The sequence below is a fragment of the Pleurodeles waltl genome, chromosome 4_2, assembly GCF_031143425.1.
Source record: "Pleurodeles waltl isolate 20211129_DDA chromosome 4_2, aPleWal1.hap1.20221129, whole genome shotgun sequence".
NCBI classification, from domain to species: Eukaryota; Metazoa; Chordata; class Amphibia; order Caudata; family Salamandridae; genus Pleurodeles; species Pleurodeles waltl.
The window spans coordinates 662,161,036-662,233,124 of record NC_090443.1 but is presented as its reverse complement, the minus strand read 5'-3'; positions in this window follow the sequence as shown (position 1 = coordinate 662,233,124).

The window sequence follows — 72,089 nt, the reverse complement described above, 5'->3', positions numbered from 1 at the left end:
TGAGTGCACTGTCACAACATATGTACCTCTGGAACACACATAGCACATCATGGACCACTTCCAATGCAACCACACATGCAGTTACACCAGTTGGACAACTCCACCCTCACACACCATATAATAATTTCCAAAACCTATAACTGAGGCCAGACAACACACATCTCAGGTGGCAATTTTGCATCAGGCACACATGGACAAACACCACTGCCAGTACACCTGACACACACCACTACCACAAAAGCGGCCTGAGGAGACAGTTGCAAAATTTCTGTCACATCAACGCATCATGTGTCATGTAATACCCAAATCACTCGAAATTTGCCACAAGCTAAAAGCCAAGCCAAGCTGTAAGAGTCACAGGCCATCTGAAGTGCCCCAACTATCCATGTTGATATGATGTAGGCCAGTTGTTCCCAACCTGTGGTCCGGGGACCCCTGGGGGTCCGCAAAGCTTCCTCCGTGGGTCCGTGACTGCTTTGAAAATTAAATAATATTAACAGTTTAGGTCCCCAGCTTTCAATAATGACTCAGTGGGGGGTCCCTAGAATCCAATGATGATTCAATGGGGGTCCCAGGGCTCTAGTAATGATAAAGTGGGGGTCCTCAGAAGTCAAATGGTTGGGAACCACTGAAGTAGGCAGTCAGTCAGCAATTCAGCAGAGGAGAAGCTAGGGCTTTGTCATACATGCCATATACACAGCATAGTGACACATCAGGGATCTCCCAGGGCACTTACTACCACCAGTACCAACCCATAGTTAGGAAGGCCACATCCCCACAAGTATCGTTCCTATGAATGCAACATGTATGCAATTAGACTGCATCAAATCTACATGTCTCAGTATTCAAGGTTGCATACCTACACATACCCTGCAGTCAGTGGATCACCTTTATATGCCAAGTCAGTTCCCAATCCAGTTCTGTGGTGAAACTGTAATGCCAGCCCCACCATCTGTCTATACCAAAAACAATACATGATTTACATAGTCCCAATGATTAAAGAGGAGTCACCCAGTTGCATAGACAGGTAGCCTACACAGATGGCAGTGGACTGACACCTCAGAGCCACTCTAATGCAGATGGGTGGAGCTTCTCATACATAATGCTTAGGGTGCCACTCACACTCACATCCATCATATGGCCAAGATGGAGTCACACATATGCCTATGTCATTAGTGCATCTCCACATTACACATATGGAGAGGTATGGAACAGGGAGATGTAAATCCATTGACAGTAAGCAAGGGGACAGATCTGCAAAATATACTCTGCAAGGGTGCCGATTGCCAATCTCCAAATGTTGATGCACATGTATCAGTAACTACAATGACACTTTGCAAGCATTGAGGCACTCAATCCCAATTAAGGCCAGGGAAGTCCCAGGATGCAGTCAGTACTCACACCTTTGTGGCTGCTTTGCTGCCCTCAAATGCCCATCCACCACAGGGTAGGCCACCGCCAAAATGCGCGCCATTAGGGGGGTCAGGGTCTGATGGGCACTCCTCCCTCATTGGGAGGACATCCCCAGTTGGACCTCAGCGGTCTTCCGAAACTAGTGCCTCAGGTCCTCCCGCCACTTGCAGCAATGGGTGCTCCGCCGGCTATGGATCCCCAGGGTCTGCACTTGCTTGGTGATGGCAGGCCAGATCCTCTTCTTCTGATGGGCATTGACCTGTATAGGTGACACAGACAGAAAGAGAAAGTCATGTACACTGGCATCATACCAACAGCAGTGCACTCTTAACAGCAGACCCATCAGGTGCCCACACATACCCACCTCATGGTTCACATGCCTAAACACCATGCCGCTGCATGACTGTACTCCCTGACCAGTACACATACACCATTTACCCTCACACACACCCCTGTCACACTTGACTATGGCATTTTCGCTCACCTGCTCCACTGGTGCCCCATACAGCAGTCCATACAGGGGTAGGACCCCTTCTACCAGCTTCTCCTGCTCTTCTTAGGTGAAGGCAGAGGCCCTATAACCTGCAGGACATGGCACAAAGGCTTCCAGAGACAGTACACAGCAGCTCAGCTCCTGGAAGTCGTGTTAGGAGTCAAGTGAGGAAGGTGACAGAAAATGGCGGTTGCTGCCGCTGCGTACAGAACCGTCACCACCAGCGGTGATTGCCATTGTCTCCAGTCCCACATAGACAGCAATGTTACCCAATGAGAAGTTGAATGGCGGTTGTGAATGCCTAGCACCATGACGACATAAGCCAGCGGACATAGGTCACTTCCACTTGTCCTGTGCAGCAGGGCAGGCTGCTGCCATTTTATGCACATATCATGCCTTGATGCATCATAATAAGTGTGTCATACACCTTTTTCAGCAGGATGAGGAATAGGCCTCAGTTGTGCCATCATGGTTTGGTACATCCATATGATATGCACGACACAGTGACCTTAAGTGGCTGTCTGTCTAATGACCAGCAGGTCCAGTTATTAGTCGGCTGACTGGCCCTGTCACCGTATTGGTATATGGCATGACTACATACATGCCTACATGGTTAGGTGAGTGCTATTTTTGTATGTACTGCGAACGTGTGGTGTCCATATCACATTGAACATTCTTTCCTCACTATTTTAGATACCCCATCATAAGGAGATTGAGACAGTGTACCATCCACTAATGGACCTTGCAACCCTGGTGTAGAGGCATATAATTCAGACCTATCATCTGAATCATCAGACCATCTTTGATATACGTACCTATTTGGAGCCAGATCTATTGCCTGCCATTCATAATCCCTATGCCATCCCTCCCACAGTCCTGTCAGTGCTACACTTCCTTGCCACAGGCTCCTTTCAGATTACAGTGGGCTTGGCAGCAGGGATGTCACAGCCCATGTTCAGTCTTGTGTTGAAGGATGTACTGTGTGCTTTCAGCAAACATCTGTATAGGTACATCAGGATCCCCCAAAAAGGGGATTTGGCCTATGTGAAGGCAGACTTATATGATGTGGGACACATCCCTCATGTGATAGGGGCCATAGGTGGCACCCATATAGCCTTGATCTCTGTCAGTGCCAATGAACAGGTGTAAAGGAACCAGAAAAACTACCACTTCATCAATGTTCAGGTGGTGTGTGTGGCAGACCAGTACATCGCCGAAGTAACAGCCACATTTGCTGGATTGGTGCATGACTCCTACATTCTGAGGAATAGCAATGTCCCCCCCATGATGTCATGACTCCAGAGAGATATGGGTTGGCTCATTGGTATTTATGCATTTGGATGTGTGTCACTTTCGTAGCACCTGTCATCACATTATTCCCCGTGTTTGTACCTATATTGCAACAGGCCTCTGTGCACACAGGTGACTCTGGCTATCCTAAACTTCTCTGGCTGTTAACACCTCTGAGGTACCCTGCCACTGAGGGGGAGTTCCGCTTCAATGAGGCCCACAGCAGGACAAGGCATGTAATAGAAAGGACATTTGACCTCCTGAAGGCTAGATTCAAGTGCCTGCATGTCTCTGGAGGTGCCCTCCTCTGAAAGGTATGCCAGATCATAGTTGCCTGCTGCATGCTCCACAATCTGACCTTGAGATATCAGAAACCCTTACTAGGTGATGAGGAGGAGGCAGCTGGACCAGTGGATGGTGATGCAGAAGTGGTAAGTGATGAGGAGGCAGATGAGGAAGGTGCAGCTAACTCCAGGGCAGAGCTTATCAATCAGTACTTCCAGTAACATACAGGTATGCTGTGTGTGTATTTGCATGTGTACTATTTCAACAATGTTTGCAGTCAATGGTCCTCCTGATTTGGTTTCTCAGTGGTGAAGTAATGTGTGCCTATCCCTATGTGTGTGTTGTGAGGGGTGACTGAACAAATGTAAGGTGCTGTCTGTAAATGTATAATCTCTACCATGTGTACTCTCTGCGGGTTGCAAGATTCACATCTCGTCAGGGCTATATTGTATCCTGCATTCTCCTGTTCTCATGTCACATCCATTGTGGCCTGTTTAGATGACTAACTACACTGCACTGGAGAACTATGAACTGCATATGTGCTTTGCATGGTGCCATGCCTACAATCCTGAGGGTAGTCTCTGCCATGTTCTTTTTACAGGTTGTATATTTGTATATACTCTGGTGTGTGGATGTACTAGTAACTCCCTTACATCTACCCTGGGACATATCTGTTTTACTGTGTCTCCTTCAGAGGATGCCTCCCTGTGCAGTCCATTACACTGCCTGTCGGATTAGGGGTCCATACCCACACCACAATTTGCAGACCAAACATTTGTATGTGTACAAATGAAGACACAAAAGCAGTAGCTGTGATCTACTGGTGTTTATTCTGAATACAGCGACACACAGGTGATGAGTGGGGTCATGGTAGATAGAATCCTCAGAGTAGGTGGCACAGCTGTAGGTAGCACAGGTCCAGTGTAGTTGATATGCTTCCAGGACTTTGGAGATGGCTTCCTGGTCAGAGGCCTGCCTTGGGTGCCCCATCATCTGGCCCATGCCCCAGGCCCCATGTGCCTGTGCCCCTGGCACAGTGTGCCATCTCCCAGTTTCACCAGGACCTTCATTGTCTTGGATGTCAGGGGTAGACTCAGGTCTCTGTACTGTGGGGCACACAATTGATTGAACAGTCCTTTGCGCACAGGTTTGTGGATGAAGGGTTGGCTAAGATGTTGTTGTCACAAGATGGTGGGGGACGTTTGATGTGGGCAGGATGAGGCAGGGAGAGGTAGACTGACTAGGAGTCCCAGATGGGCCAGGTAGGTCATCAGTGTCTAGACATCAAGCTGTGTTGTCCTCACTGGGGCCTTTATCCTGAGGAGAGCTGGCAATCTCTGGTAACCTCTCTGTGGAGGCTGTGGAAGGGCTAGCTATGGATGGGGTGAGAGCGAGTTAAATGTTGGAGGAGTGTATGGTTGTCTGTTAGTCTGATGCATACAGTGGCTTGACTTGATTTCCAGCAATGACATTGACAGGTGCAGCACAGCTAGCACTGTTTGTGGATGGTGGATAGTGACATGTGTACAATGCTCCTTGGTGTTGTTGTGAATCAGGCTTGGTCACTTTAGCTTTGCGGGTGGGTTCTGTTCCTGTGTGATGGTTCACATGACAAGTTTGCCCTGTTAGCTGGTGTGCATTCTGGCTTGGTATATGTCAGTGGGAATGGTTGTGCATTGCTGCACTGTGTCCAAATGGGAGAGGGGTATATGTGTGCAAGGTTGTTTGGCCTGTCAGTGCCAGTTGTGTATGGAGTATACCTTCTCACTTTCAAGGCCAGTATTAATCCATTCAGGATTGTAGGCCTGGATTGGTGGCTTTAGGATTGGGGACAGTGCTGTGTCTGTTTTGGGCTAGTTTGGTAATGTGTAGTGACATTGCATTGCTGTCATTGCCATGTAGCGGTCCTCAGTCAAAGCATCCAGTTGTAGCTAGTGCAATAGTCACACATGCAAGAGGTGTGAATGGACGTGAACATTACAGGTTTTGTTGTGGATGGGCTAGTGCATTGTGGAAGTCGTAGTATTTGTACTTGAAAGTGATATCCGTGCACTTGTCAGGGAGTGTGTGGGCATTGGGGGTGGGTGGTTGTGTGGCATGCAGGATAGGGCCATTCGGTGACTGGGTAGGAAGTGTCGTGGGAGAGGGGCTGACTTGGGGAGTGTTTGGGTGGTGAGGAACCATGCTGGATAGGACAAATTAGTGGCAGAGGAGTGTTAGTTACTCAGAGAGAAAGAAAAAAGTCCCCAAGGGAAACAACAATCAGTCAATTCACCCTTTGCTATAATCACAAGCTCAGATGCAGCACACACAGTATCATCCACTCAAACACTTCAGTGATGAATCTCAAACAAAGGAATCAGTAAAATGATAAATTTAATGAGATAATCCCCAAAATAATATTTTCAATCCATAAAATACAACAAACTACCCACAACAAATAAAAACATAAAAATTATTAGATAAAAAACCAAACATTTAAAAGTCACCATACATATAAGGGAGACAAAAACATCAGTTTTCATTTATTGTATTCAAGCTGTCCCAATTTTGGTATGTACAGGCCAATCAATTTCTGCACACAATCTCTATTTGAATTTAGGCCCGTTCCAATGGGTCCAGCAGTCCAATTAGCGTCAACGTGTTTCAGAGGTCATAAACAGATCCTTCCACCACCTTCTTCAGGACAAATAAATATGCTCCCAACCTATGCTGTTCAAGTCTACACAGGGTTAAAATAAACAATATACATAAATCTCCCATAATTTTCATATCCCCTTCATCTGTAAGACCTTTCCAAATGCAGATATATCTCCATTAAAATTCCCATCCCTTATCCCTACAACTATAAAAGGGAAGAATTCCCAATTCCTTTACAATGAGAATCTCACGGAAGTAATCATTACAAATCATTAACCAACTAATTAAAACTTTTAAAAACAAGTGTACTCATTATCAAACCTACACACTCACCTGCATCCAACATATATCAGACAGAACACTGCTCACAAATCATCACAAGTTCATATTCCTATTCCAGTCTTTCATTCCATAACATTCAGAAAGATGTAAAATTTCTATATAGGCAAGAACACAATCAAGTAAATAGTTGTTAAGGTTCTGTCCCATAATAATATTAATTCACTCATAATGTCAGAGACATTCTATTATGCTGTTCACTGTGAGTTTATACACAAAATGCATCTCCCCATGTGTTTCACCCTCCGATAGTGCATATGAAGATAGCTTAAAAGTGGGAGTGCAGATTAGTCATCACATGCATAGTTCAATACATATCACTCATAAATCATCCTATTAGGGATCTAAAATGAAAAAGCTTTTTATTATAATAATAGAACCCCTCTAATATTAGTGCCAACATTGTCTACAGGACTTACCCCGGAGTCTCATTGTTTTTCAGACACTTTTATATAACATATAAAATCCAATATCCTCCAATTAGATATCTGTCTTTCAACATCTTTTTAGGTTTCAATAATATATCCAATTTTTATCCATTATATCTCTAGGGGGTTGGAAATTCACACCTCCACATATTACATTACTTAATCCACTCCCCTATCTCTGATGAACCACCTTCTCAACTCCTATTTCTTTTTAATATCTTATTTAAGGCGTAAGATATATTACAGTACAATCTAAGTCATTTATTATCACAATTAGACAAGTTAATTCCTCTGTAAGTCCTCTTATTTAATATAAATATTGCCATTCAGAACCAATCTGATCCCCTCTCATTTGATCTTCTTTATCTAGAGTTAGACCTCCAATCTTGTCATTCTACATTAAATATTCCCAAAATCACCCTCATTGGTCCTTCTATAACAACCCGGTAATGTCTACACTTTAAGGTGGCAACTAATTTTCAATCCAGTTTAGACTATCCAATAGCATATCGGCATAGTCTATGTGGAAAATAGCAATGCTACTAACATCAAAAATACCGAGCATATGTATCCGTATTTCCTAATTCGTGGACTAACTAATACCTAATTACTCAAGTAGTATAAAAGAAAAACAGAGCATGCTGGGACAAAAACACGAAGAACACAAGATGGGCACAACATGGACAGAGACAGGTAAAAAGACCAGACAAACCCACCAACAACAAAAAGAAGAAAAAAAAGTCTGCAGGTAAGTGTAGCGCAACCAGGAGCGAAATATATGCTTCCCAGAATGTGTAGTCAAAAAACGCGGGGAACGGCGCTCCGAGTATCGGTAGCACGTTCCATCCGCGAGGACAGAAAGAGACGCCGCGTCTGAGAGCGGTGTTATAGTAGGTCCCCTCCCCGAGGAACCAGGTTTGTCAGGATGACTGTAAAAAAACAGGCGGACCAAGCGGGGAGCTTGGACGGAGGAAGCATCCTCCCAAGAACAGTCACTGAGAGGTTATCCTTTCCAATGGACCAAAAACTGTAGTTTGCGTCGAAAAATTCTGGAGTCACAGATTTCCTGGACTTCATACTCAGGCTGTCCATTAATAGAAAGAGGAGGTCGATGCTGGAACTGGTGATGGTATGGATCAGGAACAAAGAGTTTTAACTGGGACACATGGAAAACAGGATGAACCCTCCAGGTATGAGGTAAGCGGAGACGCACAACTACAGGATTCAGGACTTGCGAAATCCGAAAAGGTCCATAAAAATGTGGCTTGAACTTATTGGTAGAAAACCGGAAAGGTAGGAATCTGGAAGAAAGCCACACCTTGTGGCCCACTTGATACAAAGGTGCGGCTTGTCGATAACGATCTGCCTTTCGTTTCATTGCTTGTTTCGAAGCTAGGAGAGTTGTGTGAAGTAGGCCCTGAATTCGATGGTTCTGTCGTGAAAAAGAAGTGACAGTAGGCACAGAAGAGGATGTTCGGGAAACAGTAGTGAAAGTCCTTGGATCAAATCCATAGGTACAATAAAAGGGTGTGGTCTTGGTCGCACTATGTATTGTGTTGTTATAAGAGAATTCGGCAAGAGCAAGATACTCCGACCAATTGCTTTGTGTGGCATTGCAGTAACATCTCAGATACTGCTGAAATTCTTGATTCACTCTTTCAGTTTGCCCATTAGTTTGTGGATGGAAAACAAAGGATAAAGAAATCTCAATGTTAAATATTGCACAAAAGGCCCTCCAGAAACGTGATACATATTGAGGTCCTCTGTCTGAAATGACCTCTTGCGGAAGACCATGGAGGCGAAAAATATCCCGCAGAAAAATGCGACTCATTTCTGGGGCCGTCGGTAGTTTCTTCAAGGCTGAGAAATGGGCCATCTTGGTGAATGAATCTACGGTCACCATGATTACTTGGTTACCAGAGGAGGTAGGTAGAGAACATATGAAATCCATGGATAGAGTACACCAAGGAGCGGAAGGAACCGGTAAAGGTCTTAATAAACCTGCCACCTTAGTTCGGGTGTCTTAGTCTGAGCACAGACTGGGCATGCTGGCACATAGGTTTCAGTGTCTGTCTTAAGTGTAGGCCACCAAAAAGATTGCTGAAGCAGCTCCTGGGTCTTCCTGATACCTCAATGACCAGCTATAGGAGACTCATGGCACATTTGTAGAGCTTCTGTCTGAACTTTCTTGTAGGTAGAAAAAGCGCCAGTTGATGATAGAAGTAGTTGTGCTTCTTTTGCAAAAAAGGAGTCACTCTATACCATTCTGAAGCAGACAGAAACTGGTACTCAGCTTGAACGCGTTCTTGAAAAGATTGAGTAGCTCCGATGATTCTGCTAGACTCAATAAGAGGTGGAGAGGAGTTCTGGGCTATGTCAGGATATCTGCGGGATAAGGCATCTGCCACTGAATTCTGGGAACCAGGTATGTATGTGATCACGAAATCGTACTGGCTAAAAAGAAAGCCCATCGAGCAAGACGACTATTGCGACACTGAAAACTCCGAAGACATTGGAGATTACGATGATCAGTCCTGGCTTCAAAAGGCTCTCTGGAACCCATCAAGAAATGCCTCCATTCTTTACAAGCTACTTTGAGCGCGAGTAGTTCTCGTTCCAGTACAGAATAATTGCGTTCAGCCTCTGATAGGATATGAGACAGATAAAAGATAGGATGTTCCAGTCCATTGTTGTCTTGTTCTTGTAGCAGAACTGCCCAATAGCTCTGTCTGAGGCATCAGTCACAACGATAAATTTCTTGGTATTGTCGGGATGATGCAACACGGGTGCTTGGGTAAAGGCTGTCTTCAATTCTTGAAACGCGCGTTCAGCATCCTTGGTCCAAACGAAACCCTTCTTCAGGTTCTCTTTCTTAATTGTTTGTGTTTTGAAACTTTGTAGGTGGGCAAAGTTCTGAATAAACTGACAATAAAAGTTTGATAACCCAAGGAAACATTGCGTTTCCTTAATGGACGTTGGAGAAGGCCAATCTAATATGGCACTGACCTTGTCAGGATCCATGGATATTCCGTGTTGATTAATACAGAGCCCCAAATACTTTACTTCAGATTTATGGAACTCACACTTCGCGGGATTACAAAACAATTGTTTTTTCTTGAGTCTTTCCAGGACTTGCAGGACATGATTTATATGTTGCTCAGGATCACGGGAATATATCAAGATATCATCCAAATAAATGACTACATATTGGTTGAGTACATCAGAGAACACCGAATCCATAAATCGTTGAAAAACAGAAGGGGCGTTGGTCAGTCCAAAAGGCATAGCACGGTACTCATAGTGCCCAAAAGGGGTACGGAAAGCTGTGTTCCATTCATCTCCTTCCTTGATCCGAAGTAGATGATAGGCATCCGTAAGTCTAATTTGGTAAATATCTTGGCTCCTTGAATGGCATCCAATATATCTCTGATTAAAGGCAGCGGATATCGATCCTTAATCGTTATTCTGTTGAGTTCACGAAAGTCAACACAAGGATGCAGATCCTTGGTCTTTTTTGGGACGAAGAAGAGAGGAGCCCCAGCCGGGTACGTGGAAGGAGCAATCAAACCGTTGTGCAAGTTATTGTCTAAATATTCCATTAGCACCTTCTTTTCTTGGTCTGTCAGAGAATACATTCGACCAAAGGGGACGACTTCATCAGGAATTAAAGGAATAGCACAGTCATAACTGCGATGAGGTGGCAAAATAGGATTACTAGGTTTCTGAAAATTCCTGATATATTCCTGATAACAATCTGGAACTCCCTGGATCATATTGATAGAGTTAGTGTTATCCTTAGTTGACTGACAGGACCTTTTGGGAGTCCAATAAGAAGTAGTGGAATAACAATTCTGTTGACAAAATGAAGACGTTAGGGATATAGTTCTTGTTTACCAATTGATTTAGGGGTTGTGTCGGGCTAACCAGGGTATTCCAAAAATCATGATGTGATTTGGTGAGGCTATGAGATCAAAGGCAACATGTTCTTGATGCCCCCCAAATGTCAAACGAAGAGTAGGAGTTGAGGCCACCACAGGTCCTGAGGTTAAAGGAGAGCCATCCACTGTGTGAACCTGCTCTGGAGTCTCTTTAAGAATGCGGGGAATTCCTCTACTCGTAGCCCAGGTCTCATCCAGATAGAGTCCACTGGCTCCACAATCAAGGAGAGCCAGAAGGTGTTCTTCTTGATCTTGTGAACTTTGTAACTTGACCGAGAGGATAAACAGGGTGGACATGCTTTCTTTGGAGGAACATATTGATGGTACTTCAGCTCCTCCCGTCTCCTTCCTCCTTACAGGGGACGGGAGCTGGTGTTTCCCGCAGGTCTTGAGGGACGTACCGGACAACTACGGATCAGGTGGCCAGCCTTACCAGAGTACAGACAAAGTCCCTTTCGTCATCGAACCTCCCTTTCTGACTCCGTCAATGGCCCACGAACCAGATCTATCTGCATGGGTTCTTCAGGGGGAGTTGGAGGGGCTTCGGATGGAATATCTTCCTTTCGCCGACTGCTAGCACGAAAGGTACCAGACTGGTATGGAGCTCGCGTTCTATGTCTCTCCATCTTGCGCTCTCGAAGTCTATATTCGATGTTCATAGATTGATCCATTAATTCCTTCAAAGAACGAGCTGGAGAAGAATGTACAAGCTCATCTTTAATTTCTTCACGCAGGCCTCGGCGGAAAAGGTTTATGAAGGTACGTTCCACCCAGGAGGTTTCAGCTGCCAGCTGTTTGAAGCGGGTTATATACTGCAGAACATCCTGATTACCCTGCTGAATGTCACATAAGGCTTCTTCAGCTGCTGCTTCTACCCCAGGTCTCTCAAACATTTGTTTGAAAAGAGTCAGGAAAGCGGAATAGTTAGCCAGGACTGGGTCTTTTGCAGAAACCAGAGGAGTCGCCCAAGCAAGCGCCGGACCAGACAAGTCTCTGATCAGATAGCCCACCTTAGCTTTATCCGAAGAAAACTGGAGTGGACGTAAGGCAAAGAAAACCGTCAGCGCATCCAAAAATTCCTTCATCTTTAGAGGATCTCCAAAATATTGAGGAGTAGTGGCAGATACAGGTGGTATGTCCATTGATCGGGAAGACAAGACCTGTCGTAGCGTAGTGTTCTCTGCCCGTAACTGTTGTAACTCTTGGGCTTGTTGTTGGACAGTCTGCAACATGGGTTAAGCATTTTCTGACGCCTCTCCCTGTGGATCTTCCATGGCAATCTTGCAACGCAGAGTCTTTTGGCGTTGCAATCTGTTACGTACTGCGCTGGACTTCTCACCTCTAGATACCGGGTTGTCGAATACCCCAAGTCTTCTACAGGTTCTGGATACTCCCAGATAAGGGCGACTCCTTCTAGTAGCCACGGTGCCGCTTGACAGGCTACGCTAAAGCAGACCGTACCCTCCAGAAGGAGTCCCAGAGGGAAAAAAAACCAAAACTGGGGAAAAAAACTCAAACAGGAACTCCTGAAGAAAAACAAGAAAAAGCAGGACTAAACAACAGGAAACAAAAATAGGCAAAAATCTCCCAAGGCAAAAAGCATGAACGAAGAACAGGCAAAAATCTCCCAAGGCAAAAAGCAGGAACAAAGAACAGGAGCGAATAGCACAACCAGAAGGAAGTGTTTGCAACGCAAGGTGGCACAAGACTGACTGACTTATATACTGAGAAAAGGGAAGTGACATCACAGGAAAAGGAAAGAATGCCATCTTGAATTGGGAAGAGCCCATAGACCAGTATACGAAAAAGAAAGTAGTATAAAAGAAAAACAGAGCATGCTGGGACAAAAACACGAAGAACACAAGATGGGCACAACATGGACAAAGACAGGTAAAAAGACCAGACAAGCCCACCAACAACAAAAAGAAGAAAAAAAGGCTGCAGATAGGTGTAGCGCGACCGCGAGCGAAATATATGCTTCCCAGAATGTGTAGTCAAAAAACACGGGGAACGGCGCTCCGAGTATCGGTAGCGCGTTCCATCCGCGAGGACAGAAAGAGATGCCGCGTCTGAGCGCGGTGTTACAATAGGTTGTTCCATCTCTTCCTGATGTCCTCCCTTGTGCGTGGATCGTTGCCCACTGAGTTAACCCTGTTGACTATTCTCTGCCATAACTCTATTTTCCTGGCTATAGAGGTTTGCTGTACCTGTGCTCCTAAGAGTGGTCGCTCTACACTGATGATTTCATCGAGGATCACCCTCAACTCATCGGCACTGAAGCATGGGTGCTTTTGACGTTACATGGTGAATGTGTTGTGGGTGGGGGTGGGTGTTGTGTGTGTAGGATGCAGTTTAGGGTGCTTGGTGGGGGTGTTTGTGAGTGCTGGCAGGTTGTGGTGTTTGTGTGCATTTGTTTTGTGTGTTGGTGGTGCAGTTGTGTGGTGTGTGGTGAGTGTGAAGTGTATATGTGCCTCTAGTCTCCCGATGATTGGTTTTAGTCGCAAAGGCTTGTGGGTTGTGTGCGAGGATGTTATATAGTGCTGTGAGTGTGTGTGTCTGGAGTGTGTATGTGTGGCAGGTGTGGGGTCTTCGAACTGTCCAATGTGGTGTTTTGTTCTTACAGGAGTGTGTTCCATCCACAGTTGGTCGGCCACCTATGGTTTCTGCTATGGAGGGACCGCTGTGCTGATTTGTGGATCATAATATGATGGGCAAAAAGTTGTCAGCGTGGCAGTGCTGGTGCTGGAACTGCATCTTTCTCATCCGCCATTGTCCTGGCTGTATCGGACTTGTGACTGTTTTCTGGCGGTCTTCATTGTGGACTCTTAATATGGCAGGTGGAATACCGCCAACACTGGCTGTCTTTGGTGGCCGCCACAGCAGCAGTCTTGCCAAAAGACCAGCAAACTCGTGATGAGAGACTATATCTCAGTAAAGCACGGCATTGTTGATGGAGCCGTTACCAACAGTCCCACGCCACTCAAGGCCAGTTACGGAGTTGCACGGACCCTAGGCACAGAACCTTAAAAAAGGATGAGGAAGCAAAGATGTTGCACGGAGTCGGGGAGGTGAGGTGTCACTGGAGCCTGTGTGGTGTTACTGCTACTGGGAAGGTGTGGCATTAGTTCCTTACTGCCAGTCAGGGGAGATGACGTGTTGGTTCCTTATGGTTGCAGGGGCCGTGAAGCGGCATCGGTAGGGAAGTGTTGGTTCCTTATGATCTAGCGGTGTCGATAAATCTAGCAGGTCAAGACGGGAGTTGTGGACTTCGTGGTGTCGCAGTCACACCACGAGACTGCAGATGCTGTAAAATATTCAGAGCCGGGTAGACCGGATGTTAGGAACAGGGCACTCAGGACTCATGCTGTGGTGGGACTTCAGAGGCGCTGCTGCGGCATCGGGCCTGCTGCATCTGTAGTGGTCATTTTTTACTCATCGAGGACCACGGCTCCTGGTGCAGGCAGCGGAATGGAGTCGGACAGCAGCGCCAGTTCTGTTCTGGAGTCAATGTACTTGGTTTCTTCTTGGTTTCAACAGAACTCACTCCCAAGGGCCCAGGAACTGGATTCAGCATCACTTGGTGAGTCAGGACTCTCAGCAAGAGAGCCCAGGTGCTGGCAGATTAAGTCTTTGATGTCCCTGAGACTTCTAGCAGGGTGCAAGCTCAGTCCTATCCCCTGGAGAACCGTTGGAAGCAGAATGTAGAAAGCAAAGTCCAGTCCCTTCACTTCCAGGACAGAAGCAGCAATCAGCAGGCCAGCACAGCAAAGCAATAGGTGGAGTGGCAGTCCCTCCTACAGCATCTAGCTCTTCTTCTCGGCAGAATGCCCTCAGTTGTGAAGGATTCTCAAGTTGTGGTACTAGAGGTTCAATACCTGTACTCATTTCTGCCTTTGAAGTAGACAAACTTCAAAGGAAAGTCTTTGTAGTGCGCAAGACCCTGCCCATCCTGCCTTTGCCCTAGACACACCCCAGGGGGTTGGAGACTGCTTTGTGTAAGGACAAGCACAGCCCTATTCAGGTGCAAGTATCAGCTCCTCCCACCACTCTAGCCCGCGAAGACTCATTAGGGTATGCAAGGCACATCTCAGCTCCCTTTGTTTGACTGTCTAGAGTGAATTCACAAACAGCCCAACTGTCATGCTGATCCAGACGTGTATTCCACAGCCAGGCAGAGACACAGAATGGTTAAGCAAGAAAATGCCCATTTTCTAAAAGTGGCATTTCCAAACTTACAACTTAAAAAACAACTTCACCAAAAGATGTGTTTTTAAATTGTGAGTTCAGAGACCCCAAACTGCTCCCAATGGGAAATTACACTTAAAAGACATTCAAGGCAATCCTCATGTTACCCTATTTGAGAGATAGGCCTTGCAATAGTGATAACCAAACTTAGTAGTATTTCACTATTCGGACATGTAATACACACCAGTACATGTCCTACCTTTAAAATACACTGCACCCTGCCCATGGAGCTGTCATGGGCCTACCTTAGTGGTTACTTACATGTAGTAAAAGGGACGGTTTGGGCTTGGCAAGTGAGTGCACTTGCCAGGTCGAACCGGCAGTTTAAACTGCACACACAGGCACTGCAGTGGCAGGTCTGAGACATGTTTTCAGGGCTACTCATGTGGGTGGCACAATCAGTGCTGCAGGCCTACTAGTAACATTTGATTTACATCCCCTGGGCACCTCTAGTGCACTTTACTAGGGACTTACCAGTTAATCATATATGCCAATCATGGATAAACCAATCACCAGTACCATTCAGGCAGACAGCACTTGCACTTTAGCACTGGTCAGCAGTGGTAAAGTGCCCAGAGTCCTAAAGCCAGCCAAAACAAAATCCAGCACAGGATCAAAAACAGGAAGTCAGAAGCCAAAAAGACAGGGGAAACCACACTAAGAGCTGACAGACAGGTCTAACAGGGTTGAGCACAGGTTAAATTAGAGTTTGCTTGTTCCCTACCCTGCAAAGGATTGTGGTTACTGCTTGACCAGAGCTCACACCCCAGTGAACCAGTGACCCAGTTTCTAACAAGGACCAAGCCCAAAATCATACAGTCCACGAAACACAGAGGACATCCTCCTGTTCACTATTCCTAAAATAATAGGTCAACATACACTAGAAAATATCCTTGTGGGATAACAGGTTTCAGCCCCCTGAGTGGGACAGATTGGCTCAGGTGAGCCTTAACTGACTTAGTGAGAGAGAAACTTGTGTTGACCAGACCTTCTTCAGTGGGTTACAGGGGAAATGTGCCACTTGTCTGTTGGAGCTGTACAGCTCATGTAGGGAAAGAAAGCTGGGCAGCCTTGGGTAATATCTTAGAAAGCAAGTCATTTACATGGTACCTTAAAGAACAAGTGATTTGTTTATGCCAGGTGACACCGAGAACATCCCTTAATGCAAAATTATGTTCTTCTCGCATCCTTGCAGAGCCAAGCAAATGGTGGTGCCAAGGACATCTTTTTTGGCAATATTTATTGTTACCAAAAATCTTATTTGTTTCTGGCACTGCAGCGTTCATGCTATGGGTGCTACTGGTAATGTAGTTGATATATGTCCTTATGTGAAGCTGTGTTTACCTTCTCTTTTTTATTTCCAATTTGTAGCTAACTGTGATTCTTTATCCTGGGCGGACCGCAGAGTTCTGTTTGTCACAGATTTATTAAAAATTGGGAAGCGCGGTGCTCCATGAAATTCGACAGCCCTGCATTGTGCAGTGAGAACAAATTTGCGCAGCTTCGTCTTTGGAAACAGTCACGCAACAGTAACGCCACCGGCCACACATTAAAATGGAATCTCGACATGACTTTGACAATTACACCACAATGCAAGCAAACAGTGTCTTACATTAAATATACTTGAACATTATTTTGTACAAATTCCTATACATTTAAATCCACCCCAGGGTAAGCTAACAATAATGTACAGTTTTTTGGAAATGACCCATGCTTTGGGCGGAAATAGAAAGCCATATTTCACTTCCTCATTCTTTGCCGCGTTTTCCTTTGGTGCCAGCGTACCATGCAAAACCACATTGTCCTACTTTAACACATCATGCTTTGTGAGGAATCCTAGTAGTGTTTGTCCCCGCCCCATTCCACGGTATGATTAATGGAGTACTGACTGTAAGTGTAACAATTAAACAGTGTGTTGCCAACATGACAAACAGCCCTTTTTAAATACAAACGGAAACTAAAGGAATTAAGAGGAATTGGCCTGGTATTTGAGATGACTGAGCAAAAGCATTCATAATAACTCTATTGTCACTTATTTGTAAAGGTTGCTCCGCAAAGTCATTGTTTCTTTCTGCAACTGCAGTGACTGCATCCGAGTGGTATATTGGCATTCAGGCATGTCTTGTTTTTATTGAGCCCACGAAACACTGATGATCACAGCAGACTCATGAAACCTCTGAGCTCTGTTGGAGGTTATAGTCATTTAAAAATGCAGGTGATATTGAGCAGGTGGGATATAGATGATCTCTTACAGTCCCGGGATAAAGGCATTTCACATCTCCATTTGAGACTAGTACTTAGAAGGAGTGTAGGTACCCTGTGCAGCAGTTACCTAGGCCTGTGTCGTAGAATGTGGTGCTGTATAGAATCCACCTTTGGTAGCCTATGTTACATTTTTGTTTCCTTTTGAGTTTGACAAACAATCCTCAGCTCTTCAAAGCCCACATGTTTGTTTTGGTGGTTGCTTCAGTTGATTAATTCCTTTACCAGCCTCTTCTCTTTCGTCAGCGTACTGAAAAACAAAAATGTTTTGCCAGCATTTTTTACTTCTCATATATCCCCTTTTGAAGACAACTTTGATAATGGCATCGTTGCTGCACAGTTTTATGCTTTTTTGAAGTATGAATTAAAAAAAGTATGAGTTGAAAAAAAAACTCTGTGGAATTTTGTGAAGCCGGAGTTCCGTGCTGTGAGGAGTCCTCCTGAATGCACCCATCTCTGAAGTGCTAAGCAGGGTCAGGCAAGGCTGACCAGGCCCGACCCTGCTTGGCGTTTCCGAGATGGGTGCAATCAGGAGGGTCGTAGGCATTGAAAGCTGCTGTTTCAGCCCTCTTGTGCACTTTCCTGTCCCGTTGCAGTACCCAACAGGCCGGGCAGCTTTCACTGCCTATGGTCCTGGCCTGAATTCATGCTAGGGACATAGGCAGTGAAAGCTGCCACTTCATTCCTTGTTTGTGTACCTGTGTGCACAAACAATGACAAAACAAAGAAAGAGATGAGGACTTACCTGGGTCTTCCTACTGGTCTTCCTCTCCTCATCATCCGACGGGGATGACAAGTCCTCTCCAGTGGCTGCCTCTCTCTTCTACTCCAGAGCGCACTGCAGGCCAGTTATGGGTAGCACAGCGCAAGCGCAGACTCTCTGTGCTTGCACCGTGCAGCCCATACAGGGCTGCAGTGAAAGCTTGGTGAGCTCTGCTTTGCTGTCAAGGCTAGCGGAGTTTTTTGGATAACAGTGCGCCCGCACACCCCTAGAAATTGCTAAGCAGACTATTTGCATGTTTACATCACTTCCTTCTGCTGATTATCGGTGCCTGTTTGACATGAATAGCTGTGATGGGCAGATCTCTAATCCAAGTTCCTTAAAGAAAGGCCGCAGCGTGTATTGCATTACACATCTTTCTTTCTGTAAAAAATCTCGCAGAATATGTAATTTACTTTCAAGGGGAGTACCATCTCTAGGCCAAGCTTTCTTTCAACAAGTGTTGTCCATTATACCCCGTGCTGCGCAAAATAAAATCTTGTTTATGCATAAATCTGTAGATTTCCTGTTGCTTTACTCCTTATTGATATTGTCACAGTGAGGATGCTACTGGTGCCTGTAGCAGCTGTTAAAAGACTGCCAGCTTAATTCAGCCCATCAGTGTGTTAGGATTCGTTCAAAGCACCTCATGCTGGTATGATAGATTCACGCAGAAAACCGATCTGTGGCAAGATTTTCTGGATGAAGATTATTTTTGTTTGTTTTTCATCTCCAGCATGAAATTGCTTTATTTTTCTGTTTCTGGGAAAACGATGCGTTTTTTTATTGAACCTATAAACCAAGAGCAATAATTATGTTGTCACAAGAAAATACCAGAATCGCTATAGAAGTGGCAGAAGAACCAGACATTCCCACATATAAATGAGAAATGGAAATTTAGGAGTTAGTGGAATCAGTTGAAAAACCACGAATTCCTATCACAGACGATACGGGTTGCTAAAAAGATGGCATCTACCTGACTGCTTGAAATACCTTTCTCTCTGATGAATTAGGTTCATCGTTCTTCTAAATTTAGCGAGAACTTAAATGCGAATACGAGATTAATGCCTCAACTGCATATTTTGATTTGCTAATCTTCCAATGACAACGATCTCTCTTTCTAGCATATGATAAAAATCAACGAATTGTTTGAGACAGGGTTCTGTCCTGTTCTCTCCCTTTCAAACAATGGGTTGTGTAAATAAATAATTCATTTGCACCAGTGTTTCAGTGGTTTCTCTCTATAGGCCACTCTGGTCATTGAAAACCTGTCCTGCTGGAGATTCTAGAATGAGCCTCCTCTCTGGATTGTGAGCTGGTTACCCAGGTTACACAGCAGTTATCAGATGAATGATTCTTGATGACCAAAGTATCTAAACGAGTTCCAAACCAGTAAGAGAATGCAACTGTTACTTACCTAAATGGGAGAACCACGAATTTATAATGGACTTTGAGTTAGAGAAAGCCAAACGTGTGCCAGGGTCCCAGTAGGGGGTGTGGCAGTCCTTTGTGTGAGGGTAGGCCCTCCATCCTCCCAGCCCAGGAACACCCATTCAAAATGCAGATGTATGCAAGTGAGGCTGAGTACCCTGTGTTTGGGGTGTGTCTGAGTGAATGCACAAGGAGCTGTCAACTAAACCTAGCCAGATGTGGATTGTAAGGCACAGAAAGATGTAAGTGCAAAGAAATGCACACTTTGTAAAAGTGCATTTCTAGAATAGTAATATTAAATCCAACTTCACCAGTCAGCAGGACTTTGTATTACCATTCTGGCCATATTAAATATGACCTTCCTGCTCCTTTCAGATCAGCAGCTGCCACTTCAACAATGTATGAGGGCAGCCCCAATGTTAGCCTATGAAGGGAGCAGGCCTCACAGTGGTATAAAAACGAATTTAGGAGCTTTACACCACCAGGACATATAAACTACACAGGTACATGTCCTGCCTTTTATCCACACAGCACCCTGCTCTAGGGGTTACCTAGGGCACACATTAGGGGTGACTTATATTTAGAAAAAGGGGAGTTTTAGGCTTGGCAAGTACTTTTAAATGCCAAGTCGAAGTGGCAGTGAAACTGCACACACAGGCCTTGCAATGGCAGGCCTGAGACAAGGTTAAGGGGCAATTGAAGTGGGTGGCACAACCAGTGCTGCAGGCCCACTAGTAGCATTTAATCTACAGGCCCTAGGCACATATAGTGCACTCTACTAGGGGCTTACAAGTAAATTAAATAGCCAATCATGGATAAACCAATCAACAGTACAATTTACACAGAGAGCATATGCACTTTAGCACTGGTTAGCAGTGGTAAAGTGCCCAGAGTTCAAAAGCCAACAACAACAGGTCAGAAAAAATAGGAGGAAGGAGGCAAAAAGTTTGGGGATGATCCTGTCAAAAAGCCAGGTGCAACATGACCCCCCACAAGCCTAAAGCCAGGGGAGAACAATCACTATCCTGATGTACTTCCCTGTTTGAGGCGACAGAACAAGGACCCAGGCCCACAACAGCAGGGTCATGTTCCAGTTCTTTGCCTTCCTGACTCCAATTGGATCCCTCTGTCCACAGTCTCAGGGCCCACTAAGCCAACCGATGGGGAACCTTTCTCCTTACCTGCGGATACCATCTGTGCAGCACCTAACCTTACATTGCTCACAGACGTATCCCAGGAGCAGGATAGTACCACCATGACCAACACAGTGGTGTTGCCCACTCTACCCCCGGGGTGTGACACTTGTCCCCTCCCCAGGGATAACTCTGTCCACCCGGACAGCAAGCCACAGTGGTTACTGACAGCTGTCAGGGAGGAGCGCCAGGCCCCAGGCCTCTCAGAGCTCTCCAACCACTGTGGCTGTGGAGAGTGGGGGGCGGTAGCCCCAGGTGCTGGACACCCTTTAACCACTCTCCCTTCCACCAGGTCAGGGATGACAGCCTGAACTTGGTCCTCCCCTCTGAGGCTCTGTACCCTCCCTCCCGGAGCAGTACCCCCAGAGTCCAACATGGTCAGGGGGCTTATAGAAGCCGCCCTGTACTATTCCTCCACCAGTGCAGGGCTGTTAACCTGCAACTGGCCCTCCAACCTGGGGTCTGCACCTTCAGGTTGGATTAGGGCCCGGGGTGAGGCTTCCCTCCCCCTGCCCTCCCTTCTGGGGTCCAGCACCTTCCAACTAGGAGTGGCCTCCTCAGAAGACAACATGGTAGGGGCACTGTTATCTGTAGCCCCTCCCTCCAGGTCCGGGGGGACACCCTGAACCTGGTCTTCCAGCCCAGGGTCTGTACCCTCAGACTGGATCACTGCCTGGCAAACGAGAACTTTGTGGGGGGCACACCTACCCCCCACCAGGTCAGAGTTTAACCTCTGAACCTGGCCATCCAACCCAGAGTCACCACACGAAGGTTGAACAATTGTCTGGCACACCAGGACTTCTTGGGGGGCACACCTACACCCCACCAGGTCAGAGTTTAACCCCTGAACCTGGTCATCCAACCCAGAGTCACCACCCTGAGGTTGAACAATTGCCTGGCACACCAGGTCTTCTTGGGGGGCACGCTCACCCCCACAAGGGACACACCACCCCCAAGGGCCACAGAAGAGTCTGGCTGGCGCAGGTCTCCTGACCTCTGCCCATCTGGCAGAGTCTGGATTTCCCCCAAACCAGAAACGGTTTCACCTGGGTCATTCCTGGGGGGCTCTGCTCTCAGAGCTGACCCCTGACTCTCCAGGGCCTCCACTGGGGTCCGCACCACCCTCTCAACCCTCCGTCTGGACTTCTGCACCTCCTCACTAGAAGTGGTACTGCCAGACACCAGAACTGGTGGGATGCTGGCTACAGTCACCCCCCAAGTTCTTCTGACACTGCGGGGCTCCCTCAACAGGTGGCCCTATGGTACAGGCTAGGCTTCCCTCCTGGCGTTCCCTCATGGAACCCTCTAGGACCTGGGACCTACCTGGGACACTACAGTCCTCTCCCACCTCACTTGGTTGGGAAACACCTAGAGCACTCCCTTCAGGAGCACCCCCAAATGCCTCTTCAGACTCTCTGGTATGCACCCAGAAGTCTGCCTCCATTGTAAGCTCCCTGGGGTCAGAGAACTCACACTCCACCTGGTGTTGGCGTAGCTCTGGAAAATAAGGACCAGACATATGCTCTCCAGCAATTACATCACTCTGTCCTTCACATGTATTAACCACAGTAACCTTCACCCAACCATCCAGTGACTCAGCCTTGAAAAAGCACTCTACATCACCCTCCTGAGACTGGTGAGACAGTATCTGACTGTCCCTGACACTCAACCCATACTCTTCTGGGTTGTCTCCACACTCTATATCAAGGACGTCCACAAGGGGGGAACCCTATTCCCTGTCACTCTCTTCTAGAGCCAGTAAAGTGTCCCTCCCCCCAGTAGGAATATGACTCCCTGTGCCAGTTCCCCAATCCTTCTCAGGGACCCTGTGCATAACGGGAACTACCTCATACTCTTGAACTGCCTGGGGTGTGTCAACTCCCTTCTTCAAGATGGGCACCACATCTCTGGGCTTGTGCCCTTCTTCAGCAGTACTGGATGCAAGATTTTTGCTGCCACCATCTGAACTGGACTCAACCCTTCCGGCCTCCAGTTTCAGCTCTTCACATCTCACCTCCTGAGCTGCAATCCTTTCTTTTTCCAGGGCTAAGGCTCTTGCTGCCTCAGCCCTTTCAATAAAGTCATCTAGCTCCTCCAGCGACTGCTCTGCCTATAGGAGCCATTCATTTTTCACTGGTTCTCTTTCCTCATCTGAGTAGTCTTCCTCCTCATCTGAACAGTCCTCCTCCTCATCTGAGGAGTCCTTAGTCATTTGGTTTTTTGCTGCCTTTTCGTCTGCCCATCTTTCTTCCCCCAGGTTAAGTAGGTATCTAGCAGTTCCATCTTAGTAGATCTCCTTGACATAGGAAGTCCCCATTTTCTGCAAAGCCTCCTTAGGTCAGCCTTAGTGAGGGATTCAGTAGGCACAAAGAATGACACACAGTAGATACCCATTCTCAATCTGGTAAGGTATCACAGGCAAAAACCAAAATCCAAAGTCCAAAATATCAATAATATATCCAGGAGGACATCAGAGAACCAAAAGCAAAAAGATGAAAAATCAAGTTGACCTTCAACTGTGGGTAGGTAGTGAAATACTTAGCTACTGTATGTCACTGCACAAATACAAGTCCTATCCTCACCGCTGATCACCAATGTTAGAAATTGGGTTTTTGGTTGGCAGTCAGGTTACCCTCTGTCCAAGCAAGAACCCTCACTCTAGTCAGGGTAAGTCACACACAATCCAAATTATCCTGTGCCCACCCTCTTGTAGCTTGGCACGAGCAGTCAGGCTTAACTTAGAAGGCAATGTGTAAAGCATTTGCGCAATAAATCATACAATAACATAATATAGCACCACAAAAATACACCACACAGTGTTTAGAAAAATGTATAATATTTATCTGGGTATTTGCAGGTCAAAACGATCAAAGATGCAATATGAATTTGTAAAGATATCACTAAAAAGTGATATAAGTGTCTTAAGTCTTTAAAAAGTAAACAAAGTCTCTTTTAAGCACAAAGTACCTGGTTTGGAGGGGAAAATCTCCGCAGAGGGCCGCAGAGGAGGAGATGCGGTGAAAAATGGTGTGTGCGTCGGTTTCGTCCCTTCACACACGGACTTTCGGCGTTATTTTTCACGCGGGGAGACGTGCATCGTTCTGCGGGAAGAAAAATGGTGTGTGCGTCGATTTCGCCCCTTCACACATGGACTTGCGTCATTATTTTTCACTCGGGGAAGACGTGCGTAGTTTTCCGGCATGCGGGCCGACTCCTTCTATGGTTCGCAGGATTACCAGATGTCCCAGGGTCTGTGCGTGGATTCCTCGGCTTGTTATCCGGCTGCGCGTCGTTCTGGGAGGCTGTGCGTGGAATTTTCTTTCTCACAGCAGGCGTCGCGTCGATTTCCTCTCTGGAAGTCGGGCGGCGTTGTCCATGCGAGGCCGTGCGTCGAAGTCCCAGTCTCCCCGTAGGCGTTGCGTCGAGCAGCATCCGCGTGCGGCGATTTTCTCACTGCGGAGCAAGCTATGCATCGAAATTTGCGGCGCACGAAGAGTCCAAATGACAAAGAGAAGTCTTTTTGGTCCTGAGACTTTAGGGAACAGGAGGCAAGCTCTATCCAAGCCCTTGGAGAGCACTTTTACAGTCAGACAAGAGTTCAGCAAAGCAGCAGGCCAACAGCAAGGCAGCAGTCCTTTGTAGAAAGCAGCCAGGTGAATCCTTTGAGCAGCCAGGCAGTTCTTCTTGGCAGTATGTAAGTTCTGGTTCAGGTTTCTTCTCCAGCAAGTGTCTGATGAGGTAGGGCAGAGACCCTGTTTTATACTAAATTGCGCCTGTGAAGTGGGGGTGACTTCAAAGAGTGGCTAAGAAATGCACCAGGTCCCCTTTCAGTTCAATCCTGTCTGCCAGGGTCCCATTAGGGGGTTTGGCAGTCCTTTGTGTGAGGGCAGGCCCTCCACCCTCCCAGCCCAGGAACACCCATTCAAAATGCAGATATATGCAAGTAAGGCTGAGTACACTGTGTTTGGGGTGTGTCTGAGTGAATGCACAAGGAGCTGTCAACTAAACCTAGCCAGACATGGATTGTAAGGCACAGAAAGATTTAAGTGCAAATAAATGCTCACTTTCTAAAATTGGCATTTCTAGAATAGTAATATTAAATCCGACTTCACCAGTCAGCAGGATTTTGTATTACCATTCTGGCCATACTAAATATGACCTTCCTGCTCCTTTCAGATCAGCAGCTGCCACTTCAACAATGTATGAGGGCAGCCCCAATGTTAGCCTATGAAGGGAGCAGGCCTCACAGTAGTGTAAAAACGAATTTAGGAGTTTTACACCACCAGGACATATAAACTACACAGGTACTGTCGCGTGGGCTCTCATTATCCTAAATGACACTACTGGATTTCTAGGCAGCAGGATCGATAACGGTGTGGGGGACTGAGTCTGACCCACGTGTAAGGAACTCTGTCACCCTAAATCCGTTTTTTGCTCCGGCTAACTAGCAGTGCCTCATTTCTCCCACGGGGAACAAATGATTAGGCAGCCGAGCGCATGACATCTTTGGAACTTCTCAGGGAAATCGTGGTCACTCAGATCCAAACCAACTCTCTTAATTACAATATGGTCTCATATACAAATGACAAAGACAGTATAGGTTTTATGAAATGTTTTAATAAAACGACTGTATTTTAGATAATAAGGCGTGAGCCGCAATAACCAGAACAATACAACATAGTAGGATTGAAATAGTCACCAGGAGAGTAAAACATAAGAGCTATCATATTTCCTAACAGTTTCTACTCTCCCTCTGCTTGTTCTATTTAGAGCACAGCATGTTAAGCTTCTAGCTTGCCTTTCCGAATCACCGGGGAGACATAAGCCCTCATACCTGAGCAAAGGCCTGTGATCTGGTTCAGCATCTGCAACGAGGCAGTCAGCGTCTAGCTGTGGGTCTCTGGTCGGAATCTCCCTCTTCCATGTATTGGGACAAGGAAGTGATTTTATAACTAACATGTCATCGTGATCACAAAATGTCCCTACGCAGGAATGCCAAATCTAAACTCCTACCACGTCTATCGGCAATGTACCAGACTGTATCCTTGACTGAAGAACAGAGTGAATATGTTATGAAGAACTCCAGTGCTGAAGTAGGCAAAACAGTGTGATATGAATAAAAAACAACACCGTAGAACTGGCTATTTGAAAAATAACAGTACGAAGCCTAATAAAAAGCATGTAGAGCAAAGTGCACAGAGGCTCTAAGCTGTCAGCAAATGAATAAAATACATTCAGGGCAAAGTGCACAAAGGCCTAAAGCCTGAAGCTAATGCGCAAAGTATACGTAAAACTAACCACACTACAGTACATGGCCTGCCTTTTACCCGTACAGCACCCTGCTCTAGGGGTTACTTAGGGCACACATTAGGGGTGACTTATATGTAGAGAAAGGGGAGTTTTAGGCTTGGAAAGTACTTTTAAATGCCAAGTCGAAGTGGCAGTGAAACTGCACACACAGGCCTTGCAATGGCAGGCCTGAGACAAGGTTAAGGGGCTTCTGAAGTGGGTGGCACAACCAGTGCTGCAGTCCCACTAGTAGCATTTAATCTACAGGCCCTAGGCACATATAGTGCACTCTACTAGGGTCTCACAAGTAAATTAAATAGCCAATCATGGATAAACCAATCAACAGTACAATTTACACAGAGAGCATATGCACTTTAGCACTGGTTAGCAGTGGTAAAGTGTCCAGAGTTCAAAAGCCAACAACAACAGGTCAGAAAAAATAGGAGGAAGGAGGCAAAAAGTTTGGGGATGACGCTGTCAAAAAGCAAGGTCCAACATACACTATTCTCTAAAACATACAGTACAATAGTACAATCTCACTCAATGGAGAGCATACATATGACTATGCAGTAATTGATAGCACTTTAGTGAAACGTTTATTTTAGAACTATGGGGATATTTATCTTGTTTTGCGCCAAATTTGCGTCATTTTTTTTACACAAATTCAGAGCAAAAATAACTCCATATTTATACAAATTTCTGGACTTAGAGTCATTTTTTGGAGGTGGAAACCTACTTTGCGTTGATGACATTCAAAGTAGGTGTTCCCGTGCAAATAATGACTCTATGGCCTTAGCGCCATATTTATCCCCTGTGCTAAAATCACGCACAGGAGGGAGGAGGCATCAAAAAATGGTGAAAAACTTGCTTTGCACCATTTTTTAACGCCTGGGTCAGGGCAGGTGTTAGGGGACCTGTGGGCCTATTTCCATGGTGGAACACCATGGAATAAGCCCACAGGTGCCCTCCCTAGGCCCCAGGGACACTCCCACCCACACCAGAGGGACAGCGGGGGATGGGGGGCCCATCCCAGGTAACTATAGTATGTACAGGTAAGTATATATTTTTTAAAGTGCCATTGGGGCCCTGAAATGAGACCCCTTAAATGGCACTAGGTGAAATGGCCATGCCCCGGGGACCCTGATCCCCTGTGCTGGCCAATGGGGTGGTGGGCATGACTCCTGTCTTTTCTAGGACAGGAGTCATGTGATATGGATGGTTTTGTGTCAGAAAATGACTTTAGGCATTTTTTTTTACTCTAACCTTAAGTTAGTGCAGTTTTGCACCAAAAAGTATAAATCAGGGCCTATATACGTTAGCCTAAGGTCAGAGGCACAGATTACTATAGAGTTATTTACATCATACGTAGGCTTAAGCATGTTGACAACTTTGATATTAAGACTCAACATTAACTGCAGTCACACATTGAAGCTCGTTAATAGTGGTGATGTATTTTTTTTATCAGATATTTGAATGTTGTTAGATCATCTGCATCTGTTAAGGAATGGGTGCAGAGAAGGTCTTTTAAGTGTCCTTCTAAATATCCTGAGAATAGGATGCCTCCTGCAAGTATCTAGGGTGTGATTCATCAGAGAATAATATGCATGAAAGTAATTGTTGAATGATTGTAAAGGTAGTGCTAGATAAACCACCAAGGGACCACACTATTCCTTACATCAGGAAGGAGAAGAGAGCTTCCTTACAGGACTAATAACGTCTCCAGTATCTTCTTCCTCAGGATACCAGACCTTGAGATCTCTGACTCCCTTCATGAATCCTGGTTAGATGAATACCTCATCAGCTTATTAAATTTACTAGGCAAAGTCATTCCTCAACTTCTCAGCCTCTTGTTCACTGAAAGGTGTCTTTTGGAATACAGAAATTTTGATTATGACAGCAAATAATTTTATTCCATAGTACAGTGATCTAACATGTATGCCAATTGATATTTTATAATCGTTGCTTGATGTTATGGCTTGACCTTCCCACTTGTGGAACCCACAAATTACTTAGGGGGTCATTAGGTTGCGGGTGCCAGAATACCGCCAGTGCTGGCGGTATGGCTGGCTCCGTATTTTGACTTTTCCGCTGGGCCAGCGGACAAGTCACATCCACATTGCCGCCGGCTCCTAATTGAGCCGGCAGCAATGCTGATGTGCAGCAGGTGCAGTACCACCCGTCGCGCATTTCACTGCCCGAAATTCGGGCAGTGAAATGCGCGACGGGGCTCAGCCTGGGGGCCCCTGCACTGCCCATGGCAAGTGCAGGGGCCCCCAGGGGCCCCCTGAGTCCCCTTACCACCAGCCTCTTCCTGGCAGTGCAAACCGCCAGAAACAGGCAGGCAGTAGGGGAGTCATAATCCCCAGGGCAGCGCTGCTTGCAGTACCGCCGCGGTCAAAATATGGGTATTCGTACCGCAAGCCTGTTGGCGGTACGAACGCCACTTTAGGGTTGTAATTACCACCTTAATGTTTAAAATGCTACATTTAACAATTAACTCTGTTTACTATTGAATTGTAAATTTCTGTAGCACACGCACAAATTAATAAGGTTTTAGAAATCTACAAAAATGGTATCTTGAAGACAATTGTTATTCGGATCTCACGATATTGTGCAGCTTCCACAAGCTTAGTCCATGTACTGTTGTTTGTTTCTTTTTCCATAGTTTTCATTTGTAACTAAGAAAGTGTCTTCTGAGTAAGCTATTGCTTACATATTTCGTCGGTGTACAATGCAGACAATAAAAAAGTAAGAATACAGAATAGAACACTGTGAAGTATCTTATGCAGCAAAACCCCCATCCTAATGGCGCATAGTTCTCTTCATAGATGCCCTCTTTATCAAACCCTACTCATAGCACTGAACTTTATTTTCTAAGGAACCCAGGGACAGATGTACCAAGCACTTTTGTGGTTGGAACTGCTCTGATTCTGAGTTTGCAATCCCAAAAAGGTATTTTGCAATTTGCTGAAACCTTATAGAGTTGGTAAAAGTTTTCCCACTTCAAAATGGGTTTAGAAATTCACAAGGCATTTAGAAGTAGTGTGTTGTAGGAGTCTCTTCCAAATATCAATTCCCTCTCCATATGTATAAATTGTTTAAGTCCGAAACAGAGGTAATAAACGATTAAAAAGTTACCAGTGACCAATTTGGATTGGTAATCGAAGCACAAAAGTGAGATTGTCCCTTGGAACCAATTGTTCTTTGAGATTAAGAAAGACAATCTGTTGAGGAGTAGAAAGTTCCCCATGGGACCGCTGCCCGCTATCAAACACACTTTTTAAAAAAAAGCAAACAAACATAGGGGGTTATTACAACTTTGGAGGAGGTGTAAATCCGTCCCAAAAGTGACGGTAAAGTGACGGATATACCACCAGCCGTATTACGAATCCATTATATCCTATGGAACTTGTAATACGGCTGGTGGTATATCCGTCACTTTACCGTCACTTTTGGGACGGATTAACACCTCCTCCAAAGTTGTAATAACCCCTATAGTCCCCTTTCCTGGATGGAAAAATGGGTGCCTTCAAAAAAGCTTGCTTTATTCTAAGACATTGTTGTCTACTAACCTCTGCAGGGCACCATCTCTGTAATGGCCTCCATTGGAGTGAGTCACCGTTTCTGATCTACCTCAAGAATAATAATGAGATATGTCAGAATGCGACCCATTCCAAATTTGATGTTTTCCGAACCAACCAATTTGTAGATAGCTTGTCTCAGAAAATTATTTACTAGTCACAAAAAACTGCTCTCAAATTGAGACTAGTATTCTGTGAGCAGTAAATAGAACATCTCTCCCCCTGTTACATACAGCATGTATGTGTGCTTTACTCTCTAGGAATGTAATCTCACATGCACGCTCAAGTGAGAACAGCTGCTTGTGGACAATTGATATCATTAGTTTCCCGTTTCTCTCAGTTATCTTACATAGTATCTCATCTTTTATTTATATATTTATTTCTGCCTCATTTCATATAGACATCCTACTTCAAAATCATAAGTACTTAACCTTCTTCCAAGGTGAACTCCTGTGCTCAGCGGTCTTTCTCCCATAGAGAACTCCATTCAACAAGCTGAATTGATTGCACTTCAGGCACGCTTTCAGGCTAAAGTTTTAGCACTAGTGACAAAGGCGCTCAAATAAAAAATATCTTTCTGCCAATCCAGATTTCTAGGAAGCAAACATTTCAGATGAGTGAAAATAAAGCAAAGTACAAATAAAATTATTTAAAGAAATCTGTATCAAAACAATATAAAGACATCTGTACTACCTTGTGTTGCCTCATTGGCTGAATTTTGAAAGATAACTCACTGACCAGTATCTTCTTTCACCTTTTCCTTCCATTTGCATGACAATCATCGCTTGAATCCCTGTCCCCTCGATGTCCTCATCTACTCGCGCTCACGCTAATCTAGTCTCCTGCTCCCCTCATTTTCTCTCTTGCTTCCTCATTGTTAGAAATGGAGTTTAGTAGGTCCCCTTCTACAGGCAGCCCTCTCTCTCTACAGACCCCTCTAATTCCTCCTGCGTGTAATATGGCAGGTCCTCTAAATCAAAGGTGAGCCCCATCTTGAAAAGGTACAAAAAACACAAGTGTGACAACCATAATACCCAAGCGTGAGAACTGAAAACAGGAAAAATGACCAAGGAGAGAAAGTTAAGAGAAGCAAAACATGTGATGGTCTAAACGCAATCCTTGTAGTGAAATAATGAATCACAATGGTACTGTGCGAGCGCAAGTCCTTTCCTCACCGCTGACAACCAATGTCAGAAATGGGGTTTCTGGTTGGTAGGGTATGCACCTCAGGCAGGCAGAACCTACCCACTCTAGTGAGGGCAAGGGAGTTACACGTCCAAGATAACCCCTGCTCACATCTTGGTAGCTTGGCATGAGCAGTCAGGCCGCAATGTTTAAAGCATTTGCACAACACACACAACACACGTGACGCAATATCCCTACCACAAAGGAAACACAAAACCAGATTATATGAAAATATACTGTATGGTACACAACGCAATTATTAGACTAAACATCACATATCAGAACTATCCTGCTAGCTTAGCACTTGTCAGAACGTTACACATTAGTCACTCTACAAACTAGCAGTAGTCCCATATAACACACAGGTTACTTAGGGCCATATTTATAATTTTTGACGCAAAGCTGCGCCGGCGCAGATTTGCGTCAAAAATTTTACCGCCGGCTAACGCCATTTCGATGCGCCGTGCGGGCGTCAAATTTATACTTTGATGCACGGCGGCGCAACCAACAGGTGGGAGTCATTTTTTTTTACGCACACCGCGGCGTCAAGTCGTAAAGGAAAACAACGTTAACGTGACGTAAATGACTGTGGGTCGATTTACGACAGCGCAACCCGGAAAGCGCAGTTTTTTTTTACGCAATAGCGTCAAAAATACCCGCGAACACTGCCCTTTCAGCAGAGGAGAGCCAAAATGGATCCCAGATGCCACTACAGACCCCAGGAAGATGACAGCAGACCAGGAACCAACCAGGATGATCCATACAGGAACCAGGACATATATAGAAAAAAAAGAAAGTGTCGCTTCAGTGCAGAGGAGCAGGAAATCCTGGTTAAAGAGGTGACGGAACACCAGCACCAACTGTTCATCACCTCTAAGTTGCCAATCAGCAGGAGAGAGGCCATATGGCAACAAATTGTTGACAAGATCAACAGTGTGGCTGAAGTACGCAGGACAGTCACCGAGTGTAAGAAACGCTGGCATGACTGCAAACGTAGGACAAAGGAAAAAATGGCCAGGAACAGGAAGGCAGCACTGCAGACTGGAGGTGGGAGTCCAGCACACCAGGAGGCCCTGGACCACATGGAGGAGATGGTCGCAGCCGTCATCCCCGAGGAGATCGTCACAGGGATTCAAGGACAGGACAGCACAGACTACCACGAGACAACGCACATGCAGGGTAAGTCACATGGGGAATTATAATGCAAAAATGTTAACTGCAACCGGGGTGGGGAATCTCTACTACACAATGCATGTAAGTCACCATATATATGGAGTGGCATGGGTAAAGGGGACCGGCAGGGGGGCATGCCCAGCACAGACAGAAACTGGGGCACGACATAACACAACACCAACAACAGTCCCATGGGAGCATCTTGTCATGACAACAATGGAGCTAAGGGAAAGCCTCAACAGGTGGGAAGGCCACTACGTCAAACTTACATCCTGGCACTCGTCAGTCAAAATATATCCTACATCAACTAGGTCCCTATCAGTAATCAAGTAGCCAAAACAACAACTGCAATGTAACTGCAACAACAGTTGACACTAACACCTCTGATCTCTGTGCAGCTATAGTAGCCAATGGCAGTAACCTCCCCATGGAACATACATACCTAAATTAGGGGGTGAGGATGACATCTGCAACAATCCCCTGAAACAAGACAAAGGCACCAGTACACTCAAATGTCAATGACCATAGTTGACACATACATCAGCCAAAGTAAACAGCAATAGGAGCCATACAGCACTAAGGGCACACACATGCTGCATACGTCAGGGTCCCTCACGTGCCTGGCTAACAAGGCAACATCACAAATGTCATACTGCTCAGACAACAACATTGAGGAGGGGACACATGCAACTGGTCACTGAAATACACCTGCACAGTCAGAGGACCAAATAGGACATTGATACGATAAACAGGGCAATCCAATTAAACACACATTACCCAACATCAGCTGGAAACATTAACAATGTCTACATCCATATCACATCGTAACATTGCCATGCATAGGATATGCCACATAACAATTACAATTAGGTCAATGTGAACAATCTGACTTTGGGGCAGATCCTGAGAGGCAAGTGTGCTGCCAGGGCAATCACAACACCCACAGCCAGTGAAAGGTCTCACCATACGAATAGATATACACGGAGGGTCGAGTAGGACAAAAAGATGGCTATTCCCTAATTGGTACAAAGCAACACCTAGAGGCGATTAGGCAGACAAGTCTGATAACTCTATATCATACATGTGACACACAGGTGGGCCATAGGCTTATAACAATGCCCATATGAAGGACAGCAGATACCAATACCAAACAAGATCACAAAGTAAAGTAATCCAAAGGCTTGCATGTTACGGCAAAATTGTCACAACACAGACACACTAATTGTACCCTGTTTCATTGCAGAGGAACATGGATCTCCTGCTGATATGCCTGTCCCTGATTTCCCTGATGACATGGATGACGAGCCCATAAACATTCCCCAGGAGACCATCCAAAAGGTCCTTGAAACCCTCCAGACCACACCTTCAGTCACAAGGAGGAGCACAGAACAAGCAGCCATCACAGAAGAACCACCCACCACCCCAATTGCAAGACCTGCCAGCTCCTACACAGCTGAGGACTCTGACGACACTGGCACCAGCTTTGAAAGAACTGTAGTTGGTGTACAGCGGGAGCTGGCCAAGGAGGTGCGGGTGGGGATGCAAAATATGGCAGCCAGCCTTGAGGGGGTGCGCTTGTGCATGTTGTCATCTGCAGATCAGGCAGCAGCTATGCAAGTCCTAACATCCATACTGCAAGGACTACAAGAAACTATAAAGGAATTCACCACTGCAGTAAGGGAGTTGCCACAACACCTCGCACCCCAAACTTTCCACTGCATGCACAAATGCAATCATGACTCCCTCAGGGCCAACCTGGCTGCCTACCATCGTGATGTGGCTGCTATTCTCAAAAACCAGCAGGCCCTCCTTGCAGCAGTACTGCCCTTAAGAACTTCACAGGGAGCAGCCCCCGGGATGTCTGACTCCACGTCTTCTAACACTGAGGTGTGTGTTGCCCCTTCACAACCAACAACAACAAGGACAAACCAGGCAACACACACATCAGAAGAAGAAGACATGGAACAGATCACATTCTCACAGAAGAGTACCCGGAAGCACTAGTCCCTGCACCATGGCCTACTTTGACCAAGGTCCTACGTTTTGTCAAATGCCAGTCTCACTACAACTATACTCAATGACTGTTCTGCTAACCACTGTATGACTTGTCAGCATTGCCAGTGAATGTCTCTCTCCTACTATTCGGCAAATCCTGTCCCTCTGCACTGTCTGTTATATCACCTCAGCGGTCAGGAGCATCATCCACATCCCTTCTGTAGGATCACCATGTAAGAATGCACCAGAACGGACTCAGCAAACATGGACAATGTACATTTTGCACTACAGCACCTATCAATAAATTGCACTTGCACACCTAATATGTCTCTGTGTAATCTGACACATCAACTGTGCAGTAGATAACTCTAAAGTGCCTGTGTGACAACCATGTAGCTTGTCAATACAAGTGTCCTGACATCATGTAGTCTGATACATCTGTGCAGTGGCCAGGATTGCATCATAGCCTGACCATCCTGAGGAGAATAACTGATGAAGGGACAAATCACACACAATTATGCTGTGTTGGACAGAATAATGCTCCATCTATAGCAATCCAAGTCAACTAATGGTGGCTGATAAATGTAGGCACCATGCAATACTAAACAATGAAATTATGCAGCATAATCTAAGCAAACACAACCAAACACTGCATCAATCACCCTTTCTGAGTATACTTCCATGAAGGGAAGTCATGCTGAATTTTTACACACATGATCTATGTCAGCAATGAAGACAACAAGACAAGAGTGTTAACAACACCTCATCTACATAGATGTCCCTGAACATCACGCTGCAGTCCGACCTAATAAATTACCCATAATACCAAGTCTGGAAGCACACTTTGTGATGTAGAATACCTACTCATCAACACAAATCCTTGGTGATCCATGTAAACTACTAATGGTGGGTCTACCAAATGGTGGATACTTACCAAGTTAGCACAGGGGTAGCTGCCATGTTAAACCTCTATTTTCTGTGGTGTGTAGCATAGGACACAAATGTCATAGAAAAACAATCACCTACACTGATGTCAAGGCCATGATCAAGTAGCAGTTAACGCATAATGCAAAGGGTTAACTATATGTTTATTCCTATGTATTCACACCAGAGGCAACTAAGAGAAAAGTCATACCTACACTAATCTAACCTGACTACTCCTAACCCACAACTGTCCCTAACTAACCTAAGCTAAACTTACTCTACACATATAACGAATCGATCTAAACATCAATCCCCCACCCACCATTATGAGACAGGACACATGCAGGACAACACATACTAACCTACACACATACTAGACTATCCTAAACAATCATATATATATATATATTTTTTTTTATAATTGATTTTTTTTTCTATACAGACAGGAATCCCAACATTGACCCTCACCCACACAAAAATGAAAAATAGAAAGAATAAGGACCCTCCTCCCTAACACTAACTAAGCTAACAACCTACACTAACCTAACACTAATCCCCAAAACCCAACTATCATGACAAAAAGGAAAGAGTAGAGAGGGGAGGGATAAATTTCAAACAATCAATAAAGTCCTAGAGGTTGGCCCTCCGTAGGGTCCGCCTGATGGACCAAACCCTTTTCTTAATGTAGGCCACATCCTGGCTTACCTTGTCCACCTTACTAATAAACTTGTCCATTTTCCTGTCTAAAGCCAGGAATGCCACAGGGTCAATAGGAGGGGCTGCTGCTGTCTGTGTGCTGGCAGAGGTGCTCGGTGTGGGAGTTGTTGTTAGCCCACTGGACTGTCCTGCAGCTCTGAAATTGCTGGGTCCAGGTCGTGCTGCAGAGGCAGGGTCAACTGTCCCCGCCGTTGCTGAGGCCACTTGGGGAGAACTGGTTGATGTGGTGGTGGTGGCTGTTGTGGGCAATGTTGGGCCACCCTGTGGTGAGGCCCACCATGCTCCGGAGGCCCGATCCGCTTCGTATTTTCGGGCCATCCTTCGGAACCCCGACTGCACCTGCAGGATGTGCCGGTATCTCATTGCCCGTCTTTCAAACTGATGTCTCTGTGCGGCACTCATGTTTGCAGCTGTGAAGAGAAAGGGCAACTATTTACCATAGGAAATGCATTGGGTGGAATAGCACAGTGGGTCAATTGGACATTACTTTTACTGTAGTTGTAACAGCTATTTTCACAACATAGATCATTGAAAGTCTCAGAGGAATTACATGGGAAGCCTGCATACAAAAGGGCATCTCACACCTAGCATATCCATGCCTCTACATGATGGGTGACATCAGCCTAAACTTGTCATCCAAATAATGGGTAATGCAGCTGACATTATGGCTGTACCTCTTCCGCCTACTGACTTCACTACATATGTCACTCTATGTGATAACAATCACAACCCTCAATATCTGCCATTTGTAATAGTTTTTTGCTAATATAGAGCTCATGTGCCATAACCGAGTGTGTACACTAGGTTCCAAATAAAGTTGCAAAAGGTCACAAGTATGTGAAACATACTGGTTGATACAGTCCTAGGTACCCTATTCCCAAACACATGGCAGTCTTTGAGGGTGGGGTGGGAAGAACAACCAACAATCCCATATTCAATGCACACCCAGGAGTGTATAGAAAGGTCAACAAGTATTTGCCTCCACACACAACACCAATGAAGGGCTAGCAACAAATTGGCGTCAGCTAAACCTTGTCCTATCCAAGGTCCAGACATGTCAAAATGTACTGACTTAGGCCAACATCACATACTACCAGTGAGGCATATTTTACCACACACACAGAGGAGCAAGAACACCCATGATCATGAGTAGAATGAACACCTAGGCCATTGCACTCTAGTCCCACACACTTCTAGTTCAACTTGTGGAAGTACATGCCCTCGGAAGATCCAACCTACAGTGTACTCAGTCCATCCTCAACTAGGGAAGCTGCATATTTCAGACAAGCCTTTTGCAGAAGCTATCTGGGAGAATGTCAGTCTGAAATGCAGACTCAGTCCAAGCCAAGTCCCAGAGCAACTCTTACATTAACCAGTGTATTCCACATGACTCATCCCATTCCCCATAGCGGGCCCGACTGGAATGGCCTACAGACCCAAAATCTGAGAGATGGATAAGCATAGGTCTATTAAAACTGAAGTGATATATGAAATCCTACTAATGGAACAATACTAATGAATGGGCAGCGCATCAAACCTTGAATTCTGTTGAACACACAGTAGTCCATCATGCATCACCAGCAAACAATAAAAAGAGCACACATGCAACGCTCACTGTAGGTGTCGGGGTCCGCAAAATGAACCACCTCTCCCACAGTGTACGGTGCAGGTCCACCTGTAAAGCATGGAAGGAAGAATATACTCAGAATCCGTGCACTGACAAACAATTGCAATTACAAAGACAATGTGGTAATATGACATGCGTAATGAAACACTTTCACACATGCTCATACTGCATGGAATAATTCTTGAGCAACATTTACATTGGATGAGTCACCTGCTACAGTTACACACCCTACTACACACATGCAGTGGCCTGGACAGTCATGTGGTGTCAAAGATGCACCTCCATTAGTATGCCCCAACAATATAGGGGTGCATTCATCTCATCATGTTCATCCAAGAGAGACCTCCAAAAGCTGGTTACTTGAGGACTGCATGACCCCTCAAACTCAAACAGCCTATGTGGTCATTTTCTCCACACACCAACCAGACACACATGTGACATATGTGTGGACAACATAGCTAACTTCAATTGACGTGAAGGCAGCACTCATTTATCGCATCATATTGGGTTTACAAATGTCAGTCTAGCTATGGTGTCTACATATGTAGGTATGATGTTTCAACATCCATTTTTCACTGGCTATTGTGACCTGTAGAGTTCAAATTGAGGCATTAACGTGTCGCTTGTCTGACACAAAGGCAACACTACATTACATACTGCTACAGGCAACCGGTATGTGTAGAAAACATGAGCTACCTGACTGCTAGCATTTGTCTTCCTTCACATTGTGCAACAATTACCCAGTAGGTTTCCCTAGCATTATACACAGTTAGCTACTTATCTAGCAGATTGGGTAACAATCATCACATGTCCCCACACAGCTTTAAATTGTTCACATGTAATTGATGTGTACTCACCAACATGGCCACCAATCCTGATTCCAAGGTGGTCCAGCAGATCTTGCTCCCTGGATATCAGATCAGCCCGGCGGTGCTTAAGTTGATGGTCATTCCTCAGGCTACCATGGACATGGACCAAGTGATGGCGCACCTTCCCCCACCGGACTTTACGGGCCTCCGTGTGATACCCCTGTATCACACGACCCCCAGCCTCCAGCATGAGTGGGAGGAAATGGCAAACAAGCCATAGAAATCCCCCCAATTCCTCCTCACCCATCCTGGCAAGCCGTGGCCTACCTGACATCTCAGCACTAACAAAGTGGAAAAAGTTGGAGAAAAAGGAAAAGGGGGAAATGGGGAAAGGTAGAGTACTGAAATGCAAAGAAAACTTAGGAAGAAGAGCCCAACTAACCCCTAAATTACACTACCCAGAACAGACTCCCACAGACAATAAAAGAAACACTGGACTTGACAAAATTATACAATACAGACTCACACAGTATTCAACAACAAGACAATGATGACAAAAGCACAATAGAGAAGGTACACTGGACACAAAAGCACTAAAACACAGGACAACACTTTCCACACAGCCACACAGTCTAGAATAATCTGAGACTGCAAAGTGAAAGTGAAAGTACACCCACAGTACAGATTCTGTAAACAGGATATCCTATTACATCGCATCCTGCATAAAATGGCCGCCTTTTTTTTTCCCGTTATGCGTCATTTTTTCACGCATACAGATAGTGCGTCATATTTTTTGACGCATAAGAGTGCACATAATGCAGAGTCAAAAAAAAATTCATCATTGTTCCATTATATTTGTTTGAGGCTTATTTTACAGTTCTAGAGTTGAAATTTAAGCCGCTGGCAAATATGATGAGCAAATATGAAAATGTATTTTGACTCTGCATTATATGCACTCCTGTGCGTCAAAAAGTTTGATGCCCAAGCTGTGTGCGTGGAAATATGACGCATTATGGAAAAAATGGTGGCCATGTAATGCTGGTTATTAATATATTTATTTTACTTTGATTTTTTTGACTCAGCATTAAGTGCACTCCTATGCGTCAAAAATTATGACGCACAAGCTGTATGCGTGGAAATATGACGCATTATGACAAATATGTCTTTAATTTGTCAAATTGTGAAAAGAATTTTGTCATGACCAAACGGTGCTAAGTGATACACATTTGGGGTTAGCCATGGCACATGTCCCTTATAGGATGTATAAAAGGTATTCACAGTGCAATAGTAATGATTTCTCAAAATGGTTATTACCCATAATTGTACACATATTTTGGGTAATTGCTGATGGCTAATTTCAAATGATGAATAGGATACCAGGATGTATTCCTTAGCAAAAATGTGTCCACATTTATCACGGTAATCAAAATTATATATAGGCCAAATAGGCAGTGCAATTGTCACCTACACTTTTTATGGGGGTAACCATGTCCTAATTATGAGTTAATGTATCTTAAATGTGTTTTACTTTTGACATGTAGGCCACACATGCGCCTTATGCATGTGTGTACTTCACATGTGCATATTTCATGTATATTTGGGGGGCGGTAGAGGTGGACTTAGGCCCCCAGCACCCTAGGGTTTGCCCTTCCAGACTTGCTAATTTATCCAAGGGTTTCCCTAATTCAGTAATGCTAAACCTGCAGCAGCAGGCTCATGGAATCCCATAGGGTATGATTCACTGTTTGCCATTCAATAATCCCATTTGCCCATTTGACGTTTGCCCTATTGATTCTTTGGAGCAATCTGACATACCATTTTGCATTGATATTTTTTGCTAAATCTCAACGTTCCTCATGTGCTGATGACAAATAGGTTGTTGATGTATGTGGCCCTTTATGCATTACCTGGTTTAGTGGCATGTTTCATTCTTCCTGCTAGGTTCCAACTGGGACACTACTGTGATCGGCTGCTTGCAAATATTTTGTTGATTGGATGGTACATGTTTATATGTGTGGTCCAATGTAGATCCACTATCAACTGTCAGGGTGTATGTTGTCACTGTAACTTCCAGGTCTCCTCATGAGTTAGTGGCAGCTAATCTTGTTTCAATTGGGCATTGTTTGTAGCAAAAATGGAGAGAAGCCATTGAGGACATGGTCACCTACACATGGATGGTCCCACCCTGTCACTGAACACGTGTAATGAGACTTTCGAATGGGCAACCTTTTTGTGCTGAGTGAGAGAATGTCTCAGGTATCTGGATCTGGCATGTGTCATTGCCACATTTCTACTCCAGTTGGCCTCTGTGGATGGTAATGTATCATGAAACTTCATAGCCTCTGTGCAGAAGTAAATGGCTGGTATTCCACACATGACTCATCTTTATCATTTGAAAAAGTGTTACTCAGCGTTTTGAACAGTCAGGGTCCTCATATGTGTTGACTTTTCATGGACATTATCTGAGGTTGCTGGCTTTGATGGAGGCCATTTACACCATCATACAATGTGATCCTGGTCCACTGTCACACTTTTAAGTTTAGGCATTAATGAAGGTCAGACAACGGAAGGGCCAAGATTTGGCTATTCATGGGCACTGTCACAAGTCTGATGCAAATGACAGTCAGATGATGCACTACTATGTATTTGAGTATACATTGATGAGGCTAATGACAAATTAGTGTCTGAGGTACAAAAGGTTTTGGACAGCATGTGTGGTCCATAGGTGGACCCCAGGTATCTGTAGAGTGACCCACGGACAGGTGCCAGTCAGGCTGACAGGATGCTGGGTCAATCAGGTGCAAGCTCTTTTAGTAATCACATGATCACGTGTTCTGACTAGGACTGGTCAGAGGGAGCATTAGACAGTTGAGATGTCACACTGTGTATGTCCTGTGTTGCTTTGAAGGTGACACATGAACCCTGATAAAGTGTTACACGGCAACATTAGTGTCAAAGCTTAATGATGTAATGGCTCACATTCAAACATGTATGCAGTAGGAGGCATCAGCAGGGACGGGGCATGTACATTTGGGTGGTGTGCATGGAGGGGATCACAGGTGTGGCCTCCATCTGTGTCTCACTAATCCTGTCAGATGGGATTAGCTGATAAATAGCCTACAGTACCTTTCACAGAAGAATCAATCTACAGGTGATACCAGGCCTTATAAACTCCAAGGCAGTGTATTATATGAGCTGTGTTCCATGCAGTGAGATGGTAGTATGACAATGGTCGGCATAGTAAAGGGTGTGGCACACTGGATGACTCTTGTGAGTGTGTGTGTGTAGATGAGGAAATCTGAGTGTACACAAATCGGCATTCCAGGGACCTCTTCAGACAGGTGGGGTGTGAGCAGCTGCAAGTGTGTGTAATGTTTTTAGAAAAGGGCTGACATGTAGATGGGATGTGATGTGCTGGATGCTTGTCATAGGTGTAGCACTTGTGCTGTGTATGTTCTGCTTATGTGTAACTCTAATGACAGATAGTCATTGCAATGATAGTAAGTAGTTGGAATTACTGTTGCCAAGAGTCTAGTACTACATTCCTGTTCCTGAAGCATTAGCATGTGAACTGCCTGATGTATGAGGCCTGTTTTCCCCTAGTTGAGTGATGGTGTTTTAGTTGTGTGCCATCTGCTGCGATGATCCATGTTTCCTACATGTATGTGAGTCATTTGTGTGGTCCTCAGCTATTGCCCTTCAAAGGTGAACTGTACAGGATGTCTGTCATTTACATGGTGTGTGTATTTGACCATTGTATGGTGGCCATTACATTTGTGGTGTATATTTTTTGTGTGATGATTGTTATATCATTATTGCTCAATGAGACGACATTCTTCTTCAGCAATTTCAAACTAAAAGTGGGCAGAAAAGAATAGGCCAAACCATGATGTGGTGTTTGTTATCTGTGTTTATTTACAATTGTGCATTAAGTGGTGATAGTGATAATTAAGAAAATAAATTATTTACAATCTGTTGGTGCCTACGCACTCCAGCAGCCATGTTTGGTTGTTCCCCCTCCTGTTGCAGGCCAGCATCCTCCTCTTTGTCGTCTTCAGGCATGTATGGGTCTGGTTCCAGGAGGGGAATGTTCCTTTTTACACAAATGTTGTGCAATATGGCACAAGTGAGTATGATCCTACAGACCATCTCTGGGGAATATAGTAGGCTACCGCCAGTGATATCAAGGCAGCGGAACCTTGACTTGAGGATCCCAAAGGTGCGCTCGACAATGCTGTGTGTCCTCTTATGCGCATCGTTGTATGCCCGCTCTGCAGCAGTAGTCGGGTTCCCAAATGGTGTCATTAGCCATGGCTGGATGCCATACCCCTGATCAGCAGAAAGAAAAACACAGAATGGGATCATGTAGATGTAGCTGGCACTATTGAAAAGACCTTTAATGGCAGTAGTTGTCTTGTGTTGTCTGTGACTCTTTTGTGTACTAATGTGACAACCTATACTTGTAGGCTATACCTTCTGCATTGTGTTTTTTCCTTGGCTGAGCAAGTGTTTGTCTGCTAACTGTTTGTCAGCAGTATGTTTTGGGATTTGCAATAGGCGTAGAACCCCTGTTTAGTTTCCTGCTGCTTCTGCAGTGTGTTAGGGAAGCAGATGTGGCGGGGTGTCAGTCGAATGATGGCATCCAGTACTTTGGCAGAAATGCGGAGAATGATGGTTGTGATATTCCGCCAACCAGGGCACCAGTTGTTTGAAACGAGCCACTTGCCAGCAGGTGAAGTACGGCAAGCAGCTTTGTTTCTGTTGTGATAGTGCGGGGTGTCACCAAAGTGGGGGCCAACTGCTGTTCAATGTTTTGCAGCAGCTGCTGAATGGCCTGCCAGTTCAACCGGTACCTCTGTATGATGTCGTGTTCACTGAGGCCATGCAGGGTTGTTCTTGGGCGGAATATCCTCTCCTACCTTCTGCGCTGCCTTTGGGGTCCCTGCTGGTGTTGTTGTAGCTGCTGTTGTTGCTGCAGGGCTCTGCGTCTACGTGCACGCTGGATAAAAATTACCTCCATGTCTCCCTCTTGCTGCTCTGCTGCTCTGCTGTTTGTTCTGTGTGTTCTGATTAAATACAGGTGTGTTTGCCCCATTTTAACGCCTGTCCTGACCCAGGCGTTAAATTTTGACACACATCGGGCTTTGCGTCATTTTTTTGCTCCGCCTCCCGGCCGAGAGTCATTTTTGCCCGGAAGCATAAATACGACGCACGGCCGTGTGCGTCGTTTTTTGGACGGGAACGCCTACCCTGCATATCATTAACGCAGGGCAGGTTGCCGCATCCAGAAAATGACGCACACAGCGGATTTTTGTCATCCGCGGGCTCGGGCGTCAGGGTTTAAATATGGGGCAACGTTTGCGAAGATTGTGCGTCAAATATTTTGACGCGCAAACGGAGTATAAATATGCCCCTTAGTATTCTGCAACATAAGCAGTAGTCAGGAAACACGTTACTACACAAAAACACTTGTCATAAGAATATCTTAAACACCCATAGTAGGAACATTAGAAAACATATGGCAAGTTAGAAAAACATTTTAGCATGTTATGCCCATAACAGAAACATGTACATACATATATAAACATCATCAAGCAGGTAGGCAAGATATGAATTCATCCAGTCTGTAGAAAGAACTTTAGAATATATATTATTCCTCTAGGAAATACCTGGTTTTAATGATGAAGGCACCTCTAGTGCCTAGAAGAAGAAAAATGGGGCCCACTGTGCTCCTCTGCACAAAACGGGGGCCTCCGATATCCTTGGGGCTGGAGGAGGGCGGCACGCACCTCCTCTGTACTGAGGACAGGCACCTCCAGGGGCCTGTGAGCACTGGGGCCCCCCCTGGGCCTCAACCGGACCTCACGTGGGGGGGACAACGTCCTCAGATAAAATAGGGGGGTGCCTCACACCCCCTCCAACTTGTAACAGGTCCCTTCTGGGGCCCGCGATCTCCTGGGGTCTCCCCTGGCCTAAACTGGCCCTCTGCTGTGGGGTGGAGAGCACCAAAGCTGATACTGGCCCACGAGGGGGCCACGAAGGGTCTGCGGCGCAGGCGAGCCTCCAGTGAGGCTGCCGTCCTGCCCATAGTGAAACAGAAGCCCTCCGAGGCTTCAGCAGGTGAGGGAGAGGCGTCCTCCTCTCCTCCCTGCTTCCAATGACGTTCTGGCCCAAGGCAGGGCCTTCCGGTGTCCCAGGGGAGCTCTATAGAGCGGAACTCGCCCCGGGGGAACCCATAGGAGCACGCTGCTCTGGTTTCAGAACAAGAGGGTTTTCGTCATGCCCTGAGGGCACCAGGCAGCATGCTCACTCATGCATAGTTGAAGCAGCCTCCCCAGGCTGCAGCAGTGATTTCAGGCACCAGGACGTGGTTTTCCAAAAAGCGCTTCAGCCACAAATGAAGCCTGGGTTGCGGCGGTGATTTTTCATGCCATAATGAATAAGCGCTTGTTAAGGCGCCAGGCACCAGAAAGCGGAAGTGATTTCAAGTGCTAACGAAATCCCTAAAGGAGCACTTTCCCAAGCGCTTAACGTAGGAACAAAGTGAAGCACCCCTCATGCTTCAAAGTGGATGCAGGGGTCAGGGGCCACAGCACCCTGCCCTTGGGGAGCAGAGTTTAAGGAAAAGGCCCACATGTGGAGGGACCCAGCAACAGGGCAGCACAAAGAGGATGCAGCAATTGGCAAGTCCTTTACAGTGACCAAGCAGGTCAGAGGTCAGCACAGCAGCAGCAGTCCATGGCGGTTCCTGGTGTGTCCTTCCAGCGTTTCTGTATCCAGTTCCAGGTAAGTTCAAAGAGTCTCCAAATTGTGGGGAAAATTCCCCTGTATTTATACTCAGTCCTTACTGTGTTTTTCAATGGTAGGGAGAGGAGGTTCCAACCAGTTACAACTGGTTCTGGGAGTGCCCCCTCTCTCCTCCAACACAGGCTCCAAACATCTGTGGGGGGTAAACGACCCTATTGTGTGAGGCCAGGGCACAGCCTTTACAAATGTAGGTGTGCCCCACCTCTCCCTTCTCTCAGCCCAGGAAGACTATTCATTATGCAGATGCACCTCTGTGACACCTCCACCCTCCCTGTGTACTGGCTGTCTGAAAAGTATGCACAAAGCCCCAACGGTCACTCTTCCCAGACGTGGATTGGAGTCAAGCTGCAAAACAACAGTCATAGGCACAGATAAATGCGCACTTTCTAGAAGTAGCATTTCTGTAACAGTAATAAAAAATACACCTACACAATCAACCAGCATCTATTATCACCATCACAACCATACCAAACATGCCTACGCTACCCCTCATAAATCAGACAATACCCCTTACACATAAGGCAGGGCATTTCTAATGCAATCCTATGAGAAGGCAGCACTCACAGCAGTGAGACACCAAGTTAGGCTTTTTGTCACTACCAGGACAGGCCACGAAAACTGGCACATGTCCTGTCTTCAGTGAAAGAGAAAAACTTCCCAAGGAGAAAAAGCCGTTCAACATAAGGGAGACAAAAGAAGACTTCCACTGTGGTCTATTGTGTATAAGCTGTACCAGTTCTGGTAGATACAAGCCAATTGGTTTCTGTGACCAATCCCTGTGCGATTAAAACCTGCTCCTCTAGGTCCAGCAATGCCAATTTGCATCAACACATTTTGGTGGTCTTTAAGGTCCTTTCGCCACCTTCTTCAGAACAAAAGAATATACTCCCAACAATTACTATTCAAATCTGTATCAAAAACAAGTCAAACAATCACCAACTGGTCAATCATCACAAATCCATATGTTTATATACATACTGTCCTTTGCTGCACGGTAGTCTGTTTAAGCAGTTAAATTAATGGAATCCACAATCTCATTTAGATAATCCCGAGGGGCCCTACATTGTCAAACAAGTTCAAAGCCTCTAATCGGGGAACTGGAGCTTCAATCCTGTCCTTTCCGTCTCCTTTAGTCCTGCCTTCTACATACATGGCACCCTGCCCATAGGGCTAGCTATGGCGTACCTTAGGGGTGACTTACATGTAGTAAAAGGGGAGTTATGGGCCTGGCAAGTAAATTTAGATGTCAGGTCCCTGTGGCAGAAAACTGCGCACACAGACCCTGCGCTAGTAGGCCTGAGACAGGTTTGAAAGTCGACCTCAGTGGGTGGCGCAAGCAGAGCTGCAGGCCCACTAGTAGTATTTAATATACAGGTCCTGGGTATAGAGATACCACTCTACAAGGAACTTATAGGTAAATTAAATATACCAATTAGGTATAAGCCAATCATACCAACTTTAGATGGGAGAGCACCTGCACTTTAGCACTGGTCAGCAGTGATAAAGTGCTCAGAGTCCTAGAGCCAACAGCGAGAGGTCAGAATAAATAGGAGGAAGGAGGCAAAAAGACTGGGGATGACCCTGCGTAAGGAAAAAAGTCCAACACTCATTCTCTGTATTGTGTAGCCATACTCACAGCCCTATTCACTGTCACTGTTAGAAATGGGTATATGGTTGGCAGTCAGTTTACATTCTATCCAAGCAGGAACCCTAACTCTAGTCAGGGTAATGGAGATACATACGTAGGATAACTCCTGCTCACTCCTTGGTAGCTTGGCATCAGCAGTCAGGCTTATTTCAGAGGCAATGTGTAAAGTATTTGTACCAACACACACAGTAACACAGTGAAAACACCCCAAAAGCACTCAATACCAGTTAAGACAAAATAGCCAATATTTATCTGAGTAAAAAAAGACCAAAACATCAAAAATCCAACATGCACAAGCAAAGTAATGCTTTTTTCAAGATTAACCTTCAATGTAGTGCTTAGAAACACAAATGCTTCAAATGGTGATATCACAGCATCGTGATGGAGTTGTTCCCAACAATCAGATGCCAATGGCGCTGTCACAGAGTCGAACGGACCCACAGGTACAGTACCTTGTGAAAATGGAGAAACAAGTTGGTGCACAGAGTAGGGGATTGAGGTGGCACTGGATCCGGTGAGGCGTTGGTTCTTGGGCTGCAGAGCAGAGGATCGGAGGCATTGGTGTGAGGCATCAGGTCATTGCTGCTGAGCTGTGGAGGTGAGGCAGTGCTGCTGCGAATTGTCAGATCCTTCCATGTTCGGCGGGGTCAATATCCAGCAGTCACAACGTGGTGTAACGACCTCCTGGAGTCACGGGCACGTCACAAGGATGCAGGTGCCACAGCGGAGTCTGGTGTCCCGGATGTCGGTGACAAAACACTTCGGAACTCATGGGGTCATCGCACTCCAGCAGGACCATGGCTTCAGCTGAAGGCGGTGTCGCTGGTTCCAGCAGCTGCAACAGTCTGGGCGTCATCCAAAGTCGATGCACTTGGTTCTTCTTGATTTTAACCAGCTTCTCCTTTCAAGGGCCCAGGGACTGGATTAGACACCACTTGGCAGGGCAGGAGTTTCAGCAATAGAGTCCAGGTACTGGTAGAGAACATCTTTGATGGCCCTGAGACTTCAGAACAGGAGGCCAGCTCAATCCAAGCCCTTGGAGAATCTTCTCAAGCAGGCTACACAGCCAAACTCAGTCTTTGCTCTCTCTATGGCAGAAGCAGCAACTGCAGGCCAACCCAGCAAAGCACACACAGCAAAGGGGCAGTAATCGTCCTCCAGCTCTTCATCTCTTCTCCTTGGCAGAGGTTCCTCTTGATCCAGAAATGTTCTAAAAGTCTGAGGTTTATACCCCTTTCTGCCTTTGAAGTAGGAAAACTTCAAAGGAAACTCTCTGTTGTTGACAAGATCCTGCCTTGCCTAGGCCTGGCCCCAGACACACACCAGGGGTTTGGAGACTGCATTGTGTGAGGACAGGCACAGCCCATTCAGGTGTAAGTGTCAGCTCCTCCCTCCCCATTCTAGCCCAGGGGACTCATCAGGATATTCAGGCTACACTCCAGCTCCATTTGTGTCACTGTCTAGAGGGAATTCACACCAGCCTAACTGTCAGTCTGACCCAGGAACTAAATACACAAGCAGGCAGAGGCACAGAATCGTTAAGCAAGAAAATGCCCACTTTCTAAAAGTGGCATTTTCAAAGTGACGATCTAAAAACAAACTTTACCAAAAGGAGTTTTTTTAAATTGTGAGTTCAGAGACCCCAATCTCCATTCTCAATCTACTCCCAATGGGAAAATACACTTAAAAGGTATTTAAAGACGGTCTCCATGTTAACCTATGGGGGAGATAGGCCTTGCAACAGTGAAAAACAAATTTGGCAGTATTTCACTGTCAGGACATGTAAACCACATCAGTACACATCCTACCTTTAATATACACTGCCCCCAGCCCATGGGGCTACCCAGGGCCTACCCTAGGGGTGTCTTACATGTACAAAAAGGGAATGTTTGGGTTTGGCAAGTGTGTACACTTGCTAGGTCGAATTGGCAATTTAAAAATGCACACACAGAGACTAAAGTGGCAGGTCTTTGCCATGTTTACAGGGCTACTCATGTGGGTGGCGCAACCAGGGCTGCAGGTCCACTAGGAGCATTTGATTTACAGGCCCTGGGCACCTCTAGTGCCATTCCAGATGACTCCATATGACTTTGCGAAGGACGCCGCTGCCTGAAACCTGCACCGCCAACTACACCTGGATCAGTGGACCTCGCCAAGGCATGATGACCCCACCGTCAATATAATCCCGATGTCGCTGCAGCCACTGACGTCCACATGAACTCGTGAGTTGGAGTGTCATACACCCAACTCCATCGCACCACCTGTGACCCTGTGACGTAATTGCGACCCCATGAGGTCGTCCGGCAGCATCGTAACTTTGCGGGACTTTAACTTTGCTGGAGATGCTACGGGACTGACTCCTCGCAACTGATGCTGCCTCACCTCCACTGCTCCACAGCAAGGACCTGACACCTCTTTGTGACTCCTCCATCCCTTCACCCTGCAGCACTGAAACTGACGCTGCATCGTATCCAGTGATGCCTCACCCCCGACTGAGGGGCACTGGCCTGTTTTCCACACATTTTGCTAAGGTACTGTACCTGGGAGTCCATGTGACTCTGTAAACGGCTTCAGTGGCATCGAATTGTGGGAAGTGACTCCATCACAACGCTGCGTTAACATCAGATTGCAGCATTTGCCCCATATCTTCTATACTATGTACTGTGTTATCATTCCCCAGGTCTTCACAGTATGTCTATTCTAACAGATCCTCTGCTGTCACACTTTGTCCAATCTAACACCCATCCTTATTCTCTCACTTATAAAATCAAAGAAAAACCAGGAGATACCTGTTTTAGAAAATCAAGCATCTGATGCTTTATTAACCAACACATTTCAGAATTAGGAATTTGACGTGCATTCAGAAAATTCAGGGGCAGATTTAAGAGCCCCTAGTGGCACCTTAGCGCCGCCATATCATCATTTTTTTGGGTGCTGAAGCAGCGCTAAGGTGGCATTTTCCCCCCACCATATCTACAAAGCAGTGCATTGCATGCATTGCACCACTTTGCAAACCCTTGCGCCACATTATGCCTGTGCCAGGCATAATGTATGTAAGGGGGGCGTTCCCCCATTAAGGGGGGGCTGAAAAAATGGTGCAAGGAAATCTAAAATATTTCCTTGTGACAATTCTTTTGGCACATTTAACACCTGCTCAAAGCAGGCGTTAAAAGGGGGCATTCCATTATCTGGGTCCCTATGTACTCTGCAGGAGTAGCACCAGAATTTCGGCTCTACTCCTGCAGAGTACAGCAATAGCGTAAACAAATTATGCTATTGTCCCCTTCCTTGCGCCATGGTGTGCCTTATTTTAAGTACGGTGCACACATGGTGGAGTTAGGGGGCGCTAAGGGGAGTAAGGAAAGTGGCGCTGCATTGGGTGCAGCACCACTTTCCTTAAATCAGCCTCTCAGTGAATAGCTGTAATCAGTACCTCCTTGTGGCAGGATTAGTGCTTTCCACCTTTTGCTATTCCAGATTGCTATGAAGGGTATACGTTAGGAACCTGTACATACACACAGTTTTAGAACATTAATACAAGAATAAAGAACCAGACTAGTCTACTGGTTAATCTAGAGCTTTCATACCAGACTGGTGTATCTCAAAGGTAACCATGTCAGATCAGAGCCAGGCATGCGTGAGTCCTTCTTACTAGACAATGACTCCGATTTAGCCGTAGGCCTACTTTGCTTAACATCCACTGCCTCAAAATATTGATTTATATTTAAGGTACAATCAACATGTTCTGGGAAAGATAAACTGGTTGGTGTTTTTTATTTCTAGCCATAAACACATTATACACAGTATACTCAGACTTAACATGATGAAAATAGGCATTATGTCAATAAAAAATGTTTTATTTTTGTTAACTTTAAATATTTAAGACTGTATAATAGTTCTTGTGTAGAGGCTTTAATTCTGCTACCATCTTCTTCTGCGTTTCCCCAAATGATGAAAATGTCATACGCAGCTCTAATTGTTCTAAATGTGGCTAATTATATATAACAATTACTTTTCTATGTGCCTCGCTCTTTCTGCCACAAATTAGCAGTTCAGAGAAAATATATTTTCACTTCTTGCGTAAGTACGCGAGCAAGAGAACAAGAAGCTCAGAGCGTACTTGTGATGTTAGCTTCTGAACTAAAAAGAAATAGGCAGTGAAGTGTTTTTTTCCTTGTAAAAGAAACTCTTCATAGAATAGACACTATGGGGGTCATTCTGACCCGGGCGGGCGGCAGACGCCGCCCGCCTGGCGGGAACCGCCAAATGGCCGCTCCAAGGTCAGAAGACCGTGGAGGCCATTCCGACTTTCCCGCTGGGCCGGCGGGCGCCCGCCGGCCCAGCGGGAAAGGCCCTGCAACACAGAGGCCGGCTCCGAATAGAGCCGGCGGTGTTGCAGGGGTGCGACGGGTGCAGTTGCACCCATCGCAATTTTCACTGTCTGCTATGCAGACAGTGAAAATCATGCTGGGGCCCTGTTAGGGGGCCCCTGCACTGCCCATGCCAGTGGCATGGGCAGTGCAGGGGCCCCCAGGGGCCCCACGACACCTGTTCCCGCCATCCTGTTCCTGGCGGTCAAAACCGCCAGAAACAGGCTGGCAGGAAGGGGGTCGGAATCCCCATGGCGGCACTGCTTGCAGCGCCGCCATGGAGGATCAGCCCAGCCAGGGGAAATCCGGCGGGAAACCGCCGGATCCCCTTTTCTGACCGCGGCGGTCAGAATGGACACTGAAGCACCGCCAGCCTGTTGGCGGTGCTTCCGTTGCCCGCGGCCCTGGCATTCTTAGACCGCCAGGGTCGGAATGAGGGCCTATATGTTGCGTGGCCTACATGACATGCCTACTGTCACATTCACAATCTGGATATACATAAGGCAGCAATAAAAAGAACCAGGCAACAATGTTCCCCAAGTTTGTATTTCAGCAAATTAAATAACTGAACAATTACTGACTATGTTGCAAGTCTCTCCACAGCCACATTTAAAGCAAGTTCCCTCACCGCTTGGAGATCAAATGTATCAAAATAAAACTGTAGAACACAAGAAAGTTAACTAACTTTAAACAGAATATTCTAGTGTAACCATTAGACAAATTATGCAAGCTCAACCAAGTCGATGATCCAGCTGCAAACCTTTGCCACTTAATAGGAGGTGGTGGTCGTTTGGATTCCCTTTGAAAAGTAATCTTGAGAGCTGGATGGACAAACAAACTATTTCTGAGGCTCACCATTGGCGAAGGCTTATGCAAATTGTAATATAACATTTTAGACCTTATATCGTCTTACCACAGTCAAATGGCAATAGATCATCTCGGGAAATGCCTTAATAATTATGGATGTGACAGCTGACAAGCATTTTCAATCGCAATTTGTAGGCTTTTCGAATAGATGGGGCTGATTATGTCCTCCTTAATGTGACAATATCCTGCAATGGAGGCATCTGGCTCCTCAAATCCATAGTGAATTCTGTCTTCTTCTAGTGTTTAAAGTTGACTGCTGATCTTTAATTTTCGCTCTTTCAATTTTGCTTTCAAGGTAGTCTCTAACTATTCTTCAATTCACTTTCATAATCTTCCCCCTTGCTCTCTCAACCTTGAAAGTAGGCGCTTTAGCGTCTGTTCAAGGGACATTGAGAGTCAAATGTTTTCCAAATATGACAATATTGTTTTCTAGACCTGGCGTCCAACACACAAAAAAGCACATTGCCTGTGAACATGAGCGGTTATTTTGGTTTGGTTATGGTACTCATCACTTCAGCCCGCTCCTGCCCAGCTGTTCACTTGTGTTCTTTTGGTAATCCCACTCCAGACTGAATCTTCGTCCATTCGCCCCTCTCATTCTTCCACCTTTCTATTAACTTTTTGTTAACTTTCCCAGTTGCTGTGTTATTTTTCATTTTTTCCCCATTCCCCGTTCTGTCTGAGTTTTACCATTCTCTATCTGCAGCCATAATTGCAGAGTCAGGTAGTGAGACCCCAGACATCACCATGAGCTCCCAAGAGCAACTCATGGGAGTGACCCCACGCAACGTTTTTTTCTGAGGAGGTAGCAGTGCTTTCAGTTTTGTTGCAGCACTGCCTACTTCTAGCAAGCCCGGTAAAGGTTAGAACTTCACAGAGAGGAAGGGGCACTATGATCCAGCATGTGCCATCTAACCACTGTCTAACACAACCAGTGTCAGAGAACAAGGTTCATTTCCAATTCATAAGGTGTTAGTGCCATGCAGATAAATGAATGCACTTTGCGTATCGGGGTGCCCATGTTTCCATCTTTGATATAAAGGAGTAGAGCAATAGATAAATTATATTTTTATTCATTTATTTCACCTTGCAATAGAGGCAGTGGACATTGGCACTACATGCAAAAATTGCAAAAGGTGTATTTATGTGTGTGATACCAAATCTTTATGGCTTTGTAATGTGACATGTTCACTGAAAGATACATTTCTCTTTTATAGTTTTCATCTCCTTTTCCTTCACTTTCCTTTAATCATTGTTTTCTTGATCCTTTTCCAGCCATTTTGCCCTATTATTAAAACTTTGTTTGATGATGGTGAGTTTTTCACTATTTGATTCATAAAATGTAAAAGTAAACCTTTCAAAGTGAAACAATCTACAACACCCAGAAGACACTACCATTGAGACAGCTACTGCATGCTGCTGACGATACCATCCCCCAGAGCTGCCCACTCTACTTCCCTCCCAATTGCAGAGGTGCTCTAACTGGAAGTATTCCAAGAGGAAGATTTTACATAGAGGGGCAATTTAATTCAATCATGGAGAGCTAGATGTAGGTGAGAACAGTTGGAGGAGGGGCAGGAAATAGGAATTAAGTGTAATGCTTTTATGGTTTAGGAAGGGGTGGGCCTTTTGTGGGTGATGTGGTTGGGAATACCGGGGGAAGTGGTTGCAATTAGATTGAGGGCCTCATTCCGAGCCTGGAGGTCCTAGGACTGCCGAAGCCATGGTGGCAGTCTGAATGCCGTGCAAGTGGCGGTCCGACCACCACATCACGACGGTGGTGGAACCGCCACGGTCGGGCTGCCGACACCACCAGGTTGCTGTCAGCTGCCAGCCTGGCAGTGCCGGCGGTCTCAATCCACCAGGGCAGCGCTGCAAGCAGCCCTGTCCTGGGGATTACGAGTTCCCTTTCTGCCAGCCTTTGCATGGCAGTCTCACTGTGATGCAAAGGCTGGAGAAAAGAGGGTGTTGTGGGCCCCATGGGGGCCCCTAAATTGCCTATGCACTTGAAATGGGCAGTGCAGGGTCTCCCATGGACAGCACAGTTGTGCTTTTCACTGCCCAAATTACACCTGATGCACTGCAACATTACCACCGGCTCGATTACGAGCTGGCGTCAATGTTGTGGTTTTTGTCCCACTGGGCGTTTCCGCCTGTCATCCCAGCAGGAGACATGTAATGGGACAGGTGGGTGGAAAACCAAACACATAATGAGGCCCTTTGTGTTTTGTTCACAGTTTAGGGCGCATACTGGGTCTGCTAGGAGTAAAGTGGGTGTATCTTTGTATAAAGTTTGCTTAAATTTATAGGCTACTGTTATTATTAGAATATGTGGTTTTGTTAGCTTTTTTTCTGTTTACTGTACTAATACAGTTAAAACAGGAATGGATGATCCACCTACCTCTCAAAAGAGACTGTGACCCAAACCTAGCCAATCACTAAGACATTATCCAATTGCCTCCTCTAGTCTCTGACTGACCTATCCTCCTTTACTATGCGAACCCCAATCAGACGAGCAGTCAAGCTACCTGCAGTCATTGTTGGATGATTCATAAACTTTGCCTCTCCTTTTCATTACTTCTTGTCACCTGATTATTCACCCCCCATTAAGTATTTATATTTGAGACCTTCCAGACCCTCTGGATCGTATTACCACCGACTATTAAGGAATACTAATTAATACAAAACACGGAATAGAGATGTCACTTAATCAAATTATGAATACTGCAAAGTACAAGCCTGAACCCAACCATTTCCTTCTTCCAGTCCTTACATGAGTTGAAATGTATTGTCTGGCATTGTAACCAATTCCTCTGGCGATCTATTTGTTGATGCAGGGGTTTTGCTAAAGGAACTAGGGGCCAGATGTACGACCCAAGTTTTGCGACTCAGAATTTACGACCTATTTGCGAGTTACAAATTGCGAGCCGCAAAACCGTACTTACAACTGTGTATTCACACTGTTTGTGATTCCCAATGGGGTCACAAATGACCTACCTCATGAACATTCATGAGGTAGGTCGCAATTTGCGACCCTATTGGGAATGGCAGCACTCACAGGGATGGTGGCCTGCTGGGGTCAGGAGACCACCGTGTCTGTGACTTCTTTTAAATAAAGAAGTATTTTTTTTAAATGCAGCCTATTTTCCTTAAAGAAAACGGAATGCTTTTTGAAAAAAAAATTAAACGTTTTCCCACGGACCACTGCCTGCTCTGGAAAAATGTTTTTTCATGCATTTACTGGGGGAAGGGGTCCCATGGGGACCCCTTCCCTTTTGCGAATAGGTTAACACCAACTTGAGACTGGTGCTAACTACAACTATTTTGTGACTGCATTTGTGGTCACAAAACAATCATTCATCGGACTGCGACTCGCAATTAGGAAGGAAAAGCCCCTTCCTAATTGTGACTCGCAAACCCTTTTTGCGATTCGGTAAACAGACTACCGAATCGCAAAAATGGGTCTGTACATACCAAAATGCTTTTTTCTGAGAATCGGGCTGTTTGCAATGAGAAAAAAAGGTATGCACATGTGGCCCTAAATGCCTAACAGGCTCAAACAGGGAAGACATTACAGGAAAAACAGGATTTTCATTCTGCAGCATGAAACTAAATGAAAATACACAGTGAGTGGAAAATCCAAGACAAAGAACAGCTTAAATCATCACAGTGTAAGAGACATTTACGAACGTAGTGTAGTTAATAAACATTCAAGTTTATACTGTAGATAGAGTTATATTGGATAAATCTTCAGGTACACCATTTTTTTAGAGGGCAACAATTGTGGGAAAAATTGCACGCTACCATTCATTGGCCTACCATTGTTATAATTTATTTTATGCATTATGATGTGCTTTTCTTGTCTTGGTAATGTGGATGATGTGGTCAAATTTTAAAATGCTGCAGTGGACAACTTTATTTCCTGAAAAAAACAAGATGACTGCCTTCCAGGTCTAGCGTTTATTCCCATATTCGGATGTCAAAATTCACTGCAGAAGACTGCATTGCTTATACTGCGTATGCTTATAGTTGTCACTTCTACATAAAGAGAGAAGATTGACAGATGGATGATGTCACACATAGATTTGCAACAGGTAACTTGCATCAATGAATGCCAAATGTCGATTCGTGTGAGGGGCAGAAGGCCCTAAAGTCAACTTGGTATTTCATTATTTGGGTGATATTTCTGGATGAATGCTAGGAGTCCTATATGATTGTCATGTTGGCAATTGCAGTCTAGCATTTCTTGGTTCTTTTAAAACTCATCGGTTTACCAAGAATAGACTTAAAACAATTATTTTTTATCTGCTTGCTCAACAGGTCTGTCTCAGTTAGAAATTGAGTTTCTGGTTGGAAGAGGTATTCAAATTGTACAACCAGGAACGGCAATCCTAGTCAGGGTAAGTAAGATATACACCCTAAATTAACCTGTGCTCAGTCCCTGGTAGCTTGGCACAGAGCAGGTAGGCTTAACTTAGGGTGCAATATGTAAAGTATTTGTGCAACACTTCAAACAGTGACACAGTCAAAAAACACAAAAAGACTCTATGCCATTTTAGTAAAATAGATTATGGGGGTCATTCTGACTTTGGCGGGCGGCGGACGCCGCCAGCCAAAGTAACCCCGTCGAAAGACCGCGGGGGTCATTTCGACTTTCCCGCTGGGCCGGCGGGCGACCGCCAAAAGGGCGCCAGCCGGCCCAGCGGGAAAGACCCTGCAACAATGAAGCCGGCTCCGAATGGAGCCGGCGGAGTTGCAGTGGTGCGACGGGTGCAGTTGCACCCGTCGCAATTTTCACTGTCTGCAAAGCAGACAGTGAAAATCTTTATGGGGCCCTGTTAGGGGGCCCCTGCACTGCCCATGCCAGTGGCATGGGCAGTGCAGGGGCCCCACAACACCCGTTCCTGCCATCCTGTTTCTGGCGGTGTAAACCGCCAGAAACAGGCTGGCGGGAAGGGGGTCGGAATCCGCATGGCGGCGCTGCAAGCAGCGCCGCCATGGAGGATTCTCCGGGCCAGGGGAAATCCGGCGGGAAACCGCCGGATCCCCTTTTCTGACCGCGGCTTTACCGCCGTGGTCAGAATGGCCCTGGAAGCACCGCCAGCCTGTTGGCGGTGCTTCCGTGTCCCTCCACCCTGGCAGTCCATGACCGCCAGGGTTGGAATGAGGGCCTATATCTTTATGAAAAAAACAAGGCCATACTGATAAAGATCTAACGAGTAGAAGTTGAGATATGATTTAAAAAAAAAAAAAACTTACTTGTAATGCTTAGAAGTATAAAGCACCAACTGGAGCTATCTGGTTGAGCTAGACCAGGTCAAATCTGAAAAGTCAGGCAGACCGTGATGGAGCGAACGTTGGGTAAAGTGACCAGCCATGGTCTGCTGAAACAGTACCTTGGTTCAGCGGTGCGTCAATGTCAAGAACAACATGTGAGGAGCAAGGGAGGTTATGCATTGGTTTCTGTTCTGAAGATGTAGGTGATGCTTCGGTTCTGAGCCACGCAAAGTCCAAGATGCATCAGGAATGAAGGCAATGCTTCACTCAGTTGACAATGCAGTGCTCCCTCCTCGCAGCAGGGGTGATGCACCGGTGTCAACAGCTATGCAATATCTTTGATCCTCGCAGCAGCAGCAATGCGCCAGTGTCAGTGGAGATGCGCAGGTTCTGATCGGTGCAATGGCATAGCATCAATTTGCACCCACTTCAGGGGCCCAGGCCTGGATTGCCACTAATTGGCAGGACAAAACGTGCAGCATGCAAAGTCCAGGTGGTGTTGATGATGAGTTTAAAGTCTTGTATGTCGCCTGACGTCGCCTGAGACTTCAGAAGAACAGAAAGCAAGCCAGTGCACTCTTGGAGTCATTCTGGGTTCAAGTAAGAGTGATACAGTCTTTCCTCAGCAGGGCAGAGGGCAGCAGGTAACAGGGCAGCACAGTAGAAAAATAGCTCTTCCAGAGAAGCAGATCAGTCCTTCTTCTTGGCAATGTTCTTCACAGATCTAGCAATGTACTGAGTTGGTAGGGTCAGATATCAAGTAGGTATACCCAGTTGTGCATTCGAAGTGGGGGTGACTTCAAAGGAGGACCTTTGAAATGCACAGAGGTCCCTTTACCTGCCCTGGCTCCAGACTCACTACAGTGCACTATGCAGCCCTTTGTGTTGAAGTGAGCCCTGCCTATTCAAGAGTAAGTGTCAGCTCCTCCTTCTCATCCTGCCCCAGGTGGCCCATCAGGATTTTTCTGGTCCATCAGTCATACCTAAGCTGCCTTGTGTATAGCCTAGTCATGTATTGTAGACAGCCTGCAGGAACACAGGGTTCAGATTAGGAAAATGCCAGCTTTCTGAAAATGGCATTTTCAAAATTGTAATAATAAATCCAACTTTACCATTAAAGACAATTTAACATTACAGTTCCATAGGTATTAAACATGATATATCTACTCCTTCTCAGTTAGGAATTACAGTGTATTAAATGTCATAAGGAATCCCCAATGTTCACCTATGAGAGGGGTAGGGCTCATATTTGTGAAAAACACATTTTGGAGTTTTTCACTACCAGGACATGTAAAAACTAAAAGTATTTGTCCTGCCTTTTAATTACATATTACCCTGCTCTTTCGGCTACTTGGGGCCTTTCTTAGGGTGACCTCTATGTAGTGAAATGAGAATTTAAGTTAAGGCTTGGCCAGAAGTCGTAAATGCCAAGTCGACATGGCAATGTAACTGCACATACGGGCTCTGCAATGGAAAGCCTGAGACATGTTTATTGGATTCTTGAGTGCTTGGCATGAGCAGTGCTGCATTCCTACTAGCAGCATTTAATTTACAGACCCTGGGCACCTGTAGTGTACTTTGCTAGGGGATTACAAGTAAATTAAATGTGCCAATTAGATGTAGACTAATGTTAACATGTATTAAAGAGAGACTACAACCACCGTAGCACTGGTTAGCGTTGTCAAAGTGTTCAGAGTCCTGAGGCCAACAAAAACCAATTCAGCAAAGCAGGAGGGGTGAATGCAAAATGTTTGGGGGAATGCCATGCCAAGTCAGGTCTAACACTGGTAATTGTGCCCATAACAATTGCTGAGCTGCACTGAACACTGCTCTGAGTATACACTGGCTAACATTAATGTTTAATATTGCCAGCCTACTGGGTTCTGGCCGCAGTTCCTTTTCCTCAATCCAAGAGGCCAAAGGCTCTTGGTTCAAGTAAACTTCGCTTTGGTCATCTCAGTAGATTTTTACCATCTTCTCCACTGTCACAGCTGTGGACATTGGCAGTTTCAGATTGGCCTGTGAGTTTCCTTTAAGTCCTTAAATATTGATAAACCAACCCAATTGTATATGTTGGAAGGGAAAGTGATGCTGTCTCTGCTGTTTTTCCAGGCAATTGTGTTACAGCAGGTGCAGTTACAACATGCTTCTTGATTCCGAGCACCCACCATGCTCTCCAGGGGTTGAATGCAGCACTGCTCTGCATTGTCCTTGAAGTTGCAATTGTTCATCTCCTAGGTCACTTGTTTTCCTGACTACCTAATGTTTGTAAAGTGAGACGCCCACTGATGAAAAAGAAATGGAAGTAGGTGGCCCTTTTATGCACCAATGATCCAGTTTTGTGGCACAAATATACTGTTCAGGGGTCGCATTGTCTTTTTGCAGCCTTTTTTTGTGTTAACATAAAGGATTAAACTGTTGATGAAAGAAGCTGCTTCTTCATTGACATTTGTGACATTTGTGTAGCACCATTTTTAAATGGGCCTGCAGCATTTTAATATTTTCAATAATGGAATGTCTTGGCTCGTGGCAAAATCCTTCTTGCTGACTTCTGGTATCAAAAACTCAAAATGCAGTAACCTACGGATCAAGCACTCCACTAGCCCCTAAGTATCAAACTCCTTTGTCACTGTTTTAGCAGTCTCATCACCTTTCCATTGATAGACTTGTACTGCTTTAAGAGGCCTTGTGGAATGCAGAATGAGGAGTTCCAATAAGCTGGGACAACTGGTACAGGGAGTCTATTGTCAAGTTGAATGATACTCATTTGCTGTCTGGCTTTGAAGAAATGGCTGAAATGAGTGGAATTATTGTGACAAGTGCAACGTATGTTGCTGACTACTTCTTTTTGTGACAGAGTCTTGCACATAAAACTCAGAAAAGCCCTCTGTCAGCCATGGCTGTGACAAGATAACTGTCATTGACTGTGGTATCTAATTCAGTGACACCCCTGGATTGGTCATTCTTAGACTTTGTGCTGCCATGTTTGCAACTCATAGAAACAGTCAGGTTCTCAGGGTCATTTCAGAATTCTATAACATAGCAGGTGGCAGTGATGGTAAGAGGGAGGTTGTTCCAGTTTTTAGGAGCTAAGTACGGGAAAGCTTGCCCACCTGCTATGGCTCTTTGGATGAATGGGATATGGGAAAGAGGCAAGATGTATGGTAGGGATATGGAAGCTGATGTGCCTGTTCAGATATTCAGGTCCTAGATTGCAAAGTGCTTCTTAAGAGTGTATGAGGACTGCTGTTCCTCAGCAGCACAAACGGAATCAGTTAGCACATAATTGCCTGAACGCTGGTTTCTGCTATATCACAGACTTCCATCCATTTGAGTATCCTCTCATGCACCTGCAACTTTCCTAAAAAATGAAGATTCAAGAATGCAGACAAAGGATGAGTGATGCTTTTTTCCCAAAATTCCAAATTGATGAAGCGATGACTGTGAAAAGCAGTGGGAGAAGCCTTCAGAACAAGAAGAGGAAGTTGATGCAGTAGTGCTGTATATCCAATAGCTTCACTCTTTACGGTAATTCCCTTTTAAACAAAGCAAACATTTTAAAAAGATACTTTTTGTCACACAAAAATACAGAACAGTCCATTTGGGTAAAAACTCAATTCAAAAAGAATTTTCAAATGAATTCCATCAGTGCTAGCATAAAATAATTACCAATTGTGTTATTTCCATGTTTCAGCGATAGGATTTTTACCCGTCTTACCTTATTTTATGCAGCACACCATAATGCTATGCTCCCTATCATTTGTGTCAAATTTGAAATGCAAAATGCCAGCGATTACATGAGATTATGCCAGTGTAATGAAAATTATGTAGGGTCCTAGTTTTGAAAATCCTTTTTAAAAATTAGGTCTTTATGTTGTGCACTGCTTTAGTTGCCTGGACTACCATGGAAAACGTTTCAAAAAAACTCGGATCAATTAAATGAAGAGTGTTCTACCTTAAAACAATGCCCAAATGTACATGAACTAGCTTTTTCCCTAGGCCATGTTTCTTTTCTCTGAGTAATCAAGGTGATATTATACTAGATACATCTGATTTATCACAATAGTTCATTAGGAAAACATTAGTTCACTAAGGACTCATTTCAGAGTTATATTTATAATTATTGTCAACTCAAATGCCAAAGCAACTAATGCTTCGCAGGCCACATCTATCTATGTGACAGGAAATGTAGGGGCATATTTACAAGTTCATTGCGCAGCCGGTGCATCACTTGTAAATAAGCCCCTTAGTGTGAGTGCAAGAGTCATTCTCTATCTCTATTCCTGCGAATGTGGTCAGTGATCTTACTGAGGAGTGTGACTCCCTTTTGCTTTCCACAAAAGGCCTGATGAGTTTTCAGTGACTAAATGCACAACTATTTGCATGCTTGCATAAATAAAAGCTTTAAGAGGACACTCACCTGGGATTTTTCCTAAACTACTGATCAAAGACAGTAATAGCTAACAAATATATGACTTAGTCTATCAGTAGTTAACACACGAATGCCCAAGGTGTAGACCATACACATTTCAGATTGTCTTGTCCTCACTGCAGATACACATTAAGCTGCACGATAAGCTGCAGATTTTCAGATGTTTTACATTCCCATTAATTTTGGTTGTCCGACTCTCTAGAATAGAGGTAACATTTTTTACTAATTGCGCCCTACCAAGTTGTTTTTCAGGTAAACCAGGCGAATATTATTATTTCTGCCCATATTTAATGATATTGAGTCACTCGCTTTTGACATACCCTTAATATCTCAGGAATGCAATTTGTTCAGACACTTACTTTTTCTATTCAAACCAATCTAAACGTTCAAAGACAAAGGCTCACCTACTGATATGCTTACCCTCCTTCCAAAACATCTGCTCAACTGACAAAATGTCAATGGAGTGTGGTCTAGATATTGGGAACTGCACGGTTAAGAAAATGGTCCAAGATGTGGAAGGAGGGGAGTGGCCAAGCACGTTTATATTGTATGTCCTACTACAAAACCCGGAGAATACTGTGGTGAAGAAAGCCTCACAATATGATCATAATGAACTTCATCAATTAGTCCTTTATTATCCTTTATATGCATGGGCTCTGAGGAGCAAGCATTAACAACTCAATGGAACAAACCACGAAGCAAAAGTATCAGCTATATATCAAAACACTTTGTAACAATAATAAATAGAGACTGGGAGAACATTGGATTAACAATTTCAAGGTAAATCAATGACTGTAACAGTCAGGAAGCCGTGGTTCATAGAGATGTTTTCACAGTTGTGACCACACTTATGCACTGTCAATAATGGATGCCACTATTACCGTATTTATGGCATTCAAATACCAAGCTTAGGAGGATGAACAGCTGAGCCTGTCTTGCTATGATTGACATTCATGACACCTAGAACATCAACAATGTGAGCAGTGAATGTTCACCTCAATTAGCCATAACGTTAGCACTTGCTGAAACTATAATCACTATAATTCATTGATAGTCTGAGTATTTTAAAATTGGATATGTGCTGTCACAAATGTATTGCAACACATGCAATTACTGCTTGATCATTTAGGCCCATATTTATAGTTTTTTAGCACCACATTTGTGTCCTTTTTTGATGCAAAAGTAGCACAAACGTACAAAATACAATTATATTTTGTAAGTTTGCACTGATTTTGCATAAAAAAATGACTCAAAAGCTGCTCTAAAAAAGTATAAATATGGGCCTTAGTATGATGTAAGAATGGAAAGAGGGACCATTAAGCCAGAGAAACAAAATGCTAGACATTGGGGTAACTCTGTTGCAATGCAGTCACAACACTAGTATATTAATTCTAATGTGGATGTTTGTTATACTTTAGAAGAGAGATTACACAAAACTAAATTCAGAATTATAGATCTCATTTTAAAATTCGATATTCCTTGAAACGTATAATGCAAAGGGGTATTATGCAAAGGAAAATTCAGTAAGTTATGGATTGGTAAAAAGTTAGAGGTTTATCAGAAATATGGGCAAAGTTATCAAATGATTTGAATCACCCTTGCGCTACACAAGAATACACAAGGCGACACAAAAATTTAGATGAAATTTACTAAGACACTGTTAGAAATGGGGTCTTTGGTTGGCAGTCAGGTTACCCCCTGTCCAAGCAAGGACCCTCACTCTAGTCAGGGTATGTCACACACAATCCAAATTATCCTGTGCCCACCCTCTCGTAGCTTTGCACTGAGCAGTCAGGCTTATCTTAGAAGGCAATGTGTAAAGTATTTGTGCAATAAATCATTCAATACCACAATATAACACCACACAAATACACAACACAGTGTTTAGAAAAATATATAATGTTTATCTGAATCAATGCAGGGCAAAACGATTAAAGATGAAATAAGGGGTTTCGCCCCTTCGCACACAGACTTGCATCGTGGGGAAGATGTTGTGTTGATTTGTGGCACGCGAACTTTGATCCTCTTCGGGTGCGGGGTTTTCAGACGCCCCAAGGACTATGTGTGGAATCCTGGGCTTGTGGAGCGGAGTCACAGCGGCTGTGTCGATTCTGGAAGGCGATGCGTGGAATTTTCTTCCACACACCCGGTGCTGTGTCGATTCCTCCCAGGAAGTCAGGCGGTGTCGTTCTGAGTCGGCTTGCGTCGGCTTGCATCAATCCAGTAGGGCTGTGCGTTGAAGTTCCCGTTTCGTCGCTGGTGCTACATCAATCTTCTGTTTGCGTAATTGGGCTGCGTCATTCTGGACTCTCTGTGCAGTGAAATTTTCACCGCAAGCAGGCTGTGCATCATTCTTGGCAGGCGGTGCGTCGAAATTTCATCGCACAGGGATTTCAGCTGCAGGAGAGAGGTCTTTTTGGTCCTGAGACTTCAGGGAACAGGAGGCAAGCTCTATCCAATTGAGAGAGTACTTCTGCAGCAAGGCAAGAGAGCAGCAAGACAGCAGGGCAATAACAAGGCAGCATTCCTCTTCAGAAAGCAGTCAGGTGAGTCCTTTAGGTAGCCAGCAGTTCTTCTTGTCAGGGTGCAGGTTCTGGTTCGGGTTTCTTCTCCTGGAAGTGTCTGAGGTGGTAGGGCAGAGACCCTGTTTTTATACCCAAATGTGCCTTTGAAGTGGGGGAGACTTCAAAGGGTGGCTTAGAAGTGCACCAGGTCCCCTTTCAGTTCAATCCTGTCTGCCAGGGTCCCAGTAGGGGGTGTGGCAGTCCGTTGTGTGAGAGCCGGCCCTCCACCCTCCCATCCCAGGAAGACACATTCAAAATGCAGATGTATGCAAGTGAGGCTGAGTATCCTGTGTTTGAGGTGTGTCTGAGTGAATACACAAGGAACTGTCAACGAAACCCAGCCAGATGTGGATTGTAAGGCACAGAAAGATTTATGTGCAGAGAAATGCTCACTTTCTAAAGGTGGCATTTCTAAAATAGTAATATTGAATCCAACTTCACCAGTCAGCAGGATTTTGTATTACCATTCTGTCCATACTAAATATGACCTTCCTACTTCTTTCAGCTCAGCGGTTACCACTCAAACAATGTATGAGGGCAGCTCCAATGTTAGCCTATGAAGGGAGCAGGCCTCACAGTAGTGTAAAAACGAATTTAGGAGTTTTACACTACCAGGACATGTAAACCACACTGGTACATGTCCTGCCTTTTACCTACACAACACCCTGCCCTAGGGGTTAGCTAGGGCACGCCTTAGGGGTGACTTATATGTAGAAAAAGGGGGGTTTTAGGCTTGGCAAGTACTTTTAAATGCCAATTCGAATTGGCAGTGAAACTGCACACACAGGTCTTACAATGGCAGGCCTGAGACAAGATTAAGGGGCTACTGAAGTGAGTGGCACAATCAGTGCTGCAGGCCCACTAGAAGCTTTTAATCTACAGGCCCTGGGCACATATAGTGCACTCTGGACTTATGTATAGGGACTTATAAGTAAATTAAATAGCCCAATTGGGTGTGATCCAGTGTAACCATGTTTAAAGGGAGAGAGCATGTGCACTTTAGCACTTGTTAGCAGTGGTAAAGTGCGCAGAGTCTAACAAAAACCAGCAAAAACTGTTTCTCAAAAGTGGAGGGAGGTAGGCAAAAAGTTAGGGGTGACCACCCTAAGACTGTCAGGACTAACAGACACACAAGCCCACCTTGTGTGGCCCTGTGTGGCTTGGTAAATCTGAAGTAAAGCAAGGCCATTCAAGTTGCAGCCTTGCATTAGTACGCCACAGGGGGATGTTCAATGAGTTGAGCATGGGTGTTTCCATGGATTTTGGTGCATTGTCTGGTTTCCCATGAGTGATAGACCTGGGAATTGATACTATGCCTTCCCAGGGGAGATGTAACAGAGGAGAATTATGTTTATTTCTACCTGCTTTTTCCTCTTTCTGTGTGTGTTGCATTTGCTGCATTCAGCAGCACACATAGAGAAAGGAAAAGCCTCAGTGGATTGTTTTTATGCAGAAATGTGTTGTCCCTGCACAAAAACAATCCTACCTGCAATGCAGGTACCCTTGCACCATGGTGCAAGAGTGCCTGTGTTGGGCTAGGCACCACATAATGTGCCAGTACTAGGACAGGATAGGAATGTTCCTATAATGTTAAAAATGACACATTCTTGCCCTCTCACTGTGCCTCAACACAATGCAGCACAGTGTCTTGCTGCACTGTATTGTACAAACTTTTGATAAATCTGCCCCTTGCTGCCTAAGGCTGAAACTGCCCCAAGTGCGGGCACAGTCCAGCACACAGGCAATCAAAACACATGAGGGAGAAATTAAAGTTCCCACTGTGACATTTTAAAAGTTGATCAAAATTGTCATTGAGTATTAACCTTCATTCCATAAACTCAACGAAAATATGAGATGTAGTTTGTTAAATATTCACTTGTACAGACCTATAGGGCTCTGCAAATGAATAATGAATAAAAATGAATATATGTGTTTTAAATCCATAATATTGCCAGATATTCATGCTGCTTTTTTCTCACCACGTGTAGAAACTGGGTCTCTAGTTGGCATTGGTATGCACCCTGTCCAAGTAGAGACCGCAATCCTAGTCAGGGTAAGTCATACACCCAAAATTAACCTGTGCTCACCCTCTGCTAGCTTGGTACAGAGCAACCACGTTTAACTTAAGAGACAATATGTAAAGTATTTGTGAAACACAAAAAGATTCCACACAAGTTTAGAAAAACAGAGATTATATATCTGAGTAAAACAAGACTAAAGCAGCAAAAATCCAATATGTAGAACTCACGATATCAATTCTTAAAGAATAAAGTACATTTTAGTGCTTAGAAGCTGAAAGCACCAACTGGGAATATCTAGTCCTGCTAGACCGGGTGAAATTCGAAAGTTCAAGCCGACCACAATGGAGTGCAGGTCATATTCAGTTCTAGGAAGGTCCTGATGACGTTTTAGAATCTCAAGAAGTGTGCCAAGAGCCCCATTCATGGAGAAGAAGTTTGCCAGGAGAAAGGAGAGCAATGCTGGAGGGGGTCTGTGGAGTGCAAAGAGCCACCGACAGCCATGGATGGACTAGCTAGAGCCCCATGGTCATGAGTAGGGATCCTTGTTGTGCAAAGAAACTAACTTGCATCCACTTGTGCTGATTCTTTGTGTGAATACCATGGTTCTGGTGCAAATTGGCACATTTGTGGTAGCGAGGGTCGAAAAGCTTGGTTTGGGGAGCCAAAAAGCACTTTCAGGGGGCCAGGACTGGAGGGGTGCCTTTTGGCGGCGAGGATCTGGTTGAAGATGAGTCCAGAAGATGCACTAGATGTGATGGAAGCAATTTGTATACTGAGACTTCAGAGGAACAGGAGGCAAGCCAGCAAGCCCTTGGAGATATTGGGTTCAAGGATGTAGAGAACAAGTCAGGTCTTTCTCACTCAAGGCAATAAGCAGCAGGCAGGTGGCCAACACAGCAAAGCAAGTAGCAGATTAGCAGTCCCCCCTACCGCACAGCACACAGCAAGCAGTAGGCCCACATAGCAATGCAGTTAGCAGAGTGGGAGTCCCTCCTGGCAGCACAGCAGTCCTTTTCGCTGCAGAATGTCCTTGGTTCCAGTAGAATTCTGATTTGGTGGGCTTTGGGGTCCAGTACTAATACCTGGTTGAACCTTTGAAGTGGGGAGACTGCAAACAGAGGCCTTTTAACTGCACAAGGTCCCTGCTTTTCCCTTCCTGGCTCCAGACTCTTCACAGGGGGATGTGCAGCCCTTTGCGTGAGGACAGACACAGCCCTATTCAGGTGTGTCAGCTCCTCTCTCCCATCTAGCCCAGGGAGACTGATCAGCCTGGTGATGGGCCATCAGGATGCAAATGTCACACCCCAATTCACTTTGTGTGTGACTATGTAGAGGGAATGCAAAAAAGCCCCGCTTTAATCCACACCAGATAAATATTCAGAGACAAGCAGAGACACAGAATGGTTAAAGTAAGAAAATTGCAACTTTCTAAAAGTCAACACACTTAGAGGCAAACCAGTATTCCCCTAGGAACTGGGTACAGACAATGTCTCACTTAAAAATGCTCTTGGAGTAATTGTTTATATAGTATTAGTGTACATAAGATCCAGTGCATCCAAATGTGATAGTGCTTGAACTGGGACTGAAAACCAGGCACTTGTTGTGCAGGACTGTGTCAAGAGGAGAGTAATGACCCCTTCCTGGATTGTCTCTTGGTATACAATTATGTGATCTATGGGGGTTATATACAGTGTTGGTGTCTATTAGATTGACATTATTTGTATTTGTTGTACATTTTCTTACCTTCCTGAATGCTATTGGTTATTATATTCAATTTAAACAGTACAGAATTGCCTTAGTCATTAACTGAAGACTGGATCTTTTTTATACATAAACTATATCTAAACAATTCACCTAGGAACATTTTTAATAGAGACATTTTCTGAAAGTGGCATTTTCAGACTTACAGTTTAAAATCCGACTTCATCATAAGCTGTTGTAAGCACCGAAACACAAAGCTCCATATTTCTATCTTTTCCAAATTGGAGGTTAAACTGAAAGGCTACTTTAAGGTTACTCCAATGTTAATCTATGGGAGGGATTGCAGTTCAAAACTGAACACACAGGCTCTGCAGTGGCAGGTCTGAGACATGTTTGCAGGGCTACTGTAGTGGGTGGCACAATCAGTGCTGCAGGCCCACTAGTAGCATTTGATTTACAGGCCATGGGCACCTCCAGTGCACTTTACTAGGGACTTACTAGTAAATCAAATATGCTACTCATGGATAAACCAATCACCAATACAATTTAGACAGAAAGAATATGCACTTTAGCACTGGTTAGCAGTGGTAAAGTCCCTGTAGTCCTAAATCCAACAAAAGCTGGTCAGAAAAAAGGAGGAAGGAAGCCAAAAGTCTGGGGATGATTCCGTAAAAAGGGCCATGTCCAACAATTACCATGTTTTAAGTAGAGAGCACGTGCACTTTAGCACTGGTTAGTAGTGGTAAATTACCCAGAGTCCTAAAGCCAACAAAAACGAATTCAGCAGAAAGTGAAAGGATAAGGCAAAAGGTGGGGATGATCCTGCAGAAAGGGTCAGGTCCAACAACTCTGCTTCTAGATACAAACATCCAGAGAACATGGGTACCTTACCTTACATGCATAATAAAACATGAGTGAAAGTCAGCATTACTTTCTACATGGTTCCATCATAGTGGAATATGGGAAATGAAGAGTGTTGTAATTATAGTGTAGATGTATTACATCATTGGTTTCCCTCATGCTCATAGCGTTGCCATAACTACTTGTGAAATATTGTGGTTCCAAGATTCCCCTTGCCTGGTGAGGTGACAGTTCAGCATGAGCAGGCGAGGTAGCCTCATAATTCTGGTTGGAGCTTACTGAAGAAAAGTTCTACAAGAAAGATGGCATGGAGTACTACTACAATTTGACAATGAGGATGGCATACAAAACCACTTGTGCAAAGCGTAATATTTTCAATTGTTTATACCTAATTCCCAGTGCATAATTTGAGCTGGAGGTTTCCGGTGGGGGGCTGGGGAGCCCCGGCACTTAATTTTGGGTACTGGCACTTAATTCTCCACATCTGACATTTCCCGAGACCAACAGAGGGAAAAACAAAGTGAGAAGACAGAGGAAATGAAATACAGAAAATACATCACCAAGGTAGAAAGCAGAAACATGTAAGAGTGAAAACTGGGTCAGGAGTGCCTGGAAGTGAATTAAAGAGGTCTGACGTGGATTTAGGACTGTGCACCCCTGCAATTTGCGTTCCAACATTTTTATAGCACCTGCTGTGGTTGTTTGTGCACGTGGATTTACTAATTTACAAAAACTGCTGTGCTGTTGCCAAATTGGTTGACAAGTTTTACCTTTAAGTTTAAGATGGTATTTCATTTTTAAGTTTAAGGTGGTTATATACAGATTTTCACTCCATGTTTTTCTTACCATGTTTTATGTGATGTCAAATTAAAATTTTGTGTGTAACGAAAGGAGATATATTGTAACTATAGTGGAGATGTATTACATCATTATTTTCCCTCATGCTTGCAGCGTTGCCATAACTACTGGATAAGCAAAGTTGAGCATGAGCAGGTGACGGTGCCTCATGATTGAGGTTGGGGCTCAATAAAAAAGAGCTATAGAAGATAGACGGCATGGAGTCTTACTACAGAGAAGCTATCTTCAGAGAGAACCTTTTAGTAGAGTGTTGCTTTATTGTGTTCCTTGGGTAATGCTAAGATCCTTGCCTTTAAATGGTATGCTCCATCACAACATGGTGCATCTGCTGGGCTTTAAAAAAAAATTTGGTGTTAGCATCTCATTCCTGTGCATCTCATTCCTGTGTTTGCTGGAACCCAACATTCTGATTCTGACACACACTTGATAACAGCTGAAAACATGTTAGCCAAATTAATTATTGGCGCTGGCCTGATTACTGGCAGAGAGTTGTATTAATAAGTATGGCACAAAGTAGGCAGAAACTAGCAGGTCGAGCAACAATTTTAGAAATGTTCATAGTTATTACAGCTGTTGGTCAGTAAAACTAGGTTTATTCAGTATACTAGCACGTTTATTTTCAGTGCTTTATGTAGTGCCAGCATATAACCTTGTGGCCCTCTAGGCAGCGCTGTCATGCATAATTGTAGTGCATTGTGTTTAAGGGCACATTCGGGTGGGGAGGATCACGGGTCTGTAATGGGTATGGATATATTCACAGTTGCCGTTAGGGAGCTATTCAACTAATTGGAACTGCAAAGATTGTCTGACTTTTTGCTTCAACATGTCACTTGGCAAGTTTCTGTGGTCTTAGCTTAAGCATGATGATTGTCATCGTTTTACTGTCTGAGTTGGGGGGACGTTAGTGTCTGGTGTGGTTACCCACTAATGATGTGTGCTCCAGAGATAGTTAAAGCATTTATTGGTCTGCTAAATATTGACACAATTGGCTGGGGTATTTACCGGTTTCCATAAATAGCTCCTATTCTAAGTGTACTGTCATAATTGGAGCATAAAATGCAGAATTATTGACCTACACCACCTAATTTCTCGTCTTGGTAATTATCGGGCATTTTTACCCTAGTAAATTTTGTGAAGTTTAAGCTGCCAAACTTGATCTGGGGAATATTGTGGGTGCAATACTTATTGCAACCTGCGGTTACCTCTTGCGGAGTGTCCTGCAAGTGTCGGAATTCTGAGTTTTGCATGAACGGGAGTTTGTGCCGCGATCAGAATTCTGCCCAATGTTCGTAATCCGGCCTTCTTTTTAGAACATTCATTTTACAATTTGGAATAGATGCGGCCTTCTTTTTAAGTGCCGGGGTGGAACGCGGGGTTTCTCTACGGATTCGTGCACAGTAAATTTTGTAAAGGTACCTCATTTGAAGACTAAGAGGAATGCTGAATTTGTTAACAGTGCTGTGAGTTTGTCTGAGTGGAAACTGATTTGGTCTCCTATCATTAGTGAGAATTAGTTATTCATCATACCTGACAACAACAGATGCTACTGGATTCTATTTATCGGTCTAATAAAATAACTAATATCACGAAGTATTCCCTTTTATATGGAGAGCACCATGTGATTTTGATCCTTTCTGCACCAAAATCTGCTTACATGGGTAGTTATGGATAATTTTCGAGCTGTACACCAGCCCAACCTCACCTGTGGAAATAATCAGGGGATGCAGTAGTTAATGCTAAATTAGTGATTCGGACCCATGCAGACGTGTTGGTAAAGGGATCGAAAAAAACACGTTTCCCACCATGAAAGACGTAAGGCCTCAAGTACGAGGCCCTAGTGGCACCGTGCGCCACCGGAACGTCACATTTTTTCACGCTCTGGTGGCGCAGTTTGCCAGCCCATATTTACAAGCCACACAAAGCCACCTGGCATGGATTTTCATGGCATTATAAATATGGACCCCTTTCTTGCATAACATTTCACATATAATGCTGCAGGAAATGGGCTTTCCGTGGGTGTTGCTTGGGGTGTTCCCACGCAACACCCATGGAACCAGAAGCAATCTGACACTTTACCAGATTTAAAAGTCTGGGAATGCTTTAGATTCCTATGCCAACTCAGGGGTGGTGTAAGAATGGCGCAACATGGAGAAATATTTTTATTTCTCCCCATTTTTCTCTCTTTCTTACACAGGAAGAGGAAAAGACATCTTGCGATTGTTTTTGTGCAGGAAGGTGCCCCTTCCTGAACAAAAGCAATCATCCTCTCACAGCGCAGACACCCTTGTACCATGGTGTAAGGGTGCCTGTGTTGGGGCTAGGCAGCAATTTGTGCAACATCGCAGGGGTAGAGGCAAATAATGTGTCATATCTTGTAGCTACAGCGCATTTCTGCCCTTTCCCATTGGCGCAGAAAGAGACTTGCTGCACTGCCCCGTGTCAAGGACCTCATAAATGAGGCCTATAGTTCTGGAAATTGTACATGTGTTTAAATAAATGTTACTACTTAATGATTAGACACAGTGACGCATACCTTTTTGAGTGAGATAGCTCAGAGCAGATGGCAGCACCCAAGCTCTTTGGGAGCAGTGAGATATAGTCCATGAGAAAGGCCACGCATGTGAGGCATCCAGGGCAAAGTACAGGAGCCAAATCATTAGCACAGT